Source organism: Lepus europaeus, chromosome 7 (assembly GCF_033115175.1).
Source record: "Lepus europaeus isolate LE1 chromosome 7, mLepTim1.pri, whole genome shotgun sequence".
NCBI classification, from domain to species: domain Eukaryota; kingdom Metazoa; phylum Chordata; class Mammalia; order Lagomorpha; family Leporidae; genus Lepus; species Lepus europaeus.
Window position 1 is genome coordinate 126,360,111 of NC_084833.1, and position 72,089 is coordinate 126,432,199.

Below are 72,089 nucleotides of genomic sequence, written 5' to 3' on the forward strand. Positions count from 1 at the left end.
GCACCAATCAAAGCCAGGAGCCAGGAGCTTCTTCCAGGTCTCCTACATGGGTACAGGAGCCCAAGAACTTGGGCCATCTTCTACTGCCACAGGAGAGAGCTGGATCAAAAGTGCAGTAGCCAGGACTGGAACCAGTGCCCATATGGGAAGCTGGCACTGCAGGTGGTGGCTTTACCTGCTAAGCCATAGTGCTGGCCCTGTGGGTACAGATATTTAGGTTTAGGTTTCCCAGCACCATTTATTGAAGAGACTGTCTTCTCTCTGGCATGAGTTTGAGGCAGACTTATCAAAGAGCAATTGGCTATAGATATGTAGATTAATTTTTACGGTCTCTATTCTGTTCCAATAGCCTGTATGTCTTTTTATGCTGATACCATACTACTTTGATTACAGTAACTCTATAGTATGTCTTGAAATCTGCTGTTGTGATGCATCTACCTTTTTTTTAAACTTTTATTTAATGAATATAAATTTCCAGTGTACAGCTTATGGATTACAATGGCTTCCCCCTCCCATAACTTCCATCCCACCCATAACCCTCCCCTCTCCCGCTCCCTCTCCCCCTCCATTCACATCAAGATTCATTTTCAATTCTCTTTATATACAGAAGATCAATTTAGTATAAAGATTTCAACAGTTTGCACCCACATAGAAACACAAAGTGAAACATACTGTTTGAGTACTAGTTATAGCATTAAATCACAATGTACAGCACATTAAGGACAGAGATCCCACATGAGGAGCAAGTGCACAGTGGCTCCTGTTGTTGAACCAACAAATTGACACTCTAGTTTATGGTGCCAGTAACCACCCTAGGCTGTCGTCATGAGTGGCCAAGGCTATGGAAGCCTTCCAAGTTTGCCGACTCTGATCATATTTAGACAAGGTCATAAAAGACAGAGTGAGGATAGTAACCAATGATCCTAAGAGTGGCATTTACCAGGTTTGAACAATTATACAGCATTAAGTGGGGAAGAGGACCATCAGTACACACAGGTTGGGAGTAGAGCCATTGGTGGTAGAGTAGAGGTTATGATTACAAAGGAATGAGGCCCAAGTGTGGTAGACAGGGTCTAGAACAAAGGACAGAGTCATTATTAGAGGAGCTAAGAAAGGTGCTGTCTAAGCTACAATTAAGTTTTCTGATTGAGAGGCAAATAGAACCTGATAGAAGGGGCTTGATAATATTCTGTGGGGTTTAGGCCTTGTAAATTCAGAGGCCCATAACTATCTATCTCTTCACATGGGGTATATCCTATGGGAGGTGTGAACCTCCTAGGGGAAGACACTCTGTTGACTTTCATTACTTGGCTGGGCTGGGAGGAGAGCTGGCCAGGTAAAGGCAGGGGGCATCTCTAACAAGAAATTTACAGTTCTGCCTGCAATGTTGCTGACCCTACTTGACCATCCCCTCAGCTGCAGTGGTCACTTTGGAAGTTGGGCTGAGTGAAGGGCTTTTCAGCTTAGAGCCAATAAGATCTGTGGCTCTGACCTGGGCATCCTTCGACTCCAGGGCAGGTCCATTTCCAGTGATCCAACTCTTGGCAGAGCTGCCAGGGCTCTTCACAAGCTGACTTCTGTTGAAGCCCAGGCTTACCACCTTGAAAGCCACTGCAGTGGACTGGCCTTTCGGGTCTCCATGAGGGCAGATAACTGTACAGATCAGCCATTTATAGGCCTGCCACCCATTGCTTCTGATGCATAGCTTTCTTTTCCTCCTGGTTTGTGTTAAAGCAGACCAGAGGATGCAAGTAAAAGGAGTGCAAAAGTCCCATCTATAATCTTCGGTGGCCTGAACTACACAGGCATGTTCTGCAGTAGTTTTTCTAAGGTAGACAATGCCCATGAGGAAAATTATATTCTCACTTTAAAACTTTCTTTCCCTTTGGTCTGAAAGGGAGGTTTTTTCTACTTACTGTATACTTGGCTGATGGCGAAGTGAATCTAGTTATGAGATTATTATTTGAGTTCTTATTTTGGCTATGCTATTGCAGAAAAATGTTAGCCATCTCTTTTATAAGGTCTAAAGATTAAATTGTGCATCCTACAGATTCCTTCATAATAGAATTAGTTTCCTACCTTGAAGAGAATAGAGAAATGAAAGAACAAGTTGGGCTTAGAATAGAGAAATGAGGGAGCAAGTCCTAGATCGCTTGCTGACAATAGCAATATTACATGAATACTTAGCAAACCGTTTCAACCATTAGATAACAACTTAAGAAAACATTTACCAGAAGGTCCAATGCCTTCTATAAATTTTAACAATCATGTATTTGAAATATCTAACATGGTGTAGTTTGTTTAACCAGTAAACTTAAGCACAACCATATAAAATGTTTTCAGTTTCTTTCTACCAACAAGTTTAAAACATGATACACAGATTCAGGTCACACAAATTAAAACGTATCTTTGATTGATTTTAGCAGCTTAAATTTATGGACAATCTTATCTATAAGCCATTTAAAATAAAACTCTTAATAAAATTTCCTATGTGGCTATACAATATGTACACATATATAACATAGCATAATAGACCAATATAGCAATTTTAATAATAGCTTTTAAAATCTTTAACTCTTTTTGTAGATTGCCAATTGATTTGAATTGCTTTTTGTTTTTACATTACTTTAACACATTGCTCTAACAGAGCATCAGAGTTTAATTCTATGTCAAAGAGAAATTGAGCTTCCTGTGATCTTTTGCTGTGAGGTTTCCTTCCTTTACCTTCTTTCATATTGGTGACCATGTTTCTGTGTTTCTGTGTGTAACACATCTTTAAGCATCTTTTGCAGGGCAGGATGAGTGGCAACAAATTCTTTCAGTTTCTGTTTGCTATGAAAAGTCTTAATTTCACCTTCATTCACAAATGAGAGCTTTGCAGGATATAATATTCTGGGCTGGCAGTTTTTCTCTCTTAGTACCTGGGCTATATCTCGCCATTCCCTTCTAGCTTGTAGGGTTTCTGATGAGAAGTCTGCTGTGAGTCTAATTGGAGATCCTCTGAGAGTAATCTGACGTTTCTTTCTTGCACATTTTAGAATCTTTTCTTTATGTTTCACTGTGGTGAGTTTGATTACAATGTGTCGTGGTGAGGATCTTTTTTGGTCATGTTTATTAGGGGTTCTATAAGCTTCCTGTACTAAGATGCCTCTGTCCTTCTCCAAACCTGGGAAATTTTCTGCTAGTATCTCACTGAAAATGCCTTCTAATCCTTTCTTCCTCTCCATGCCTTCAGGAACTCCTAGAACCCGAATATTAGGTTTTTTAATAGTATCCTGTAGATTCCCGACAATATTTTTTAGATTTCTAATTTCTTCTTCTTTTCTTTGGTTTGCCTGTTTCCTTTCCTGTTCTCTGTCTTCTAAGTCTGATATTCTCTCTTCTGTTTCACTGACTCTGTTTTTAAGGCTCTCTAATGTGTTTGTCATTTGATCTATTGAGTTCTTCATTTCATTGTGGTTTTTTGTCACTATCATAGTTTCATGTTCTACTAGTTGTTTCATTTCATTTTGATTCCTCCTTAATATTTCACTTTCACGAGAGAGATTTTCTATCTTGTCCATTAAGGATTTCTGTAGTTCAAGAATTTGTTTTTGAGAACTTCTTAATGTTCTTATCAATTTTTTGAGATCTGCTTCTTGCATTTCTTCTATCTCATCATCTTCATAATCTTGAATTGGTGTGTCTTTTTCATTTGGGGGCGTCATAGTGTCTTCCTTGTTCTTGTTAGCTTGGTTTTTGCATTTGTTGTTTGGCATGTTGGAGATATTTGGTTTCTTCACTGTGGAGTTTTTTCTTGTTACACTATGGCTCTATATTAAGTGGACTGTCTGCTTTCGGTGGAGCCTTAGAGGCTTGAGATAAGTGTGGACTGAGAGCTGTGTTTGGTTCCTCAGGGTTGAGGGTGTGTCAAAGATGACACTCCCAGGTTAGGCGTGGTAAATCTCTCTCTCTCTCTCTCTCTCTCTCTCTCTCTCTCTCTTTTTTTGATTCAAAAGGGAAGTAATTCCGCACAGCTGAATGTAATTGGAGGTAGTTAGCAGGCAAATGATATACCCACAGGAGCCAGAGATCAGAAGCTCTTTCCCAAGGACCACACAGGGAATCCCTGCTGCCCTCGGTGTGGGCTCCAATTCTCCTGCAGTCTCCCACTGGATTGCCAAGTTAGATGCTAATCTCCTGTTATTTCGCCCCTCCCCCCAGAGTCAGGTTTTTCTGCTAGGCTCAGGACCGGTGCAGACCTGAGGTCGCCCTGCTTATGACATATGTCCAAAATGGCGCCTACTCTTTGTCTTGCTTGCCTTTGAGGGGTGAGCAGAGAGAGAGAAACTTGTGTCCGTATCGGTCACTTTTTTTTTTTCCTCTCTCTCTTCTAGTTACCCTGGTGAACTTTTCCCCACGGAGTTTCAAGCCTCGTTCCCTCTAGTCTCCTCTTTCCGCTTGCCCGCTGGTATTTCGGGCTATTGAGGTTCGGCTCACCTCGCGTTCCAGCGCTGGTGTGTTGAGTCTGCCGCTGGTGTCCCGAACTTGGGCTCCCACGCTCTCCACGCAGGTCCACTGTGAATCACTAGTTCCGGAAGTGTTTCCGCTGCTGTTTCTTCCCCTACTCTTCCTTGACCCTGCAGTATCTCCACTTTTATTAACCTGTGTGTCTTGCTGAACTATCAATGTGCTCCCTTCCTATTCCACCATCTTGAGACTTTCCGCATCTACCTTTTTTGTTTAAGATATCTATCTATTTGGGTTCTTTTAAAGTGCTTCTATATGAACTTCAGGATTGGTTATTCTAGTTCTGTGAAAAGTATCTTTATTATTTTAGTGGTAATTACATTGAAGCTGTGAATTGCTTCAGGTAATATGGATTTCTACTAGTATTAATTTTTCTAATCTGCATACAGAGAAGATTCTTTCACCAGTGCTTTGCAGTTTTCATTGTAGATGTCTTTCATGTCCTTGGTTAAATTTATTCTGGGTGACGGGAGGGCAGATCTTGCCCTCACAGTTAAACTGTCAAGACTCTCATGTTCCATTTGGAGTGCCTGAGTTCAATACCTGATTTCACTACTTATTCCAGCTTCCTGCTAATCCAGACCCTCAGAGGCAATGGTAATGACTCGAGTAATTTGCCTTCCATTTCTGGGACCTGGGTTGAGTTCTTGGATTTTAGGCTGGACCTAGCCCTTTCTGTTGTGGACATTTAGAGATTGAACCAGCAAATGGGAGCTGCCTGTCTCTGTCTCTCTCTCAAATAAATTCTTAAAAATTAAAGCTTATTTTAAGATATTTCATTTTTCTATAACTGTTGTGAATATGATCACTCTTGATGAGCTCATTGTTGATGATAAAAATACTGCTGATTGTTAGGTCTCAATTTTCCTGCATCTTCACTGAGTTCATTCATCAGTTCTGATAGTCTCTTGGTGGAGTCTATGTTACTCTGTATAAAGAGTTACATCATCTGCAAGTAGGGATACTTCAACTTCTTCCTTTCCTACTTATGTGTCTTTTATTTTGTTCTATTGCATAATGGCACTGGCTAAAACGTTTCATACTATATTGAATATGAATGGTCAAGAGTGAACAACCTTGTCTGATTCCAGATCTTAGAGGAAATACTGCTAGCTTTTCCCTATTTGGTTGCTGTTGACTATAGTTTTGTCATGTATAACTTGATTTTTTAAACATTTTTAACTATTTATTTTTTGAAAGAGTTACTGGGGAGGGGGAGAGCAATCAAGATCTATGCACTGGTTCACTCCCCAGGTGGCCCTAGACCAGTCCAAAGCCAGGAGCTTCTTCCTAGTCTTCCACATAGAACTTGTCTTCAAAATCCAAGTTCCATTTCATTGAGTTTTGTATATATTTTTGAAATTTCTTTTCATTTGTTTTGGCTCTGATCTACCTGCAATGCCAGCATCCTGTATAGGCACCAGTTCAAGTCCTGGCTGCCCCACTTCCAATCTATCTCCCTGCAAATGTACCTGGGAGAGCAGTGGAAGAAGACCAAAGTGCTTGGACCCCAGAATCCATGTGGAATACCTAGAAGAAGATCCGGGCTCCTGACTTTGGTCTGGCCCAACCCTAGTCCTTTCTGGTCATTTCGGGAGTGAACCAGCAGATGAAAGATATCTGTTTCTGTCTCTCCCTCCTCTCTGTATAACTCTGCTGTTCAAATAAATAAAATAAATAAAAACAATTAAAAAGTGATTTATTTATTTGAAAGGCAGAGTGCCAGAGTAGAAGAGAAGGAGAGAGAAAGATAGAGAGAGAGAGAGATTTTTCATTTGCTGGTTTACTACACAGAGGGCCACAACATCCAGGTCTGGGTCAGGCCAAAACTAGGAGGCACGAACTCCATCCTAGTTTTACACATGGGTGGCAGAGGCTTAAGTACTTGAGTCAACATCTGCTTCTTCCAAGGTGCATTAGTGTGGAGCTAGATTAAAAGTGGAATAACTGGAGCTAGCGCTGTAGCATAGTAGGTTAAGCCTCTGCCTGTGGCACTGGCATCTCATATGATTGCTGCTTTGTATCCAGGCTGCTCCTCTTCCAATCTAGCTTTCTGCTATGGCCTGAGAAAGCAGTGGAAGATGCCCTAAGTGCTTAGTCCCATGTATGTGCGTGGGAGACCCAGAAGAAACTCTTGGCTCCTGGCTTCAGAACAGCCTAGCGCTGGCCATTGTGGCCATTTGGGGAGTGAACCAGCAAATGAAAACTTTCTTTCCATCTCCCTCCTCTCTGTAGCTCTACCTCTCAAATAAATAAATCTTTTAAAAAAGTGGAATAGCTGAGACTGGAACTTCCAGTCCAATATGTGGTGCAGGCTTCCCAAGCTGTAGCTTAGCCAACTGGATCACAATACCAACCCCAGATCTTTATCAATTCTTTCATTGTACTAACATTTGGTTTGGTTTATTCTTGTTTTTCTAGATCCTTGAGATACATTGTTAGGTTGTATGTTTCATAACTTCTTTTTTTCCTTGCTCTTCCTTTTTTTTTTGGATTGAAAGGCAGAATGATCAAAAAAGAGAGACAGAGAGAAAAAGAGATGTTCCATTGCTGGTTCATCCCCCAAATGAATGCAACTGCCTGGGCTTGGCCAGGCTGACGCCAAGAGCCTGGGACTCCATGTGAGTCTCCCACATGAGTTGAAGGGACCCAAATACTTGGACTGTCTCCTGCTGCTTTCATAGGCACATTAGCAGGGAGCTGGATGATAAGCAGAACAGGCAGGACTCAAACAGGTGCTCAGATATGGAACATCCTTGTCATGAGTGGCAGCTTAATCCAATGTGGCACAACACCAAGTGCTGATCTTTTTTTTTTTTTTAATGTAGGGATGTACTGTTTTATATTCACCCTTAGGAATCCCCAGAATTTGCATATTTCTGCACAGTTCAAATTCTATCTCCATTTTATATCCTTTTTTTTGGGGGGGGGGTCTGGTTTATTCCAAAAGATGTCTTGAATTTCAGATAGATTTCTTTTTCTTCTGCTTGGTCTAGTCTGTTGTTGAGGCTTTCGGCTGTACTTTTTATTAAACACTGAATTCTCCATTTTCAAGATTTCTGTTTGACTCTTTTTCAAGATCTCTGTGTCTTTGCTGAATTTCTCATTAAAGCCATGAATTGTTTTCTGGCTGTTGTTTATCTCAGAATATGTCTTCTCTTGTATCTCTTTGAGCATCCTAGTAATCATTACTTTGAATATCAGGTATTTTTAAGTCTCTTTTTCTTTGGAATTTGTTACTCAAACATTATTTTGTTCCTTTGGAGGTGTCATACTGCCTTGCCTTTTCATACTTCAGTGTTCCTACATGCATAGTTGTCATCTGGCAGAATAGCTGTTTCTTTCACTTTTTTTCAAAAGATTGATTTGTTTATTTTAGAGGCAAAGTTACAGAGAAAGAGTAAGAGACAGAAAGATCTTTCATCCCCCAAATGGCCACAGTGACTGGAGATGGGCTGATCCAAAGCCAGGAACCTGGAGCTTCTTCCAGGTCTCCCCATGCAGGAGCAGGGGCCCAAGTACTTGGGCCATCTTCTGCTGCTTTTCCAGGCCATATCGGAAAGCTGGATTGGAAGAGGAGCAGCTGGGACACAAACCAGCACCCATCTGGGATGCCAGCACTGCAGGCAGATGCTTAGCCTACTAAACCACAGCACTAGGCCCTTCTTTCACTGTTAATCAGTTGATTTTGTGTAAAAGACTTTTTTCCTAAAAAAATGTGTATTTGGGTATCTAGTAAGAATTTTGGCTTTATTTTCATGTGGATGCTGTGAAGTCTCCCAATGTCATAGCGATTGATAACAGTGTCATTTGGGACATAGGGTACTCTTCCCAGTCTTAGGAGGAATGCATGGTTCTTGGTAGCAGCTCATATGGCAGGGCCCAGGGCCACAAGGGTGACATCCCTCAGTCCACTGTGCCTGAGGGTGCAGGAATGATGCCCTGAGGTCTGAAGTAGTTGCTCAGGTGCTCATGTAGGCAGGGATATGTTTGCAGTCACAAAAGCACTAAGTCCTGCAAGGATTCAGGAGTTCCTGGAGTGCCAGCCCCATGTTTCCATACAATGTCTTGACTCATCTGCTTTTATTAACCCCAATTACTCTATCTGTGTTGTACTGCCTCAAGTTGAGGATTGAGGGAGGAATGGAATGAGCAGTATTTTAGCCTCCTATGCTACAATGCTAGATCAAACCTAAACCCTATAGCCTGTAAAAACAGCCTGCAGAATCCGGTATGGTCAAGTGCCAATTTGTCATGATCTGCCAACTGCTGACATGTACTTGCCACCTGAGACCACTACAACCAACCACATGTGATGTTGGCCTGGATATAAGTCTAATTCACTGGGGCTGTGGGTCTCCACTTGGGACAAGGACTGGTCCTCTGTCTACAAGCACTGACCTTGGGACTGTTAAAATCTGCCAAGCGGTGGTTTTACCAGATCTGTGATGCAATTCTGTGCTCACTTTATTGCCCTACTCCCTGATGGCTGGACCTTGCTCCTAGCTTGCCTGTGGTCGGGAAACAAGGGTTGGGGGAAATGTCTTGGCTGTCCATTTTGAGAGTAAGTTGACATTATCTCATAGTTGTGTGCCAAGCCCATAGGAGGCTGAAGGTAATGCAGGCAGAAAGAGTTGTCTGTTCTTACTAGGGTGCAGTTCTTCACCTGGTGTTAGGGCAAGTTTGTCTCTGTCTGCACATGCAGGTCTGGTTATAGGAGCCTTGCTGTCTATCTGGTGCCACTGTAGTGGAACTGTCACTGATCTCACTTTTCTGCCCTACTCCTTTGTGGTTGAAGTCTTCTTTGCTGTCTGCTTGAAGGCAAGCAGCTTTAAGGATAGGTCCTAACTCACTTTAATTTTAGAGACTCTAAGTTCCCTCATTACCTGTGTTTTAAGCTAAAAATGAGGTAATTATAGATAACATCAGTGTTTATCCTGTTGATCTTGGCACCTGCACTCCTAACGTTGTAGCTTACCCATATCTGGTGCCATACTTTACAGTCTGATGTGGATATATTTAATTTACACTTCTCATATTTCCATTAATTATAATTAAATATTCCTTCTTTTTGGATAGTATTTTTAAAATCATACTTTTAAAATCATATAAAAATATATACTCTTTTATATTGAATATTGGAATAATTCTTTGCTAGAAGTCTTTCACTAATATGTGTTATACAGATTTGAAACAGATTCAGAAATTTACTGTCTCATTTTTCCTTTGCATTTGATAAGATGAATGTGACATAATTAATATACTAGATTAAAAAGTATCAGGCTGTACTTCGGGACTATAGAAGTGTATAAATGAACCCTTTAGTATCAAGTTCAGCTGTCTGACCTTTGGCTTCCTCAGCTTCAGATATTCCACCATCTGCCTGTGACTGAGTCCCACTTAAAGTCCTTTCATCCTGCCCTGGCCTTTTCTGTTTTCTCTCTACTGAAATCTCAGTGAGATGAACGTGATTGATTGGCTGGCTGACCTTTGAACTGTGTGATTGGCTCTAAGAGCTCCATCTGCCACACTGTCCTCTTAGTGCTGGGTTCACACAGCTGGGATCTGTCCCCTGCCTCTCTCTCTAACTTGCTGAGCTTCCTGTGATGATGATCTTGTCTGTTAAACACTCAATAATTTCATCATCAGTAGAAGCCCAATATCTCTCCTTAAGCAAGTGTTGGAGATCTTCAGTTCTAGACTGTGTGACGTAGTCTTTATTCTCTTGGCCAGGATTGTAGTTTTTTTGGCTTTGTTAAGTTAGATCCATAAAGACATTGATTCCTGTCCAAAAAATACCCAGAATTAGGATGGAAACTATCATGTAAGATACAGTATAATTTTCTATAATGCATTATAGACATATATTTGGAACAATATCATATTTGAAACAATAATTCAAATATTTTCTAGTCCTGTATTAGCACATAATTTAGTCATTTATATATCATTTTTTAAAACAATCAAATTTAACAATGAGTGGCCACCGCAGCTGCTGCAGCTGCATGAGAGGCCATGGAGGCTTTGGAGTGCGGCCATGGTGCAGCCGCTGTTGTGATGCAGAGCCTCCAGGTGGAGATCCCCAACTTCAGCAATGGCATCTTGGAGTGCCTCAGTGAACAGCGGCTGCAGGGCCTGTATTGGGATGTGTCGGTGGTGGTCAGGGGTCAGGCCTTCGAAGCCCACCGGGCTGTGCTGGCTGCCAGCAGCTCCTACTCCTGGGACCTGTTCAGCAGCAGCCGGAGTGCAGTGGTGGAGCTGTCGGCAGCCATGCAGCTGGAGTCGTTCCAGCAGACCCTGAGCTTCTGCTACAGGGGCCGGATGAGCAGGAATGTGGGGGACCAGTTCCTGCTCACACACAGGGTGGGCTTCCTACAGATCCAGGAGATCCTGGAGAAAGGCACCAAATTCTTCCTGAAGGGGAGCTCCCAGAGTGGCGACTCCCAGGACCTGCATGCCAAGGGGTGCCCTCCTCCAAGCCGCAGAGCCCCGTGGCGCAGACTTTTAGCTGGCCAGTCTGCACCTCGCCACTGCCCGTCATGTCACGGGTCAGGACGGAGCAGCAGGAGTCCGACTCAGTGCAGTGCACACCCGTGGCCAAGCGGTTGTGGGACGCTGGCCCCAAGGAGGCCAGGGGTGGCGGCGGTGGTAGCCGCAGATGGTCAAGTTCTATGTGCTGGACCTGGTGGCCAACCCGCAGCACTTGCAGCAGACCCCAGTGGTGGTGGCCGCACAGCCCGCAGGGGTGGCCATGGCTGCGAGAGTGGGCCGGGCAGCTGGCCAGTAGGGTGGTGGTGGCTGCGGCGGGCATTGGGTGCCAGCTCAGCTCATTGAGGCATGTGAACCCCGGCACCTGGTGTGCCTACACCAGCGACAGCCTGGCTTCTACCACAATGAGGAGGAGGACGCGTGGGAGGGAGGACGCGTGGGAGGAAGGCTCGGACGAGCAGTGCCTGCAGATCTGCAACAGGTACATCGTGCACAGCGCGATGAACGGGGGCCCGACAGCCAAGAAGGTTGAGGCCCTTCTGGAACCCGCAGTCGGATCTGGGTGCGGCAAGATTGGTGTCGCTCCCAGATCGGCACACGTTGTCAACACTAGTTCTACAATGAGGGCGACCCCTCCCAGAAGCTGGAGCTGGTGACAGGCACCAAGGTGTACATCACGAGGGCACAGCTCAAGAAACTGGCACAAGGTCTTGCTGCAGCCGCTCCTCGTCTCCTCCTTTGATGGGGATGCACTGGCCCACACTGTGGCACCAGCAAACCACTGGACAGCCACGCCCTCCACGCCCTCAAGTACCACTGCTGGAACTTCAAGAAGAGCGAGAGGAACGCCATCATGGCCGGCACGTGCCACAACGCGTGCATGGTCGTGTGCCAGAGCTGGATGCCCAAGCTGAAGCTGCTCACTCCGAGGGTGACCGTTCACTGCCTGCATCAGCGACTTGGGCAAGACGGAGCCAGAAGTGATGGGCGTGGAGCTCGGCTTCCAGCCGGTCAGCCATGGGGGCAAGGTGGGGGGCCGTCACACTTCCCCACCCCACCCCCATGTCCTGTCACACACCTTGGTCAGGAGCTACTCTGTCCCTCCCCAGGCCCTGCGGGGGGCGCTGCATGCTGCTGGGCCTCCCCTGCCCCTTCTGGGTGGGGTGGACAGGTGGGGGGGCAGGCCCTGGTTTCCTTCTTCCACACTAGGCTCCCCCCTTCCCTCACCCCAAGCACTGTGCCTCACCAGTCAGGGCATGGGGCAGGGGCCTGCCTGGCAGAAGTCCTTCCTCAGCCTCTGCTGAGACTCGAGGGGGTTCTCAGGACCCCTCCCCACCCCCACTCATCCCCCAGTGCTTCCAGGCCTCCCAAAGCACCCTCCTGCATCCTCCTCAGGCCCTGTGCCTGGGGGCTGGAGCAGGGGAGGCTGCAGGGACTGCCTGTGTTACAGCCTAGCAAGCAGGCTCAGAGCAATGCCCCAAGCAACCTAAGTGGCTGGGGTGGTGGCTCAGCACCCTGCTCTTACCCCTGCCCCCAACACACCTCCACCACACCTGCCCCCTCCCCTCCCCCCATCCCAGTCCCCTGGAGCCAAGGAGGCTCTGGAGGCGCCCACCTTGGGCTTGCAGAGTCTCTGTGTGTATCTGTGTGTCATGTGCAACTTTTTGCTTTTTCCCAAACTTGAATGAAGGTAAAAGAGGCAGAGTTGAACCAGGGTTGGAATGGGGAGGGGGCAGGCTGGAAGGGGCAGGGCTATGCCCTGCCCTCCTCTCGCTATCCAACCCTGCTGCTCCCCACCCGGGGACAGGGCCCCTAGCCCCTACCCATATACATAACTTTTTAAAACATTTTTTAGCGACTGAAATATTGAAGTATAAGATTTCCTTTTATTTTTCAAACCAACAGGACTGGGTCTGAGCCAACCCACCCACCCCAGGTCCCTGATGGGGGGTGGAATGCATTGTGGAAGGCAGGATATGGGGGGGGCATGTGGAGTGTGGCTGCATGGTGCTGACGTGGCCCCGTAGGTCTGACCTGCTCCCCTCCCTCCCCTTCCTCCCCCAACCCCCCCCACTGCTGTATTTCAAGGGAGGTCCCTGGCCTTGGCTGGTTGGGTGAGCCTGGCTCCCCCAGGAACAGAGCAGGGTCTGCTTGGGCTGATGGCAGTATTTTCTCTCTCACCATTCCTCTCATTCTCCTGGCCCAGGGCAAGTGTGTGTGTATGGGAGTGTGTGTATGCAGAACACATGGAGGGTTCTTCCCCACCCCCACACCTCTCTCCCCACCACCACCAGCCTTTCTGCCTCCTGCCTCTGACTTCTGTGTGCCCCTTGTGTCTGAGGATCACACTTTCCAGGCCAGGCATTTTAGGGGAGGTTCCGGTGGGGGGGTCTTGGAGGTGTTCGCCCCACACTGGACCCTTCCAACAGTGTCACTACCAGTCTGCTTTGGGGGGAGTCATGGCGCTCTGTTCTCTCATTCTGGCCTGCGCCTTAGCCCCCAGCCACACAGAGTGTGTATGTGGTGGGGGGGGAGACAGCACCCCTTGCTAAAGCACAAGCCCCTTAGTCCCCACCCCACCCCTGCCTCAGCGGCTACCCAAAGCACAATGTCCTGGTCACACTTCGCAAGCAGCTGGGGGCGGGGCCGGGTGGGGGGCTCCAGTCAGACCCTCAGAAGACAGTGGGCATGCCCAGGCCTCCCAGGACTGAGCGGGGGACTGGCTCTTTGGAACCCAGGGGTCTCCTCCCTTCCCTACCTTTTCCCATGGTGGGGGATCTCTGCTGCACCAGGGCTAGGTGGCAGAGCCCAGCGGTCTTCATAGACCCTGAGAGGTGGTTCCTGGCTCCCTGGACTGGGGGGTGGGATGGGCTGGGGCTGCAGAGGAGGGAACTCTCCACCAGGACAGCCAAAGACAGGGCTGTGCCTTAGCCCAGGAGCCCACGGGCAGCCAGCTGCTGTCCCTCCTTGCCTTGCCCTGCACCCCATGGTTGCTCACCATGGATAGCCAGGAAGGAACGCAAACGGGGAAGAATCATCCACGGACATTAACAAAATTTGAAACAAAAAATAAAAAAAGACTGTAGAGTCCTCCTCCACCTCAGCTCCCCCTCCCTCCCCCAGCTGCCCCGTCCTGCACCTCCAAGCCCCTTTTCACAAAGGGCAGACCGCCCCCGCACCCGGCCCTCACGAAGTGCCAAGGCCCTTCCCGTCCCCTCCCCGGGCCTGGAGGTGAGATTGCACATGAACTACTGTAAAGGAGGAACGGCGTCTGGAAATGAGAACTGCCAGAGAATCCGTGATAGGAGAATAAACTAAACACTTTTGTAACAGAAAAATAATGAAGTGACAGAAAGTCCTAACTAGTCCCATACCAATTTATGTTCATATCTTTGGAAAACATTACATTAATATAATTAGAAATAGATATTCCTCTGTAATCATCAGCTACATTTACTTACTATTTATGAGTATTCATTGCATAGTCTAGTGCATTTCCGTGTTACAGAAAACTATTGCAGGACATGGTGCTTCCTAAGCAGGAATTATTAAGGGGGAGGGCATCAGTTGCTGCTGTGAAAGTTTGATTCCCTGAGAAATGATGATGACACTCATGACCGTTGTTTTTAGTCAGGCACAGTGTTTCTTTTTGAGGACAGGGTGGGTTCAGAATCCTTCGAAACACAGTGATTCCACGGCAGCCTCTGGTCCATTAACACCAGTGTAGAGATGAAACCTACATAGGGTGCCTCTCCCAGCTTCGGTGCTGATTGTTTTCAAGGACCCAGTGCCTGCAAGGTTAGCAGAGTTACCACTAGATGACACTCCTGGCTTTAAAAGGAGCCCTTCAATGCTCATGTCTCTAAACTATTCCATTCAAGGCTTTTGTATGCCTAAACGACCCAGGTTATGAACCCTCACAACAGCTGTTGTTAACCTACCTTCTGAGTGTAACTGGTGAAAACTGATCTCTATGTCCTTAATGGTGGTACTCAAAAGTGAAAAATGTGGGGAAGAAATCACAGATTTCAACCTTGCCTTGTTGCTAGAAGCAATTTTGCTCATAATATCTGGAGTATCATGTGTCCTTTTAGTGTCTCTTGTCTTCCACCTTATTCCAGGGAGGTGTGTTTTCTAATTCTCATTCCTTTTTTCTCTCCACCAGTTATTTAGTTTTTTTGAACCTTGGTTTCCTCATTTGGAAAGGAAGATTAAAAACACTCTAAACTCAGAGGCTTGTTGTAAAGGTTAGAGGTGATTTATGTAAAATGTTTTTTCATAATAGATTTTTTGACATTTTAATGACATCATTGTTAGAGTTTTGCTATTTATTTGTGCTCTCTCTTCTTCCCTCCCTCCCTTCCTTCTCTTCACATACCTCTATTGTGAGTATTCAAAGGATTCATGAAAAATGTGTCTTAAGAAGGAACTATGAATGAATTTTGAAATGTTTGCACTGAAATAAACTTGTCCTTTTAAAACAAAAAGAATTATTTATTTACTTATTTGAATGAGTTGTAGAAAGAGGAGAGAGGTGAGAGGAGATAGAGAATCTTCCATCTACTGGTTCAGTTCCCAGATGGCTGCAATGTCCATTGTTGTGCCAGACTGCTGAAGCCAGGAGCTTCTTCCTGGTCTCCCACATGGTTACAGGGACCCAAGAACTTGGGCCATCATCCACTGCTTTCCCAGGCATATTAGCAAGGATCTGGATTGGAAGTGGAGCAGCCAGGACATGAACCAGCTCCCATATGGGATGCCCGTGTCATGGGTGGCAGCTGTACCTGCTACGCCACGCTGGTCCCTAAATAAATACTGTTTTCCATGAACTTTTTGAGGTACTCTCATAAATATGTTTTTATGTAAGACAAAATTCAGCAAGTTTGGTTGCACTTCTGGAACACTTTGGAGAAGATGCATCTTTCCCATGGTTAGGTTTTTGAGCTTCAAGTGTTCAGTTGGTTATAGTCATGGCTGCTAGCCTAGTTTGCAAGATCATCTTTTCCTCAGATGAATAGGGTCTGGTGGGTAATGACTGTATGTACATGTATATAGGATGACCAGAGGTTTCAGTGGCTTTCTTTTCAGCAAGCCTCTCAAGATAGTGTTGCTGGCAGCTTTGATGATAACATTTAAATTATAGCTTTATTTGTGACATGATGGAATGAGAGAAAATTCATAAAACTGATCTTACTTGCCTCCACTGTTGACAAATAATTCTTTTTTTTAAAAAAAAGATTTATTTATTTATGTTCAGAAGTCAGTTACAAACAGAGAGAGAGGCAGACAGAGAGAAAGGTTTTGCATCCGATGGTTCATTCCCCAGTTGGCTCCAGTGGCCGGAGCTGTGCTGATCCAAAGTCAGGAGCCAGGTGATTCTTCCCTGTCTCCCATATGGGTGCAGGGACCCAAGGATTTGGGCCATCTTCTACTCCGGCCATAACAGAGAGCTGAATTGGAAGTGGAGCAGCTGAGTCTTGAACCATATGGGATGCTGGCACTTCAGGCCAGGGTGTTAACCCTCTGCACCACAGCGCTGGCCGCAACAAACAATTGTTAATGTTTGGTTTGCTGCAAAATGCATATTAGAATATATCTCTAATTACTTTATTCAAACTCAGTAAATGGTTTCGGACAATTAATTTCCAATTATTTCCCAGTAGAGCTGATTTACTCATATATTAATCAGGCACAGGTGTTAGGCCCCTGGTGTCTGCATGCCTGGGAGGCACATTTCAGTTGTTTATCTACTCAGCCATAGGTACTGCATGGTATTCAGGCTTGCTATTAACATTTTTTACAGTGAGGCTTTTTAATATTTTGTTGTCTTATTTTAAATTTTCCCATACCTGTTAAAAATTTTAAAATGATTATTTAGAAAGAAGTTGCAGAGATTTCAATAGTGAATAGCATTAACAGCTAAATAAAGCAGTCTTATTATACTTAACTGCCCAGTCTAACATTAAAGAGAAACAAGTTTATCTACACAAATATTGCATGTGAGAAATCAATGTAATTAACAATTCTTTTTTTGTGTGTTTATCATTTGAGGAACTATGTCTCTGGCAGTCAAGTATTTATTTGGAGTCAAGTATTTATATTAATTTTTTTGTTTATTTACTGAACTGCACTACCAGCATTTCAGTGGAGATGGAATAGCCTTCTTAGACATTATGAATTTCAGCTGCTGGCATAATTATAGCTATATACATATTCATTAAATCTACAGAAGAACTGTATCCAAAAAGACACCCATGCATTTAGAAATAATAAACAACTAAATATACATGTTTTAAAAATTGCATTTCTGCAATTTTGCATTCTGCAATTGCATGGCTGGGGCCATGGCTCACTTGGTTAATCCTCCACCTGTGGCACTGGCATCCCATATGGGCACTGGGTTCTAATCCCAGTTGCTCCTCTTCCAGTCCAGCTCTCTCTTGTGGCCCAGGAGGGTAGTGTAGGATGGCCCAAGTGCTTGGGTCCCTGCACCCGCATGGGAGACCAGGAAGGAGCACCTGGCTCCTGGTTTCGGATCAGTACAGCAAAGGCTGTGACAGCCATTTGGGGAGTGAACCAATGGAGGAAAGACCTTTCTCTCTGTCTCCCTCTCTCTCACTGTCTATAATTCTACCTGTCAAATAATTTTTTTAAAAAAGTTGCATTTCTTAGACTAGTTTAAAATTAATTTCCTATAGAATTCCTCTCCAAGTAGAAGAATTCTAACAAAGGGATTCCCATGCTTTGGTTTCTTTAAATGAAAGAATGGGAAGGACTCTTTGTAAACAACAATTACTTGGCAATAAGGGCAGTAGGTGATTAATGGACAGCTGAAAAGCAGCAGATTCTGCAGCATTTGCTGGAAGGTAAGAGGAAAATATTTATTTACAGTTTGTGATTGCAGCAGATCAACACATTACCTAATGCCCTAGAAGATTACCCATGAAGGGGATTGCTGAATTTTCGAAGAGACTTCACTCCTAGTCATTTGGCCATTCATGTTTATCTTTCACAGGACATTTACTAATGAGATTGAACCAGCTTTAGTCCTAAGTAACTGGTGATGATAAAGCAATTATTTGAAATAACCATCTTTTCTTCTTCTGAGGGTGCAAAAATCAGAGCGACACTTTTATGTTTTTCAAAAATGTTTGCAGAAACTCCTGAGCTGGGCAGGAAAGGGAGGGGGCAATTAGCTTGCAGGTTCTTACTGTATCAAGTGCCATCATTTATTCATCCTCTCTTCTTTTCATAAATAGAGGATTGGAAGGATTTTTCACATTTCTTTTGCTTAAAAGCACAAAAGTCAAGGCAACCAGGAGAAATAGACGGAGATTGTGTGCCTTCGGAAGAAAAGAACCTTTGGTTACCAAAACTGGTAATGATAATTAGCAGCTATTTTTAATTGTTTTGAAATAGTACCTCCTTTTGTTCTCCAAAAATGAATTAATTGGGATTTAGAGTAGTTTCTAAAATGACTTCTACTGAAAGATTTTAGGATTATCTGCATAAATTGAGCATACTGTGTCTGTGCAAGTAAAGACAGTATAACATGCATGATATATGAGACAATTTTAGATTAGATTTAAGAATTTAAATTTAATAATTAAAATGCATTTTTTCTGTTATATGTAGGTAGTAAAGGCAGGAGACCAGCTGCAAGAATATTTGTATACAAATATTTGTATACCACCCCCATACCCTGTTGTTTAATTTTTAGTATTCTTCATTTGCTAAAAGTAAACCCAAATCCAGATTTATTTTAATGTTTTATTAAACTAAATTAAATCAAATTTGTCATTTTAAGAGTGCTTGTTTCCTAAGCTGAATTGCCAATTATAAATTACATTTTGTTGTTGTAAGGGGAATCATTTCACCTTGAAGACTGTGACCTCTGTCCTCACACTGTTTTCCTCTCCTCTTTACCTGTTTGTTTTAAAACAGAGCCCTACACATAGAGTTGACTAACTGGACCTTGTGCTTCTTAATACCCCTGCCTCTTCTATTAAGATTGGAACCATACTCAACTATGATTCAAACCTCAGTAATTTTTTCTTTTATTACTATAAATGTGGAGAAGGTTTTGATTCCATTTAGTAATGTAGCTTTTGAAATCTTGCTTTTTGGCCTGTGAATGTTCATTTCTTGCATCTTGTAATAATGTATTTATTAAATATCCCAAAATATAAATTATTGGGAATAAGACTAGTGATATGAATATGAGATAGCATAAATATCATAGCTCTTTCCAATTTTTAGGTTATTGAATTTGGCCTAGTTTCACATTTTATTATGGTTTTTATGAAGATTTCTTTTTCTTGACAGCTAATTCTTTGTGTTCTTCCTCAAGATAAAAGTCAGTTGATATGTAGAATTAAAGAATTAAGAGCATGGTATAACAGCATTAAATAAATAGCAAATTTAATTGATGTAATTGTTTTCTTGTGTATACTCTATGGGTCAGAGTCTCTGATCTTTGTGTTTTTTTTCTTTCCCAGCATATCACAAACCCAAGGAAGGTTGTTGACCAGCAAGATTTGATGATCAATAACCGCTTTCACAGGATGATGGGGTAAAGTTTGTCTATATTCATCTCTCAGCCTCTTTTAGCTGTAGGAAAAGGCCAATGTGACCAGTTATCAGTTGTTCTGAAAACAGTGTATTTCATGTCAGCTCTTTTCTTTACTCCACATACTATAATGCTAAAGTCTGATGGAAACTGGCCGACAGTGTACTGCAGGAGGTGTAGGAGCTCTTTCTGTAGAAAGGCACTAAGAGATGTCCCAGGGGCTTATAAGAAGGAAGGGTAACAGGAGAGCATAAAGTTGACACCAGAACCATGTTGCCAAGGCTCCAGGGGACAGGGAAGCTAAGGAAAGCCTTTCTTCCTCATGAGAACAGACAAGATTTCATTTTGAAGGCCTAACTCCCAGGGAGAAAAAAGTAAATATGCAGGAATAAAAAAAAATACAGGAAAAAGATCAGATCTGCCTCTACTCATATTCCAGTGAAGACTGGAATCTACTTTCAAGATATTGTGTAACTTCTTCAATTGTTGCTGCTATAATTTCTATTTACCAGAAAAAAAGGGGGTTCTCTTTAGTATATATATTTTATATATTTATATGTAATATATATGTATTCATAATATATAATATTTACATATAATGCATAAATATATAAATATATAATAAATATATGATATATAAATATATAAAATAAATATATTATACATTTATATGTGAAATATATATTCCCCCTGATTATGCATATAATTAATATATAATATATAATTAATATAGTCTTTTGTACAGTAGCATAAAATATCAAGTAACTTTTTAAAGATTTATTTATTTTTTTAAAAGTCAGAATTACACAGAGAGAAGAGAGGCAGAGAGAGAGAGAGAAAGAGAGAGAGGTGTCTTCCATCTGTGATTCACTCACCAATTGGCTGCAACAGCTGGAGCTGTGCTAATCCAAAACCAAGATCCAAGAGCTTCCTCCGGGTCTCCCAAATGGGTGCAGAGGTCCAAGGACTTGGGACATCTTCTACTGCTTTCTTAGGCCATAGCAGAGAGCTGGATCAGAAGTGGAGCAGACGGGACTTGAACTGGTGCCCATAGGGATGCCAGCACTGCAGGCAGCAGCTTTACCTGCTACACCACAGTACCAGCCCCTCAAGAAACTTTTAATACTTTTCTTAAATTCACATTTTAAAATGAATATAATACCTATTGAGTTATAAAGAACCTTTAAACAAAACAGTATATGCCTTTCATAGTGAATTGGTTATTAAGGTCAGATACAAGCTGGGACCACTTGGCCAATGGGTCCTATTGTAATCCTTTTGCTGTTTAGTGGTAGTAGCAAGTATAGATCAGTGAAAAATACTGTTCACTTAATATAGGTAATAGAAATTTTTAAAAATATAAGCAGTAATAACAAACTCAAAAAAGTAATGTTAGAATAAGGAGGTATTTTTAAGGTTAAAATGTGTTTTAATAAAAATTATCATAAGCTCCTTTTTCTTATGTGAAATATAAAACAACTCAGGGAAGGGTAAATCTAGTGATTTAAATTACTAAATTGGAGCAGGGCAGGTGTTTTAGTCCAGTGGTATAAGATGCCATTTAAAACAACTGGGGCCCATCATGGAATACTTGAGTTTATATTCCTGGATCTGACTCCTGACTCCAGCTTCTTGCTAATGTAGAACTTAGAAGGTAGCAGTGATGGTCTAACTAGTTGAGTTCCTGCCACCTAGGACAGACCTGGATTGAGCTCCTGATGCCTGGCTTCAGCACTGGCCAAGCCCTAGCCATTGCAGGAATTTGCAGAGTGACCTACCTGCCTTTTTCTCTCTTTCTCAAATTTGTAAAAGTTACTAAGTTGAAATCATAAAAGTCAACAAAGGTGTGATCTTATTTCAGATGAATGGTTCCTATTTCAGAATCTTTGGAATAAATTCTTCCAAGTTAAAAACTTAGATCAATGATTGAATAAGATGTCAAAAGAACTTGTATGTATGTAGAACTGTCCCCAAGTTACTTCTAATAATTCAAGTTAGTGTCAATTCTTTATAATTTTAGCAGAATACAAAATCCATAGAGGATCCATACTTAATTGAATGCAGTATTCTACTTGGGTTAACACAAAATATTTTTAACCAAATTTTATAATAAATATTATTTTCTATCCCCAGCATACAGATTTCTGTGTTCCCTTTAAAAAATAAATTACATTTATCATGCTGATGATTTTAAAGTAATATTTAATTGGTTCTATGCAAATTTCCAAATAATCCAAATAATTTTCAAAGTTATTTAAAGTCATGAATCTGATATGGTTGTACCATGTAGTCATTATATTGGTATTTCTAGAAAAACTTATCTCTTGCTATGTGCTTGAATTCCTTTCTTAACAAATGACTTTTTTTACAGGCAGTTAGTGAGAGAGAGACAGAGAGAAAGGTCTTCCTTCCATTGGTTCACCCCCCAAATGGCTGCTACAGCCAGCATGCTGTGCTGATCTGAAGCCAGGAGCCAGGTGCTTCCTCCTGGACTCCCATGTGGGTGCAGGGTCCAAGGATGTGGGCCATCCTCCACTGCCTTCCCAGGCCACAGCAGAGAGCTGGACTGGAAGAGGAGCAAACCTGGACAGAATCCAGTGCCCCAACCAAGGCTAGAAAACAGGGTGCCGGCGCTGCAGGTGGAGTATTAGCCTAGTGAGCTGTGACACCAGCCACCAAATGACTGTTTAAGTAAGAACCACTATTCTCATCCTTCTCATTTTTCTTCCTCTTGAGGCCATCCATTTGGGTAAGCAGCCTCTTCTCTCCATCTGCTCATGAAAGAAAAGTTCTTCCATCATGAAGAATGCAAACTTTGGAATACAAACTTCCATCATGAAAGAAAACTTCATTTACCATGTAGCTAATGTCTGTATCTCTTAGATATTGGACTTCAACATTCTTGTGCATCCAGTGGAAACACATGGAATCTGTGTCCAAAAATCCTAAAGTGGCTGCTAGCCAATTTACTCTACAACATCTTTCCTCAGTCTCCTCTGATGGTTATGAAATGAAGGTACCAGTGAGCACCTCTCAGGTCTTTTGTAGATTAGTATGTACAGGTTGAGGATCCCTTCTCCAAAAGTTGTGGGTTCTGAAATGTTTCAGAATTTGCAAAATTTTTGCATTTTAGAATAGTTACATTGATTTTCCTGAGTCATCATCCCTAATCCAAAAATCCAATTTGGGATTAGATTAGGGATGTTCAACTTGTAGATGTAGTAATGCTAGAAAATTAGGTTCATACTTTAAATTGTAAGGCCTCAGGGCGGAGCCAAGATGGCGGATAGTGAGGACGTGCGCAGATAGTCTGGGAAAATAAAGTTTCATAAAAGTGGAATTACTGTAGCCACAGAAAAATAATCAAGAAAAAACTGCAGAGGAAAGGTTTCCGGATCTAGTGGATGTGACACAGAGGACCTACAGGGAGCCCACCGCGTGGAAGCCCAGCCGCGGGAGCCGAGCCACAGAATCTTGCCAGCGCAGGAACGAATGGGAGGTAAAACAAAAACCTCAGAAACCCGAACATTGGTGAGGAAAGGCAGAGGATTCTCTCTCCACTCACCTAACAAAACAAAGAGCAGGTGCCTTTTTACATATGTAAAGCGCCAACCAGTACACAAACTCAGTAACTTTGGGACTATAGTGAAACTTGAGAACACATTGAGGGCTGCATAAACCTTTGTGCGGTCCTAGGGGTAGATCAAATGAATACTCACAGAGGCCAGATTTCAACTACCCTCAATTCCACACAGCTGTGCAGAATTATTTCCCAAATGAGTCAAAAAAAAAAAAAAGACAGAGAGAGAGAGAGAGAGATCCAGCAAGAATAAAGGGAGAGAACAATCTGGGTGAGTCACTTTTTGCACAGCCTTAGACCTAAAGAATCAAGCAGAGCTCTCTGGCCACACCCATCACAGCTTCTAAGGATCCATCAAAACAGACAGCCCACAAAGAGGCATAGTATAACGAGAAAAAAAAAACACCACAGGGAAAAAAAAACATAAATTATCTCCAACATGACAAACAACAAACGTAGAAACCGAGGTAACAAGAGCAAGGAAGACATTATGATGCACCTAAATGAACAAGACACCCCAATGCAAGATTATGAAGATGAAGAGATAGACGAAATGCAAGAAGCAGATCTCAAAAATTGATAAGAACATTACGAAGTTCTCAAAAACAAATTCTTGAACTACAGAAATCCTAAATGGACAAGATAGAAAATCTCTCTCGTGAAAATGAAATATTAAGGAGGAATCAAAATGAAATGAAACAACTAGTAGAACATGAAACTGTGATAGTGACCAAAAACCACAATGAAATGAAGAACTCAATAGATCAAATGACAAACATATTAGAGAGCCTTAAAAACAGAATGGGTGAAGCAGAAGAGAAAATATCGGACATAGAAGACAGAGCACAGAAAAGGAAACAGTCAAATCAAAGAAAAGAAGAAGAAATCAGAAATCTAAAAAATACTGTCAGGAATCTACAGGATACTATTAAAAAACCCAAGATTCAGTTTGCAGGAGTTCCTGAAGGCAGGGAAAGGGAGAAAGGATTAGAAGGCCTTTTTAGTGACATACTTGCAGAAAATGTCCCAGGTTTGGAGAAGGACAGAGACATCCTAGTACAGGAAGCTCATAGAACCCCTAATAAACATGATCAAAAGAGATCCTCACCACAAAACGTCGTAATCAAACTCACCACAGTGAAACACAAAGGAAAGATCCTAAAATGTGCAAGAGAGAAATGCCAGATCACTCTCAGAGAATCTCCAATTAAACTCACAGCTGACTTCTCATGAGAAACCCTACAAGTTAGGAGAGAATGGTGAGATATAGCCCAGGTACTAAGAGAGAAAAACTGCCAGCCCAGAATATTATATCCTGCAAAGCTCTCATTTGTGAATGAAGGTGAGATAAAGACCTTTCACAGCAAACAGAATTTGAAAGAATTTGTCGCCACTCCTCCAGCCCTGCAAAAGATGCTTAAAGATGTGTTACATACAGAAACACAGAAACATGGTAACCAGTATGAAAGAAGGTAAAGGAAGGAAACCTCACAGCAAAAGATCACAGGAGTCTCAAACAATATATTAGAAAATATCTTTGGGAAATGGCAGGGCAAAGTTACTCCTTCTCAATAGTCACGTTGAATGTTAAGACACCGATTGGCTGATCGGGTTAAGGAACAAAACCCATCTTTTTGCTGCTTACAAGAAACTCATCTTTCCAACAATGATCCATACAGACTGAAAGTGAAAGGCTGGAAAAAGATATACCATGCCAACAGAAATGAAAAAAGAGTGGGCGTAGCCATCTTAATATCGGACAACATAAACTTTACCACAAAAACTGTTAGGAGAGACAAAGAGGGGCACTATTTAATGATTAAGGGATCCATTGAACAGGAAGATATAACGATTATCAATGTATATGCACCTAATTACAGGGCACCAGCTTATTTAAAAGACTTGTTAAGGGACTTAAAGGGAGACTTAGACACCAGTACAATAGTTCTGGGGTCTTCAATACTCCACTCTCAGAGATAGACAGATCAAAAGGGCAGAAGATCAACAAAGAGACAGTAGATTTAAATGAAACTATAGCCCAAATGGATCTAACAGATATCTACAGAACATTTCATCCTACATCTAAGGACTTTACATTCTTCTCAGCAGTACATGGAACCTTCTCTAGGATGGACCACATACTAGGCCATAAAGCAAGTCTCAGCAAATTCAAAAGAATTAGAATCATACCATGCAGCTTCTCAGACCACAAAGGAATGAAATTGGAAATTAGCAACTCGGGAATCCCCAGAGCACGTGCAAACACATGGAGATTGAACAACATGCTCCTGAATGAACAATGGGTCATAGAAGAAATCAAAAGAGAACTCAAAATTTTTCTGGAAGTAAATGAGGATAACAGCACAACATACCAAAACCTATGGGATACAACAAAAGCAGTGTTAAGAGGAAAGTTTATATCAATAGGTGCCTACATCAAGAAATTGGAGAGGCACCAAATCGATGAGCTTTCAAGTCATCTCAAGGATCTAGGAAATCTGCAGCAAACCAAACCCAAACCCAGTAGAAGAAGGGAAATAATTAAAATCAAAGAGGAAATCAACAGGATTGAATCCAAAAAAACATTACAAAAAATCAGCCAAACGAGGAGCTGTTTTTTTGAAAAAATAAACAAAATTGACACCCCATTGGCCCAACTAACTAAAAAAAGAAGAGAACAGACCCAAATCAATAGGATCAGAAATGAACATGGAAACATAACAACAGACACCACAGAAATAAAAAGAATCATCAGAAATTACTACAAGGACTTGTATGCCAGCAAACAGGGAAATCTATCAGAAATGGACAGATTCTTGGACACATACAACCTACCTAAATTGAGCCAGGAAGACATAGAAAACCTAAACAGACCCATAACTGACACAGAAATTGAAACAGTAATAAAGGCCCTCCCAACAAAGAAAAGCCCAGGACCAGATGGATTCACTGTTGAATTCTACCAGACATTTAGAGAAGAACTAACTCCAATTCTTCTCAAACCATTCAAAACAATCGGAAAAGAGGGAATCCTCCCAAATTCTTTCTATGAAGCCAGAATGAAAAAGATGCAGCATTGAAAGAGGATTACAGTCCGGCGTCATGGCTTAACAGGCTAATCCTCTGCCTTGAGGTGCCGACACACTGGGTTCTAGTCCCGGTCAGGGCACCAGATTCTATCCCGGTTGCCTCTCTTCCAGGCCAGCTCTCTGCTATAGCCCAGGAAGGCAGTGGAGGATGGCCCAAGTGTTTGTGCCCTGCACCGTCATGGGAGACCAGGAGAAGCACCTGACTCCTGGCTTTGTATCAGCAAGATGCGCCAGCCACAGCGGCCATTGGAGGGTGAACTAGCGGAAGAAAGGAAGACCTTTCTCTCTGTGTCTCTCTCTAACTATCCACACTGTCTGTCAAAAAAAATTAAAAAAAAAAAGAAAGAGAATTACAGACCAATATCCCTGATGAACATAGATGCAAAAATACTCAATAAAATTCTGGCCAATAGAATGCAACAACACATCAGAAAGATCATCCACCCAGACCAAGTGGGATATATCCCTGGTATGCAGGGATGGTTCAACGTTCAGAAAACAATCAACGTAATACACTACATTAACAGACTGCAGAAGAAACACCATATGATTCTCTCAATAGACGCAGAGAAAGCATTTGATAAAATACAACACCCTTTCATGATGAAAACTCTAAGCAAACTGGGTATGGAAGGAACATTCCTCAATACAATCAAAGCAATATATGAAAAACCCAACATCCTATTGAATGGGGAAAAGTTGGAAGCATTTCTGCTGACATCTGGTACCAGACAGGGATGACCCCTCTCACCACTGCTCTTCAATATAGTTCTGGAAGTTTTAGCCAGAGCTATTAGGCAAGAAAAAGAAATTAAAGGGATACAAATCGGGAAGGAAGAACTCAAACTATCCCTCTTTGCAGATGATATGATTCTTTATTTAGGGGACCCAAAGAACTCTACTAAGAGACTACTGGAACTCATCCAAGAGTTTGGCAAAGCACCAGGATATAAAATCAATGCAGAAAAATCAACAGCCTTTGTATACACAGGCAATGCCATGGCTGAGGAAGAACATCTAAGATCAATCCCATTCACAATAGCTACAAAAACAATCAAATACCTTGGAATAAACTTAACCAAGGACGTTAAAGATCTCTACGATGAAAACTACAAAACCTTAAAGAAAGAAATAGAAGAGGATACCAAAAAATGGAGAAATCTTCCATGCTCATGGATTGGAAGAATGAATATCATCAAAATGTCTATTCTCCCAAAAGCAATTTATACATTCAATGCAATACCAATCAAGATACCGAAGACATTCTTCTCAGATCTGGACAATATGATGCGGAAATTCATATGGAGACACAAAAGACCTCGAATAGCCAAAGCAATCTTGTACAACAAAAACAAAGCCGGAGGCATCACAATACCAGATTTCTGGACATACTACAGGGCAGTTGCTCTCAAAACAGCATGGTACTGGTACAGAAACAGATGGATACACCAATGGAACAGAATAGAAACACCAGAAATCAATCCAAACATCTACAGCCAACTTATATTTGATCAGAGATCCAAAACTAATGGCTGGAATAAGGACAGCCTATTCAATAAATGGTGCTGAGAAAATTGGATTTCCACGTGCAGAAGAATGAAGCAAGACACCTACATTTTGCCTTACACAAAAATGCACTAAACATGGCTTAAAGAATTAAATCTACGACATGAAACCATCAAATTATTAGAGAGCATTGGAGAAACCCTGCACGATATAGGTACAGGCAAAGAGTTCTTGCAAAAGACCCCAGGAGCACAGGCAGTCAAAACCAAAATTAACATTTGGGATTGCATCAATTTGAGAAGTTTCTGTACTTCAAAAGGAAGAGTCAGGAAAGTGAAGAGGCAACCGACAGAATGGGAAAAAATATTTGCAAACTATACTACAGATAAAGGGTTGATAACCAGAATCTACAAAGAAATCAAGAAACTCCACAACAACAGAGCAAACAACCCACTGAAGAGATGGGCCAAGGACCTCAATAGACATTTTTCAAAAGAGGAAATCCAAATGGCCAACAGACACATGAAAAAATGTTCAAGATCACTAGCAATCAGAGAAATGCAAATCAAAACCACAATGAGGTTTCACCTCACCCCGGTGAGAATGGCTCACATTCAGAAATCTACCAACAATAGATGCTGGAGAGGAACAAGGGACACTAACCCACTGTTGGTGGGAATGCAAACTGGTTAAGCCACTATGGAAGTCAGTCTGGAGATTCCTCAGAAACCTGAACATAACCCTACCATACAACCCAGCCATCCCACTCCTTGGAATTTACCCAAAGGAAATTAATTTGGCTAATAAAAAAGCCATCTGCACATTAATGTATATTGCAGCTCAATTCACAATAGCTAAGACCTGGAACCAACCCAAATGCCCATCTACAGTAGACTGGATAAAGAAATTATGGGACATGTACTCCATAGAATACTATACAGCAGTACGAAACAATGAAACCCAGTCATTTGCAACAAGATGGAGGAATCTGGAAAACATCATGCTGAGTGAATTAAGCCAGTCCCAAAGAGAAAAATATTTGTTTTCCCTGATCGGTGACAACTGAGCACCAAAGGGGAAACCTGTGGAAGTGAAATGGACGTTATAACAAACAATGACCTGATCAGCTCTTGTCCTGACTCTAGATGTACGATGTAATACTTTATCCTTTTTAGTATTTGTTGTTGTTGTTGTTGTTGTTCTAGTACTAGTGGTTGAACTCTGTAATTAACACACAATTATTCTTAGGTGTTTAAATTTTAACTGAAAAGTGATCCCTGTTAAATTTAAGAGTGGAAAAAGAGAGGCAGGCTATGTACAATTTGGTACATGCTCAATCGGAAATGCTCCAAATGGTGGAGTTAGAAATGTGCCAGGGGATTCCAGTACAATCCCATCAAGGTGGCATGTACCAATGCCATCGCACTAGTCCAAGTGATCAATTTCAGCTCACAATTGATGGCTCTGATAGGTCTAAGAGTCAAAGGGATCACACAAACAAGACAAGTGTCTGCTAATACTAACTGATAGAATCAAAAAGGGAGAGAATGATCCAACATAGGAAGCAGGATCCACAGCAGACTCAGAGAATGGTAGATGTCCTAAACAACACTCTGGCCTCAGAATCAACCCTCAAGGCATTCGGATCTGGCTGAAGAGCCCATGAGAGTATTGTAGGCATGGAAGCCAAGATACCAGGGAAAAGAAGACCTAAATGAAAGATCTCTGTGAATGAGATCCCAGTGGAAAGAATGGGGCCATCAAAGAATGAGGTACCTTTCTCTGAAGGGAGGAGAGAACTTCCACTTTGACTATGACCCTATCGGAATAAGATCAAAATCAGCGAACTCTAAAGGCTTCCATAGCCCTGGCAACTCATGACTAGAGCGTAGGGCGATAACTGACGCCATGAACAGGAGTGTCAAATTGTTAAGTCAGGGGGCAGAGCCAAGATGGCGGATAGTGAGGATGTGCGCCGCAGATTGGGAAAATAAAGTTTCATAAAAGTGGAATTACTGTAGCCTCAGGAAAAGATTCAAGAAAAAAACTGCAGAGGAAATGCTTCCAGATCCAGTGGATGTGACACAGAGGACCTACAGGGAGCCCACCGCGTGGAAAACCAACCACGTGAGATGAGCCGAGCGGCGGGAGACGAGCCGAGCAGCGGGAGAGGAGCCACAGAATCTCGCCAGCCAGTGCAGGAACCAACATAGGAGGGTAAAACAAAGACCTCAGACCGGAAACATAGAGGGGGGGAACAGAGGCCTCTCCCTTCACTCACCAAGCAAAACAAAGAGCACCGCGATTTTACTTATGTAAAGCGCAGCCAAACTCAGTAAATTTAGCAAAACTAGAGAACACATTGAGGGCTGCATAAACTCTTTGTGTGGTCCCAGGGGTAGAACAAACGAATACTCACAGAGGCCAGATGTCAACTACCCTCAACTCCACTCCCAACTGAGTCAAAAAAAAAGAGAGAGAGAGAGAGAGCGATCCAGCAAGGAGCAAGGGAGTGAGAAATCTGGGAGAGTCGCTCTTTGCACAGCCTTAAAGCTGAAGAATCAAGCATAGCTCTCTGGCCACACCCATCACAGCCCCTAAGGATCCAACAAAGCAGACAGCTCACTTAGAGGCATAGTATAATGAGAAAAGAAAACACCATAGAAAAAAAAACACCATAAATTATCTCCAACATGCCAAACAACAAACATAGAAGCCGAGGTAACAAGAGCAAGGAAGACACTATGACGCCCACAAATGAGAAAGACACGCCAATGCAAGATTATGAAAATGAAGAGATAGAGGAAATGCAAGAAGCAGATCTCAAAAAATTGATAAGAACATTAAGAAGTTCTCAAAAACAAATTCTTGAACTACAGAAATCCTTAATGGACAAGATAGAAAATCTCTCCCGTGAAAATGAAATATTAAGGAGGAATCAAAATGAAATGAAACAACTAGTAGAACAGGAAACTGAGATAGTGACCAAAAACCACAATGAAATGAAGAACTCAATAGATCAAATGGCAAACACATTAGAGAGCCTTAAAAACAGAATGGGTGAAGCAGAAGAGAGAATATCGGAATTAGAAGACAGAGAACAGGAAAGGAAACAGTCAAATCAAAGAAAAGAAGAAGAAATCAGAAATCTAAAAAATACTGTCAGGAATCTACAGGATACTCTTAAAAAACCCAACATTCGGGTTCTAGGAGTTCCTGAAGGCAGGGAAAGGGAGAAAGGATTAGAAGGCCTTTTTAGTGACATACTTGCAGAAAATTTCCCAGGTTTGCAGAAAGACAGAAAGATCCTAGTACAGGAAGCTCATAGAACCCCTAATAAACATGATCAAAAGAGATCCTCACCACGACACATCGTAATCAAACTCACCACAGTGAAACACAAAGAAAATATCCTAAAATGTGTAAGAGAGAAATGCCAGATTACTCTCAGAGGATCTCCAATTAGACTCACAGCTGACTTCTCATGAGAAGCCCTACAAGCTAGGAGAGAATGGTGAGATATAGCCCAGGTACTAAGAGAGAAAAACTGCCAGCCCAGAATATTATATCCTGCAAAGCTCTCATTTGTGAATGAAGGTGAAATAAAGACCTTTCACAGCAAACAGAAATTGAAAGAATTTGTCGCCACTCCTCCAGCCCTGCAAAAGATGCTTAAAGATGTGTTACATACAGAAACACAGAAACATGGTAACCAGTATGAAAGAAGGTAAAGGAAGGAAACCTCACAGCAAAAGATCACAGGAATCTCAAACCAGATATTAGAAAATATCTTTGGCAAATGTCAGGGCAAAGTTACTCCTTCTTAATAGTCACATTGAATGTTAATGGCTTGAACTGTCCAGTTAAAAGACACTGATTGGCTGATTGGGTTAAGGAACAAAACCCATCTTTTTGCTGCTTACAAGAAACTCATCTTTCCAACAATGAACCATACAGACTGAAAGTGAAAGGCTGGAAAAAGATATACCATGCCAACAGAAATGAAAAAAGAGTGGGCGTAGCCATCTTAATATCGGACAACATAAACTTTACCACAAAAACTGTTAGGAGAGACAAAGAGGGGCACTATTTAATGATTAAGGGATCCATTGAACAGGAAGATATAACGATTATCAATGTATATGCACCTAATTACAGGGCACCAGCTTATTTAAAAGACTTGTTAAGGGACTTAAAGGGAGACTTAGACACCAGTACAATAGTTCTGGGGTCTTCAATACTCCACTCTCAGAGATAGACAGATCAAAAGGGCAGAAGATCAACAAAGAGACAGTAGATTTAAATGAAACTATAGCCCAAATGGATCTAACAGATATCTACAGAACATTTCATCCTACATCTAAGGACTTTACATTCTTCTCAGCAGTACATGGAACCTTCTCTAGGATGGACCACATACTAGGCCATAAAGGAAGTCTTCGCAAATTCAAAAGAATTAGAATCATACCATGCAGCTTCTCAGACCACAAAGGAATGAAATTGGAAATTAGCAACTCGGGAATCCCCAGAGCACGTGCAAACACATGGAGATTGAACAACATGCTCCTGAATGAAGAAATTAAAAGAGAAATCGAAAATTTTCTGGAAGTAAATTAGGATAACAGCACAACATACCAAAACCTATGGGATACAACAAAAGCAGTGTTAAGAGGAAAATTTATATCAATAGGTGCCTACATCAAGAAATTGGAGAGGCACCAAATCGATGAGCTTTCAAGTCATCTCAAGGATCTAGAAAATCTGCAGCAAACCAAACCCAAACCCAGTAGAAGAAGTGAAATAATTAAAATCAAAGAAGAAATCAACAGGATTGAATCCAAAAAAACATTACAAAAAATCAGCCAAACGAGGAGCTGTTTTTTTGAAAAAATAAACAAAATTGACACCCCATTGGCCCAACTAACTAAAAAAAGAAGACAAAAGACCCAAATTAGTAGGATCAGAGATGAAAAAGGAAACATAACAACAGATACCACAGAAATAAAAAGAATCATCAGAAATTACTACAAGGACTTGTATGCCAGCAAACAGGGAAATCTATCAGAAATGGACAGATTCTTGGACACATACAACCTACCTAAATTGAGCCAGGAAGACATAGAAAACCTAAACAGACCAATAACTGACACAGAAATTGAAACAGTAATAAAGGCCCTCCCAACAAAGAAAAGCCCAGGACCAGATGGATTCACTGCTGAGTTCTACCAGACATTTAGAGAAGAACTAACTCCAATTCTTCTCAAACTATTCAGAACAATCGAGAAAGAGGGAATCCTCCCAATTTCATTCTATGAAGCCAGCATCACCTTAATTCCTAAGCCGGAGAAAGATGCAGCATTGAAAGAGAATTACAGACCAATATCTCTGATGAACATAGATGCAAAAATACTCAATAAAATTCTGGCCAATATTATGCAACAACACATCAGAAAGATCATCCACCCAGACCAAGTGGGATTTATCCCTGGTATGCAAGGATGGTTCAATGTCCGCAAAACAATCAACGTAATACACTACATTAACAGGCTGCAGAAGAAAAACCATATGATTCTCTCAATAGACGCAGAAAGCATTTGATAAAATACAACTCCCTTTCATAATGAAAACTCTAAGCAAACTGGGCATGGAATGAACATTCCTCAATACAATCAAAGCAATATATGAAAAACCCAACATCCTATTGAATGGGGAAAAGTTGGAAGCATTTCCGCTGAGATCTGGTACCAGACAGGGATGCCCCCTCTCACCACTGCTATTCAATATAGTTCTGGAAGTTTTATCCAGAGCTATTAGGCAAGAAAAAGAAATTAAAGGGATACAAATCGGGAAGGACGAACTCAAACTATCCCTCTTTGCAGATGATATAATTCTTTATTTAGGGGACCCAAAGAACTCTACTGAGAGACTACTGGAACTCATCCAAGAGTTTGGCAAAGCACCAGGATATAAAATCAATGCAGAAAAATCAACAGCCTTTGTATACACAGGTAATGCCACGGCTTAGGAAGAACTGCTAAGATCAATCCCATTCACAATAGCTACAAAAACAATCAAATACCTTGGAATGAACTTAACCAAGGATGTAAAAGATCTCTACGATGAAAACTACAAAACCTTAAAGAAAGAAATAGAAGAGGATACCAAAAAATGGAGAAATCTTCCATGCTTATGGATTGGAAGAATCAACATCATTAAAATGTCCATTTTCCCAAAAGCAATTTATACATTCAATGCAATACCAATCAAGATACCGAAGACATTCTTCTCAGATCTGGACAATATGATGCGGAAATTCATATGGAGACACAGAAGACCTCAAATAGCCAAAGCAATCTTATACAACAAAAACAAAGCCGGAGGCATCACAATACCAGATTTCAGGACATACTACAGGGCAGTTGCTCTCAAAACAGCATGGTACTGGTACAGAAACAGATGTATAGACCAATGGAACAGAATAGAAACACCAGAAATCAATCCAAACATCTACAGCCAACTTATATTTGATCAGAGATCCAAAACTAATCCCTGGAATAAGGACAGCCTATTCAATAAATGGTGCTGGGAAAATTGGATTTCCACGTGCAGAAGAATGAAGCAAGACACCTACCTTTCACCTTACACAAAAATTCACTCAACATGAATTAAAGACTTAAATCTATGACCTTAAACCTTCAAATTATTAGAGAGCATTGGAGAAACCCTGCAAGATATAGCCACAGGCAAAGAGTTCTTGAAAAAGACCCCAGGAGCACAGGCAGTCAAAACCAAAATTAACATTTGGGATTGCATCAATTTGAGAAGTTTCTGTACTTCAAAAGGAAGAGTCAGGAAAGTGAAGAGGCAACCGACAGAATGGGAAAAAATAGTTGCAAACTATACTACAGATAAAGGGTTGATAACCAGAATCTACAAAGAAATCAAGAAACTCCACAACAACAGAGCAAACAACCCACTGAAGAGATGGGCCAAGGACCTCAATAGATATTTTTCAAAAGAGGAAATCCAAATGGCCAACAGACACATGAAAAAATGTTCAAAATCACTAGCAATCAGAGAAATGCAAATCAAAACCACAATGAGGTTTCACCTCACCCCGGTGAGAATGGCTCACATCCAGAAATCTAGCAACAGCAGATGCTGGAGAGGATGTGGCGGAAAAGGGACACTAACCCACTGTTGGTGGGAATGCAAACTGGTTAAGCCACTATGGAAGTCAGTCTGGAGATTCCTCAGAAACCTGAACATAACCCTACCATACAACCCAGCCATCCCACTCCTTGGAATTTACCCAAAGGAAATTAGTTTGGCTAATAAAAAAGCCATCTGCACATTAATGTATATTGCAGCTCAATTCACAATAGCTAAGACCTGGAACCAACCCAAATGCCTATCAACAGTAGACTGGATAAAGAAATTATGGGACATGTACTCCATAGAATACTATACAGCAGTAAGGAACAATGAAACCCAGTCATTTGCAACAAGATGGAGGGATCTGGAAAACATCATGCTGAGTGAATTAAGCCAGTCCCAAAGAGACAAATATCATTTGTTTTCCCTGATCTGCGACAACTGAGCACCAAAGCGGAAACCTGTTGAAGTGAAATGGACATTATAGAAACAATGTCCTGATCAGCTTTTGTCCTGACTCTAGATGTACAATGTAATATTTTATCCTTTTTAGTATTTGTTGTTGTTGTTGTTGTTCTAGTACTAGTGGTTGAACTCTGTAAATAACACACAATTATTCTTAGGTGTTTAAATTTTAACTGAAAAGTGATCCCTGTTAAATCTCAGAGTGGAAAAAGAGAGGGAGGAAATGCACAATTTGGGACATGCTCAATCAGTCTTGCCCCAAATGATGGAGTTAGAAATGTGCCAGGGGATTCCAGTACAATCCCATCAAGGTGGCATGTACCAATGCCATTGCACTAGTCCACGTGATCAATTTCAGTTCACATTCTATGTCTTGGATAGGTCTAAGAGTCAAAGGGATCACACAACCAAGACAAGTGTCTGCTAATACTAACTGAGAGAATCAAAAAGGGAGAAAAAGATCCAACATGGGAAGCGATATACACAGCAGACTCATAGAATGGCAGATGTCCTAAATAACACTCTGGCCTCAGAATCTGCCCTTAAGGCATTCGGATCTGGCTGAAGAGCCCATGAGAGTATTGTAGGCTTGGAAAGCCAAGATACCATGGAAAAGAAAATACGAAGACCTAAATGAAAGATCTCTGGGAGTGAGATCCCAGTGGAAAGAACGGGGCCATCAAAGAAGGAGGTACCTTTCTCTGAAGGGAGGAGAGAACTTCCACTTTGACTGTGACCCTATCGGAATAAGATCAAAGTCAGCGAATTCTAAAGGCTTCCGTAGCCCTGGCAACTCATGACTAGAGCCTAGGGAGATTACTGACGCCATGAACAGGAGTGTCAAATTGTTAAGTCAGCAACAGAAGTCACTGTGTACTTACATCCCATGTGGGATCTGTCCTTAATGTGTTGTCTAATGTGCAGTGATGTTATAACTAGTACTGAAACTGTATTTTTACACTTTGTGTTTCTGCGTGGGTACAAACTGATGAGATCTTTACTAATTATATACTGAATCGATCTTCTGTATATAAAGATAATTGGAAATGAAAAAAGGAAAAACCTGGTGTTAAATTGGAAATGGCATAGAAAATTAATTAATTTTAAAAAAAAATATTATTTAGGATCTCTGTCTTTAATGTGCTGTACACTGTTATTTAATGCGATAACTAGTACTCCAACAGTATTTTTTTCACTTTGTGTTGTTATATGGGGGCAAACTGTTGAAATCTTTACTTAATATATATTAAACTGATCTTCTATATATAAAGAGAATTGAAAATGAATCTTGATGTGTTGGAAGGGGAGAGGGTGCGGGAAAGGGGAGGGTTGCGGGTGGGAGGGAAGTTATGGGTCGGGGAAGCCATTGTAACCCATAAGCTGTACTTTGGAAATTTATATTCTTTAAATAAAAGTTTAATAAATGGAAAAAAAATAAATTGTGAGTCCTCACATACATATTAGTAAGGTTAATTTAATCATTAGGATCTGGCACTAGCCATGGATGCATTGTACAGTGTCATGAGTGCCTCCAGTGGCTTCCTTTATATCCTTCTGTAGCCTTACTTGTGTGCTCCTATTTCAGCTCCTACTATCTGTTACAATACCTAGAACTCTGGATTTCCACATTCATCTGTCCCCATTGTACCAAACACTGAATATTCAGATGATGTGATCTGCTGTTAAGGTTACACTGCATTTTAACAGATGAATTTTTCATTTTAAGATGAAAACAATTCAGAGGAATTGAGTGTTCAGAGTAAAGCACAACTGCAGGTAACTGTGGAGTGCAGAGGGAGATCATTTTGGTTGGCCTGAGGTACTCAGTTAGCTCACTTTGCAGGGAAGCTACCCTCAGATGTGTCATATCTCAGTGTTTCATCTCCCCAGTATATAGTTTCAGAAAGTACATTATCATTGCATTGTCACTCAAGGCAAACAAGAAATATTTGAATAAAATGGAAGAAGTATAAAGTACTGTCTGAGTACTAGTTATACTGTTAATTCTCATAGTACAACACATTAAGGACAGAGATCCTACATGGGGAGTAAGGGCACAGTGACTCCTGTTGCTGATTTAACAACTGTACTCATTTATGATGTCAGTAATCACCCGAGGCTCTTGACATGAGCTGCCAAGGCTGTGGAAGACTCTTGAGCTCACAAACTCCAACTAAACTTTTTTTTTGACAGGCAGAGTGGACAGTGAGAGAGAGAGACAGAGAGAAAGGTCTTCCTTTTTGCCGTTGGTTCACCCTCCAATGGCTGCTGCGGTAGGTGCACTGCTGCCAGCGCACCACGCTGATCCGATGGCAGGAGCCAGGAGCTTCTCCTGGTCTCCCATGGGGTGCAGGGCCCAAACACTTGGGCCATCCTCCACTGCCTTCCCAGGCCATAGCCACTTCTGAGCAGGGGATCCTCAAGGTCATTCTGCTCCTAGCAGGATTTGCTCTGCTCACTGGCCTGCTCTTCATTCAAACCTAGGATTTACAAGCTTTTCAAAGATAAGCAAAGAGGTGTAAGTTTAAATATATACAGAAATATATTATAGATCATTATAACACCAGTCCAAAGAAACCTGGAATACTTATACCCATTTCACTCAAATCAGGATTTAGGTCAGAAATATCTGCAGAGTTACATAATGATACAGCAGGCAGTTCTCTGAAAAAATATTATGACACTGACATTTGTACTTTTCCTTCCCAGCAGTGTGGAATGATCAATGGGCTTGATTTAGAGCAACAGCCCAACAATCATCCATAATTAGTTTAATGTTCTAACCCAGGGTGTCTTTGTTTGATATTACTTTTAACATTAAATGCACAGTGTTTGCTGAACCCCAAACATATAATAGAGCATCACGCTAAATAAGGCCAAAACTCATAGAATTGCAAAGAAAAAATACAGATATACCACTGCTAAATACTGTAAACAAAAACAACAGTGATATAACAAACAAGTGGTTATTATTATTTAGCAATGTGTAATCACAGAGATGCCAGTTAATACCAAATTTTTAAAAAGTCAATAAATAAGGTCACTCCTCCTAGTTTTATTATGCTGTAAAATAAACACATAGACATGAAAAGCTATATGATTTGTTTACTGTTTCAACACTTCCTACTAAATTTCAGATTATTCAGTCTACAAAACAACAGAACTTTCCCAATTTGTAAAAAAAAAATCTATCATGCATTACCTCTGGTGGAATTAAAATAAAATTATCGCCAACATCAAAAATAAACTTGAGGGGCTGATGTTGTGGTGCTGCAAATTAAGCCACCAGCTACAGTGCAGGTATCCCATACGAGTGCCAGTTTGATGTCCAGCTGTTCCTATTCTGATCCAGTTCCCTGCTAATGTGCCTGGGAAAGCAGCAGAAGGTGGTCCTTGGGCCCTGGCCACCCATGTCAAGACCTAAATGAAGCTCCTGGCTCCTGGCTTTAGCCTGGCCAGCCCAGGACATTGCAGCCATCTGTGGAGTGAACCAGCTGATGGAAGTTCTGTCTCTCCTTCTCTCTCAGTAACTGCCTTTCAAACCCATAAACCTCAAAAACAAATAAATGAATACATAATGTTGGAACAAGCCAAGTCCAATAAACAGCAGGGGCAGTGAGGGAATTGGGTGAACCTACAGCCTCAGACAGCAGCATGCTGCAAGTGTAAAAGCCTGAGGCAAAAAAAAATTAGTGCAGTATCAACAGGTAACATCAACTTCTTGGAAAATTCATGAAAGGCAAAACCAAACAAACCTCTCCTTTGGGAGAAATAGACAATAAGCCACAAAGAACATCAAAAAGAATCAGGACTTCATCATCTCTGAGTGGAGAAGCAGAAAAGATCAGGAACACACCTGAGCTCACCAAGGCCCATTGATTCACCTGGGTAAGGATCCCATGGCTGTCAAGAATTCTTGCCGCGGACCGGCTCTCGCGGAGACACAGACCGAGGGAGAACAAGGGTGAAGACTCGAGGAGAATCAGGAATCGGCGGGGAAATGACAGACAGACACACACGTTATGAGTATGCTGCTGTGATTTATTATAGTAAGGCTTGGGTTTATATAGTAAAGAGGACAATGCTACAGGCAAATGTTAAACTTTTATCACAAAGGTTGACAAAATGAGTTTAGTGGAACAATGATGCCATTTGAGTGGTTTTATGAGGAACATAGTGGGGGCATTATGGTTAATGTTTTTAGACAATTTACTGAGAATGAGAATTGACCTTTGGGTTAATGGTAATATTGTTTTATGAACTGTTTGGGGGAATTACTGCCCAAAGTTTTGCTTGCCTTTTAGATACTTGGAGATAACCCCTGAGCAATCTTAACATATCTCTGTCACTATAATGGGAACCTAATGATATGTTTTGACTTGCATTCCTGGCTTCCTTGTAAACAGCTTTAGTAAACAGAGAGGCAAAGATTGTTTGATTTTCTCCATAATCTTATGGGAAACGTTAACTTCTTTTTCTTGATTTTCTTATTTCTGATAACTGTGAGGGTAAGCAGTAAAGTGTAAACACAGCAGGTAGATAATGCATAATGAAATAATTAACAGAGCAGGGACACAGCGTCCCCAGAGCCAGCAAGGGCATGTCTTCGGCTTCCATTATGTGAGCCGGGGGTCATTACAACCGCGGACTGCACAGGAACCGCCTGAGGCCCCACTCCACAGAGCTCTAACCTCAACCCTGCAGCCTTAGACCCCCAACACAGCAACATCTTGCTACGCGGGTATCACAGCTGTGGGCGTAGCAAATTCTCTTTCTCTTCTCAAGCTTATTGAATAATGCAGGTTCCAAGCAAGACAATAAAAATCAAACACTCAAACCATGGCACATAATTCCTAAATAAGGGGGCAAAGTGTAATTAGAAAACAGCAAGCTTCTGCAAAGCACATAAAAAAAAACAGCTCTTTGAAGCAGCCAGCTTAACCCACAGTTCACAAAGGAACCCACATTCAGAAGTTTAAACAGGTTTCCATGCCTTGGCAATCACTCTCCATGTGGAGATGGGAGGCTTATGCTTGTTAGAGAACCAGGAAAACATATATAAGCAGCCAAAAAAATCTAACTCAAAAAGCTGACATTTGTACTTTTCCTTCCCAGCAGTGTGGAATGATCAATGGGCTTGATTTAGAGCAACAGCCCAACAATCATCCAAAATTAGTTCAATGTTCTAACACAGGGTGCCTTTGATTGACATTACTTTTAACATTAAATGCACAATGTTTGCTGAACCCCAAACATATAATAGAGCATCATGCTAAATAAGGCCAAAACGCATAGAATTGCAAAGAAAAAATACAGATATACCACTGCTAAATACTGTAAACAAAAACAACAGTGATATAACAAACAAGTGGTTATTATTATTTAGCAATGTGTAATCACAGAGATGCCAGTTAATACCAAATTTTAAAAAAGTCAATAAATAAGGTCACTCCTCCTAGTTTTATTATGCTGTAAAATAAACACATAGACATGAAAAGCTATATGATTTGTCTTCTTATTCAGTCTACAAAACAACGTAACTTTCCCAATTTGTAAAAAAAAAATTTATCATGCATTACCTCTTGTGGAATTAAAATAAAATTATCACCAAAATCAAAAATAAACCTGAGGGGCCAATGCTGTGGTGCTGCAAATTAATCCACCAGCTACAGTGCAGGTATCCCATACGAGTGCCAGTTTGATGTCCAGCTGTTCCTATTCTGATCCAGTTCCCTGCTAATGTGCCTGGGAAAGCAGCAGAAGGTGGTCCTTGGGCCCTGGCCACCCATGTCAAGACCTAAATGAAGCTCCTGGCTCCTGGCTTTAGCCTGGCCAGCCCAGGACATTGCAGCCATCTGTGGAGTGAACCAGCTGATGGAAGTTCTGTCTCTCCTTCTCTCTTAGTAACTGCCTTTCAAATCAATAAGCCTCAAAAACAAATAAATGAATACATAATGTTGGAACAAGCCAAGTCCAGTAAACAGCAGGGGCAGTGAGGGAATTGGGTGAACCTACAGCCTCAGAAAGCAGCATGCTGCAAGTGTAAAAGCCTGAGGCAAAAAAAAAATTAGTGCAGTATCAATAGGTAACATCAACTTCTTGGAAAATTCATGAAAGGCAAAACGAAACAAACTTCTCCTTTGGGAGAAATAGACAATAAGCCACAAAGAACATCAAAAAGAATCAGGACTTCATCATCTCTGAGTGGAGAAGCAGAAAAGATCAGGAACACACCTGAGCTCACCAAGGCCCATTGATTCACCTGGGTAAGGATCCCATGGTTGTCAAGAATTCTCTTTCTCTTTTCAAGCTTATTGAATAATGCAGGTTCCAAGCAAGACAATAAAAATCTAACACTCAAACCATGGCACATAATTCCTAAATAAGGGGGGGGGGGCAAGTGTAATTAGAAAACAGCAAGCTTCTGCAAAGCACATAAAAGATCCAGCTCTGGGAAGCAGCCAGCTTAACCCACGGTTCACAGTGGAACCCACATTCAGAAGTTTAAACAGGTTTCCATGCCTTGGCAATCACTCTCCATGCGGAGATGGGAGGCTTATGCTTGTTAGAGAACCAGGAAAACATATATAAGCAGCCAAAAAAAATCTAACTCAAAAAGCTGACATTTGTACTTTTCCTTCCCAGCAGTGTGGAATGATCAATCGGCTTGATTTAGAGCAACAGCCCAACAATCATCCAAAATTAGTTTAATGTTCTAACACAGGGTGCCTTTTTTTTATAAAGAATTTATTTATTTATTTTTTTATTTAGTGAATATAAATTTCCTAAGTACAGTTTATGGATTACAAAGGCTTCCCCCCCACAACCCCCCCACAACCCTCCCCCTTCCCACACACTCTCCCCTTCCATTCCCATCAAGATTCATTTTCAATTCTCTTTATATACTGAAAATCAGTTTAGTATATATAAAGATTTCAACAGTTTGCCCTCACATAGCAACACAAAGTGAAAAAATACTGTTGGAGTACTAGTTATAGCATTAAATAACAGTGTACAGCACATTAATGACAGAGATTCTGCAAGATATTTTTTTAAAAAAGGGTTGATTATTTTTCTATGTAATTTCCAATTTAAAACCAAGAGTTTTTTTTTCATTTTCAATTATCTTTATATACAGAAGATCACTTTAGTATATACTAAGTAAAGATTTCATCAGTTTGCACCCACACATTACCACAATGTGTAAAAATACTGTTTCAGTACTAGCTATATCCTTACTTCACCTTCGACAACCTATTAAGGACAGATCCCACATGGGACGTAACATTACCTTTAACATTAAATGTGCAATGTTTGCTGAACACCAAGCAATTCTCAAACTCCTATTAATTGCCAACCAATTCAACTGTAACACCATCTCCAGTTAGCATGGGCCTCGAAGGTTAAAGGCTTGGTGCCAACATATTCCTATGCAGATGCCACATCACATCACCTAGCTAGGGTGATTTTCTTTGGCCTGAAGTTTTTCTCCCTTCACAAGCTTTTCTCCCTTCACAAGGCAAAGACAACCCAGAGTGCATGAATCCCTTCTGTCTTATATTTTCATTGTCAGCCTCTAATTTAGCTGATAATTCATCTCCAAGGAATGGTAACTACAGTGAGGAGGAGAACATTTTATTTCCCAAGGTGTTAGGAATATAGATGGAGGGTATATAGCAGAGGCTCCCAACCTTGGGGCACCAGCTACTCCCAGGACAAGCCCTCCATCCTCCTGCTGTTCTCCAAACAGACACAGTGGCTGCCATTCACGCCACACTCCTAGGGACTGTGACCACTGGGGGCATATTGGGTCATTACCCACAGGTAGTTTCAAATACCAGGACACGGAAGAGTAACAGGTTTCTTGAGAAGACATCACTTTAAATTTTCCAAGAACCTCAAATCTATGACATTCTGATAAGATGTCTTATCTTTAGGTGGGTAAACAGAGATGTGCAAAGATTTTTTAGAATTTATTTATTTTTGTTTGAAATGCAGAGACAAAGAGAGGTTTTCCATCTGTTGGTTCACTCCTGCAAACGCCTGAAATGGCCAAACCTGGAGCAGGCTGAAGACAGGAGACCAAATCCAAATCTGGATGTACCATGCTGGCAACAAGGACCCAGCAACTTGAGCCACCATCATCTATGATCTCCCAGGGAGTAGACTAGCATGAAACTGAATCTGAAGTACAGGAAGGACTCCAACCCCGACACTCTGATATGGGCTGTGGCCATCCCATGCAGCATCTTCATCAAACACCTTCTACCCCAAACATCCACTCCAGCACAATATTATTTTTTAACTCTAGAGTGTCTGGTAGGTACACTCTGCCACTCTCTCCTATGAAATACAAATCAAGGGGAAATATTTTGTACTGTCCTAAATTTCAGCGAGGAAGCTGGCATTCGGCAAGGTAGCAGAGGTAAGAATATTTAGAGATTTATTGCCAGGCTTAACCATGTGGATTAAACATGGCTTAATCCCATCTGAAACCCATGGGAAACTAACAGAATTATGATATTGTAAGAAGTGGGACCAAGTGGGACTTAAGAAGAGGTGATGAGGATAAAGCTGTTCATGTTTAACGGATTAACGCGTTATCTACAGAAAGGTCCGTTTATAGAAGCCCTTTTGCATTGGCCTCTCCTGTGCTCCCTTCACTGGCCACTTGGTCTCTGGGCCATCTCAGGCCTCTGTCAGCAAGGCCATCACCAGATGCTGCCCTGAAACTTAGACCAAAACCGTAAGATAAAGTTATTTATAACTTCAGCTATCTGTAATACTGTGTTATTACAGCAGAACACAGACTCGGGTCCCGCAGTAGGGCTATGCTGAGGACCAGACTGTAGACTTGAGACCTTGATTCCCGACTTGGAAATCAGGGCCCCTCGAGGAGAACAGGGTCACAGGACCCCAGAGATCACAGCACCCCCTCCAGCATGAATGCCACAGGTGCATCCTGCATTTCCTGAGGACACTTCTGTCCTCACTGCACAATCTGAGAAGTGGGCCTGTGCACCCCGAGCAGCAGGGGGAGCGCTCTGGGTCTGAGCTAAAGTCGCAGCATGAGGAGCAGGACAAAATGGCCAGAGTCCCGGCTGTAGGCCAGGTTTCCATCCCGCTAACCACTGGGAACGGCCCCACACACTCACCATTTCCCGGCTTTCAAGGAGTCCGGGGCGCTCCGCAGGGCTTCAGTAGTGCGGGCATTCACAGAATGTGAAAGGAAAGCTAAAGTCTAAGCCACCTGAGGGTTCCCTCAGTGCACAGCAGGGAAGCCCAGCACTGTGGCCAGAGAGAAAACCCCCGCCTGGTTACATAGTGTTGTCTTGGCCGCCTGAATAGGCAGTTCGCACAGCCAGTGAGCACGCATGATGTCATAGAAGACGCAGCCAATCAGAATCGCCTCTAGCACTGGGGCAGTCCTTAGGGGTTGCGTTGTGAACCCTGCAGGGTAGTGAAGGGTGAGGCCTGGGATCAGGTCCGACTCTGCCTCTCCATCCTTGGGCCTGATTTCTACAGCCAGCAGGGGGCGCTGTCTCCTTCCTGATGCCCCACCTCCTGGGAGCTTGGGACTTGACAATAATCACTGATTTGAAAACTATTTCTCTTTTTTTATTTACTTATTTTCTTTTTATTTTATTTGACAGGTAGAGTTATAAACAGTGAGAGAGAGAGACAGAAAGGTCTTTCCTCCATTGGTTCACTCCCCAGATGGCCGCCACTGCCGGCACTGCACTGATCTGAAGCCAGGAGCCAGGAGCTTATTCCTGGTCTCCCATGCGGGTGCAGGAACCCAAGCACTTGGGCCACAGGAGAGAGCTGGACTGGTAGAGGAGCAACTGGGACTATATCCCAGCACCCATATGGGATGCGAGCACTGCAGGTGGAGGATTAATCAAGTGAGCCACAGTGCCGTCCCATCTCGAATTTGAAGAATATTTCAAGATACTACATAGATTAACCCTTTGTTTCATTTCTCTTACAAATGTCCCGGTCAGGGCACCGATCCTGTCCCGGTTGCCCCTCTTCCAGGCCAGCTCTCTGCTGTGGCCAGGGAGTGCAGTGGAGGATGGCCCAAGTGCTTGGGCCCTGCACCCCATGGGAGACCAGGAGAAGCACCTGGCTCCTGCCATCGGAACAGCGCGGTGCGCCGGCCGCAGCGCACTACCGCGGCGGTCATTGGAGGGTGAACCAACGGCAAAAGGAAGACCTTTCTCTCTGTCTCTCTCTCACTATCCACTCTGCCTGTCCAAAAAAAAAAAGTCATGCTGATTTTTAATAAAAAAAAAATCCTTTCCTAGTCTATATTTGGTCATTTAAAATTGTTTCCTATGTGTTTCTTTTTTTTTAATATTTATTTATTTATTTGAAAGGGAGAGTTACACAGAGAGAGGAGAGGCAGAGAGAGAGGTCTTCCACAGATGGCCACATTGGCCAGACCAGAGCTGCGCCGATCTGAAGCCAGGAGCCAGGAGCTTCTCTTCCAGGTTTCCCACACAGGTGCAGGGACTCAAGGACTTGGGCCATTTTCTACTGTTTTCCCAGGCCAGAGCAGAGAGCTGGATCAGAAGTGGAGCAGCGGGTCTCGAACTGGCGCCCATATGAGATGGTGGTATTTCAGGCCAGGGTATTAAGCCACTGCACCAAAGCACTGTCCCTCCTATGTTTCTTGCTGGTATGTAGCAACTCACTTGATTGTATGTATTGCTCTCTTACCCAGTAATCTCGCTTAACTTGCTAGTCAGTTTGGATTTGCTTTTGGAATGTTAGATCATTTCTGTGTATAATAGTGTCTTCCACATATATTGACAACCTAGTTTCTTAAAGAATGTTCCTCATATCTAATGTTTCCTTTGTGTTTTATTTTCCTCACTACATCTCCAGTATAATTGTTGAGGAGAGAATGAGCGATGGTCTCCTCCCATGAAAAAGAGGTAAAGGCTCTGTGTTAATTATACTGTTACTTATAGGATAATTGTACATAGTCTTAACTGGAATAAGCAATTTACTATTTTTACTATTATGCTATCGCTTGCTTTATGATTTCTACATGCTGAATTTTAAAGAATGCTATTTAACATTTAATTAAGTAATCATAGAGTTTCTTGTATTTTTCACCCATGTGGATGATTTATATAATTTATTTTAGTGTTATTGACTTCTTATCTGTACTTATTAATAGTATCTTATAGTATATTCACTTTGTTATTAATCTATTATGTTTTCATATGTGGATTAATTGATGGAATGTTTTACTTAAATATTTATATCTTTTTTTAAAGATTTTATTTATTTGAGAGTTAGAGTTACAGACAGAAAGAGGGAGAGACAGAGAGAGGGAGAGACAGAGATGACTTCCACCCACTTTTTCACTCCCCAAATGGCTACAAAGGCCAGAGCTGAACAGATCCAAATCTAGGAGCCAGGAGCTTTTTCTGAGTCTCCCACATGGGTGCAGGGTCCCAAGCACTTGAGCCATTTTTTACTGCTTCAACAGGACATAGCAGAGAGCTGCGTTGCAAAATGAACAGCTGGGACATGGATACATGCTACAGGTGGAGGGGTTAGCCTACTACACCACAGTGCCAGCCCCTATACTTCTGTTTATGGAACAGACACTCCTTAAATACCTATTGTTTTATGTCATGGTCTGGATCATTAATTTTGTATTAAAAAAGACATTCAGGATATACTGTGTTTAATTTCACTTTCTGTGAATCTTCAGAATTTTGAAATTTTTTCCATCTTTAAAAGTTTAGAATGTTCATTAAATCTAGGCCTAAAATTTAGCTTATAAAACTTTTTGTTGGTTGTTATGCATTTTTTTATCTTTTATTTAATGAATATAAATTTCCAGTGTACAGCTTATGGATTACAATGGCTTCCCCCTCCCATAACTTCCCTCCCACCCGCAACCCTCCCCTCTCCCACTCCCTCTCCCCTTCCATTCACATCAAATTCATTTTTAATTCTCTTTATATACAGAAGATCAATTTAGTATATATTAAGTAAAGATTTAAACAGTTTGCACCAACATAGAACACAAAGTGAAACATACTGTTTGAGTACTAGCTATAGCATTAAATCACAATGTACAGCACATTAAGGACAGAGATCCCACATGAGGAGCAAGTGCACAGTGACTCCTGTTGTTGACCCAACAAATTGACACTCTAGTTTATGGCGCCAGTAACCACCCTAGGCTGTTGTCATGAGTTGCCAAGGCTATGGAAGCCTTCCAATTTCGCTGACTCTGATCATATTTAGACAAGGTCATAAAAGACAGAGTGAGGATATAACCAGTGATCCTAAGAGTGGCATTAACCAGGTCTGAACAATTATACAGCATTAACTGGGGAAGAGGACAATCAGTACACACAGGTTGGGAGTAGAGCCCTTGGTGGTAGAGTAGAGGTTATGAGTACAAAGGAATGAGGCCCAAGTGTGCTAGATAGGGTCTAGAACAAAGGACAGAGTCATTATTAGAGGAGCTAAGAAAGGTGCTGTCTAAGCTACAAGTAATTTTTCTGATTGAGAGGCAAATAGAACCTGACAGAAGGGGCTTGATAATAATCTGTTGGGCTTTAGCCCTTGTAAGTTAAGAGGCCCAGACCTATCTATCTCTTCACATGGGGTACATCCTAAGGGAGGTGTGAACCTCCTAGGGGAAGGCACTCTGTTGACTCTCATTACTATAGCTGGCCTGGAAGGAGAGCTGGCCAGGTAAAGGCAGGTGGCATCTCTAATAAGAAATTTACAGTTCTGCCTGCAATGTTGCTGACCCTACTTGGCCATCCCCTCAGCTGCAGTGGTCACTTTGGAAGTTGGGCTGAGTGAAGGGCTTTTCAGCTTAGAGCCAATAAGATCAGTGGCTCTGACCTGGGCATCCTTCGACTCCAGGGCAGGTACGTTTCCAGTGATCCAACTCTTTTGCCAGGGCTCTTCACAAGCTGACTTCTGCTGAAGTCCAGGCTTACCACATTGAAAGCCACTGCAGTGGACTGGCCTTTCGGGTCTCCTTGAGGGCAGATCACTGCACAGATCAGCCATTAATAGGCCTGCCACCTATTGCTTCTGATGCCTAGCTTTCTTTTCCTCCTGGTTTGTGTTAAAGCAGACCAGAGGATGCAAGTCAAGAGAGTGCCCAAGTCTCTAATCTTTGGTGGCCTGAACTACAAGTCTATAGTCACAGGCATGTTCTGTAGTAGTTTTTCTAAGGTAGACAATGCCCATGAGGAAAATTATATTCTTATTTAAAAACTTTCTTTCCCTTGGTGGAGGCTCTTTTGATCTTTTTATCATTATCTGCTAAATTAATTTCATGGAGATCATTGTGGATTTTTCAGTTCCTTGACAACTTTTCATGACACCTTATATTTTTCAACACTTGCACTAGTTTTAGCTATTGAATTAACAGGTGATGATCGTCATTTAAATTTAGTTAATTTAAAATAAAATTTTATTTAATTTTAGTAATTTATTAAATCATTCTAATCAAATAATTTAATTAATTAAAGTTTAAAAGTATGATTATACACACATCAAATTGTATCTGCATTGTCTCCAAAGCACATTAGTGACAATGTGAATGATTCACGGATCGCTTCTTGGCTTTTTGGCTAAGATCAAATGTGAGTGATAACTACAACTGATTGAATTTAATTAGTTTTAGTCACTAATGCATCCTTACTATGTTGCTATTTCAAATATAATTTGGGGAACTAATTTGCTGGGTGTGGCAAGGCATCCCTAGTTTTGTTTTTTTTGCTTTGTTTTGTTTTTGTTTTTGGTAAAGATTTATTTATTTATTTGAAAGGAGGAGTAACAGAGAGGCAGAGGTAGAGAGAGAGAGAGGAGAGAGAGAGAGAAAGAAAGAGAGAGAGAGATGAGAGAGAGAGAGAGAGAGAGAGAGAGAGAGAGAGAGACGTCTTCCATATTCGGGTTCACTCCCTAAGTGGCTAAATTGGCCTGAGCTGCACCGATCCAACATCAGAAGCCAGGAGCTTCCTCTGAATTTCCCACATGGGTACAAGTTCAAGTTCAGCCTACTCCATTTGCATTCCAGCTCCCTGTTCATGCATCTGGGAAAGCAGTAGAAGATGGCCCAAATGCCTGGGCCCCTGCCCCTCACAAGTAAGACCCAGATGAAGGTTCTGGCTCCTGATTTTGGTCTGCCCAAAGTAAACCAGTGGATATAAGGTCTCATCTCTTTGTATATCCCTCTCTTTAATTCTGCCTTTCAATAAATAATACTTTAAAAGGAACTAATAAGCAAATATATATTTCATTTATCTACCCATCCACGTATTTATGATTTTCATGATCCCAATTCTTGTCTGTACACCAAATATCTTGTAATATTTCTTTGAAATGGGATAACTTCCTGTTATAGTGCAAGTTTTCTGATAGTTGTTTATCAGAGAAATGTTTTTTGTTTATCTCATATTTGAGGATAGTTCCATTGAATATGGAGTCATATACTGCAGGGTAGATTCTTTCTACCATTTGAAGATGCCCTTACATTGTATCTGAGAAGTCAGCAATCATTCATGTATGATTGTACCTGAATAAGCCATGTATAGTTGTTTTTCTTACTGTTTTCAATATCCCTTTCTCATGGTGGGCATTTGGCATTGCCCTTGGAATACTGCTTGGGAGACCCACATCCCATGCTGGAGTATTTGAGTTTGGATCCTGGCCCTGATTTTGACTCTAGCTTTCTGCTCTTATACACAGCCTTGAAGGCAGCATGCCATGGCTTGGGTACTTGAGTTCTTGCCACAGAAGTGGAAAATCAAGAGACTCCTTGCTTCCACCTGCTCAGCTCTGGCTGTTGTAGGCAGTTGGAGCTTAAGCCACTAGATGAAAAATAATCTCTCTCTCTCTCCCTCCCTCATTCATCTTTGAGTAAAAAATAAAAATGTGAAAGATTCACTCTTCATATAAAATTATTTTTACATTACAAAAAGATGTATTTGTTTTTGAGATTTTTGAATCTTTGATGCCTCATCTAGTTTTCTTTGTAGCCATGCTGATTAGGGGGTCATTGAGCATTTAAAATCTATATACTGGGTTCTTTCACAAAATTTGGGAAGTTCTTAGTAATTTATTCAAACATACATTTTTTGTTTCTCTTCCTTCTGAAACTGTAGTTTCATGTATTGAGGGTACTTTGAAAACTTGTAGAAATTAGAAATAAAAGCTTATTTTCATGCATTTTTTCAAACCTATGCATATAAAGGCTTTAAAATATTAATGAAAATGGATATTATATTCACAGCTTATACCATTTTTCACCCTGAAATGTAATTATGTATTAATTCCACTCTCCACAAACTTTCAAAATGCTTTTGAATATTAGATTGCTTTGTAAATCACTCCATGTATTTTTGGACCTGCGCCCATTTTTCTTTTATAAAGACTAGATAACAACTATTGATTTGTTTTCTTTGTTTTTTTTTTTATTTTTGACAGGCAGAGTGGATAGTGAGAGAGACAGAGAGAAAGGTTTTCCTTTGTCGTTGGTTCACCCCCCCAATGGCCGCCGCGGCCAGCGTGCTGTGGCTGGCGCACCGTGCTGATCCAAAGGCAGGAGCCAGGTACTTATCCTGGTCTCCCATGGGGTGCAGGGCCCAAGAACCTGGGCCATCCTCTACTGCACTCCCGGGCCATAGCAGAGAGCTTGCCTGGAAGAGGGGCAACCGGGACAGAATCTGGCACCCCAACCAGGACTAGAACCCAGTGTGCTGGCGCTGCAAGGTGGAGGATTTGCCTGTTGAGCCACGGCGCCGGCCTGTTTTCTTAGTATGTTTTGGGTTGCATAAAAATACCACAGAATTAGTAGTTTAAAAAGAAAATAAATTTGTTTCCTATAATATGGCATCCAGGAAATAAGAAGGCAAGAGGCTGCATCTAGAGTAGGTCATCTCACCATATCATAGCATTGCAGACAAAATTACAAGATAAGGGGCTGGCGCTGTGGCATAGTAGGTTAATCCTCCACCTGCAGTGCTGACATCCCTTATGGATGCTAGGGTGAGTCCCAACTGCTCCTCTTCTGATCCAGCTATGTTCTATGGCCTGGTAAATCAGTGGAAGATGGCGCAAGTGCTTGTGTCCCTGCACGCATGTGGGTGACCTGGAAGAAGCTTCTGGCTTCTGATCATCCCGGCTCCAGCCATTGAGGCCATTTGAGGAGTGAACCAACTGATGGAAGACTCTCTCTCTCTCTCTCTCTCTCTCTCTCTCTCCCTCTCACTGTCTGTAACTCTACCTCTCAATTAAATAAAATATTTTAAAAATTATAGGATGAGAGAGAGAGAGAGAGAGAGAGAGAGAGAGAGGAATGAAACTCATTGCCTCAAGCCCTTTCAACAATGGTATTAATCCATTCCTAAGGACAGAAACTTTTCCATTAAGGGCTATTTTTGCAACACATGATTGCAGGGGGTATGGTAAAACCATAGCATTTCTGGGGCTGGTGCTGTGGCACGGCGGGTTAAAACTGTGGCCTGCAGCGCCAGCATCCCATATGGGTCCCGGTTCAAGTCCCAGATATTCCACTTCCAATCCAGCTTTCTGCTATGGCCTGGGAAAGCAGTAGAAGATGGCCCAAGTCCTTGGGCCCCTGCACCCATGTGGGAGACCTGGAAGAAGCTCCCGGCTCCTGACTTTGGATCAGCTCAGCTCTGGCCATTGCGGTCATTTGGGGAGTGAACCAGCAGATGGAATACCTCTCTCTTTCCCTCTCTCTCTCTCTCTCTCTCTCTCTCTCTCTCTGGCTCTACCTCACTCTGTAACTCTGTCTTTCAAATAAATAAAATAAATCAAAAGAAGCATTTTGAAAGCTAAAATATGAGTTATTATTTTGTCTTTTGTAACCTGTAGTTTAGTCCAGATGCATTTTTTTTACTGTGTCATACAGCTCTAAAATTTCCATTGTTTTTCCAGTTGTTTTTTTCTACTGATAATTTTGGTACATCATCCTTTGTATTATTTTTATGCCAATTTTATGTACCAGAAGATATTCAAGAATAGCATAAACATCTTATATTTTACTTTCAAAACCTGGGTTAATTTAAGTTTCTTTCTAGTGATTCTTTTTCCTTTTGATTATGAATCACATTTTTCTTTCTTTACATGGATGTTGATTCTGAATTTCTTCCTGGATGTTATGAATTATGTGATAGTAATTATGATTACTATTATATTTCTGAAATGAATTTTGTTTTATAATGCAATCAATAGGCTAGCCTCAAATTGCAAACTCTGCATTCCTAAGTGATAAGTAATTAATTTTTTTAAAGATTTATTCATTTATTTAAAAGTCAGAGTTACACAGAGAGGAGAGGCAGAGAGAGAAAGTCTTCCACAATGGCTGTAGCTGAGCCAAGATGAAGCAAGGAGCCAGGAGTTCTACCAGGTCTCCCACACGGGTGCAGGGGCCCAAGAATTTGGGCCATCTTCTACTGCTTTCCCAGGCCATAGCAGAGAGCTGGATCAGAAGTGGAGCATCCAGGGCATGAACCGGCACCCATATGGGATGCCAGTGCTTCAGGCAAGGGTGTTAATCCACTGCACCACAGCACTGGGCACTATTAAGTTTATTTCATTCATTTATTTTACTAGCAGAGAGACAGCAAGACAGATAATCTAACTGACAGACATAGGTTTCACATCCACAGGTTCATTACCCAAGTGCCTGAAAGACCTGTGGGTGCACCAGTCCAGAGCTAGATGCTGAGAACCTAATCTAGGTCTCCCATGGGAGTGGCAAGAACCAGATTACTTGAGTCACTCCCTGCTGCTTCCTATGGTGCACATTAGCAGGAAGATGGAATTGGAAGCAAAGTTTTACCATGAACTCACACATCTAAATATGGGCCACAGGTATCCCAAATGGTACCATCACCACTGCACCAAATGCCTACCTCTCACAACTTCAGTCCTTTCATGGATGTCTCCATGATGATGGTTTGTTCATCTCTATTTTTATCTGATTTATGTAAAATGTTCATCATTGCTTTTAGGGAAATCAAAAGAAATATGTGTAAAATATAATTATATACATACAGGTAGCAGAGTATCTAGGTTAGCATCTGGGCCCAAATCTGTCAGAGTCTATAGTGTGTGTTACAGAAGAGGGGGCAATCATGCTCACTTTGTTTCTCCATGCCTTGTATACTCCGCTGATAGGTGTTCCACTTTTGGGTGAGTAGAAGAATCTGGTCATTTCTTCTTTAATTCAGCCCTTCAAGGACTTGAAATTTATTCTTCAGTACCTTCCTTGCCTTTTCCGGTCAGTTATATGATATAGATGTCCACACAGAAATAGTTAAATTGACAAAGATTTCTTTAAAGTATGGGGCATTAAGCAAAAGAGGAAAGCAGTGAAACAAAAATAGGTTTGTTGCAGAGGTCAACGAGATGGGATGATTTTTCTTAGATCAAGACCAAAACAGAAAAGATACAGTTCACGAATTAAGAAATGAAGAAGGGCATATTGCCAATAATTTTACAGAAATTCAAAAAGATTATAAAGGAATACTGTGAATCAATATATGCCAAAATATTCAACAATTTAGTTGAAATACATAGATTGCTAGAAAAGTACAAATTATCACACTCTCTAGAAGAAACTAAAAATATTAGCCTAAAGCAGTCAAAAATCAAACAATAAAAATAATACATTTAATCAGTAATGTAAAACATTGCCACAAAGTCCTGACCCAGATGGTTTCCTTTGTGAATTCTATCAAGCATTTAAAGAATACCAATATTTTCCAAACTCTACCAAAAAACTTGCCAACTCATTGTGTACTTAAAAAACAATGAGTTCAAATGAATCGTATTGATATCCTAAAAGTCAGTATTAGCAGGCAGCTGGATTACAAGCAGAGGAGCTGGCCTCAAAGTGGCCATCCAATACGGGATGCAGGCTCCCAAGCTGTGGCTTACCCTACTGCACCACAACAGTGGCCCCAACAGATTCACTTTAACATACCATGCTGATTGAGAAGAAAAATTGCATTCTTAGCATAGAAAACTTCAGCAAGAGACCTGGAAACGTCACCTAAGCATTGTCACCCTGCAGGATGTGCTGCTGGCCTCCCCTGGCCTGGAAGTAAAGGGGAGGATTATCAAACTTGCCACTCACTGTACTTTGCCCAAGGCCATGGCCACAGATTCCAGAGCTGACCACGGGGAAATGCAGGTACCCCTGCAGCCAGTTTCAGCAGGTCCACCAACTCCCCCTCCCCCTCCTTGGGACACCAAGCTTCTGAGCCGTCCGGCTTCCTTTTCACAGACAGGCAGAGGCTGAACCACCCTGGCCCTCTCAGCATCAGAGCCGGACTATCACTGTGACCCGAAGAGCCCGCGTGTTTATGTGATACTGTGCCTGGATTATTTGCAAAGCTGGAGGGAGCATTCGATGTCACAAAGGTGTAGCCAATCAGAGGAGGGCGGTGACTTGGGGTGGCGCAGTGTGGGGGTTATGAAGGGAGAAGCATGGGCTCTGGTCTGAAGCCGCCGCCTCCACGTTTTTCTCTTCCCTGCAGCTGAGGTCGCTTCACCTCTGTTCACACAGGGATCCCATGAGCTGGAGCTTGCAATGACCTGCTTTAGGTGAGTCACCATTTGCTGACTGTTGATTCCTGGGCCCTTGTCTTCACATTCTTGGGTCATTTTTCTGTTCGGTCATTTACGTTTTATGTATTGATTTGAAGAGTGTGTAAAGATATTAGATAATTTTGATTCATTTCTGTTGTAAATATGTTTTCTAGTCTTTTGTCCACTAATATTTTCTTTTTGCTTCTTGCTGGTACTTAGTAATCCAACTGGTTTTACATGTGGATCTACTGCCCAGAAGTGTTGCTATAGCTAATTATTAGTTGCATTTGTGTGCGGATTAGATTGGATTATCTTTGTATGTAATGCCATTCACATATATTGACATTTGTATTGCAAAAAATGTGATTCTTTTATCTGACATGTCTTTGTTTCCCTGACTATAGATCTAGTACAATGTTATGAGAGGAGGCAGCCTTGTCTGGGTGGGCCTCAAAGGAAACATCTCTCAGTGCTCCTTAAGTAATTTGATGTATGCTAATTTTAGATAATTTTGATCTGGTTAAGCAAATAATTATTTTTTAACATTTTGCTAACAGTTGATGTTTGTGGCTGGATGCTGAATTTTATTAAATGCTTTTTAAACATTTTATCTAAATGATCATGTAATCCCTAGCATTCTTCACCTACCTGGATGATTTACATCTTTTTTTTTTTGAGAATGTTAAATACTCTTGCACTTTTTAGTGTATCTTGCTTTTCATTTATCTATTGGTTTTTCATATGTGGTTTATATAATATTTTTAAAGATTTATTTATTTATCTGATAGTCAGATTTACAGAGAGGCAGAGAGAGAGGTCTTCATCTGCTGGTTTACTCCCCAAATGGCTGCAATGGCTGGAGCTGGGCTGATCCAAAGCCAGGAGCCAGGATCTTCTTCCAGGTCTCCCACACAGGTGCAGGGGCCCAAGGATTTGGGCCATCTTCCACTGCTTTTCCAGACCATAGCAGAGAGCTGGATTGGAAGTGAAGCAGCTGGGACGTGAACCTGTGCCCATATGAGATGCAGACACTGCAGGCAATGACTTTACCCACTATGCCACAGCAAGGGGACCAGATTGATATAATATTTTGTTAGAATATTTGAATAACTTTATGAACCAGAAGCTCTTTAATTTCACTTTAATCTATCATATTCCGAGTTGCAACATCTATGTAATAGTGGTTTCCTTAAAGAAATTTAAAAATTTCTACTTATTTTCACTTGGGGCAAGTGTGGAAAACAAATGTTTTTCTTTCCTTATAAGTTTGGAATATACCATAATTCTGCACCTGAAATTTTTCTTGTGAAGTCTTTTTCAAGTTATTCAAAGATTGGCTCCATTTGTTTAGTTTATATAGTTTTGTTTTAAAGATTCATTTATTTATTTGAAAGTCAGAGTTACACAGAGAGGAGAGGCAGAGAGAGGTCTTCAATCCGATGGTTCACTCCCCAATTGGCTGCAATGGCTGGAGCTGCACTGATCTGAAGCCAGGAGCCAGGAGCTTCTTTTGAGTCTCCCACCTGAGTGCAGGGCACCCAAGCATTCAGGCCATCTTATACTGCTTTCCCAGGCCATAACAGAGAGCTGGATCAGAAGTGGAGCAGCCAGGACTTGAACTTGTGCCCATATGGGATGCTGGTGCTCCAGGCCAGGGCATTAACCTGCTGTACCACAGCGCCTGCCCTGTTTATATAGTTTTAAAATTTTATGTTATATTTGTGTTTTGGGAAACTGTTTTTCAAAATATAGTGGATTTCAGTGTCCGTAGTCAAATTTTCACCCCTAACAATTTCATAAAGCTGTCTTAGCATCTTTGTAAGTTCTGTGAACTCTATAAAGATGATTCTGTTTTAATTTCTTGAAATTGCCTATTGGCTAATTAATTTTCTTAATATTTTAAGATGTTTTTTGTGATGTCCTTTCCTTTCACTGAATGTCAAAAACTACAATTATATAAATATATCAATAATATGTTGTGGCACAGCATGTTAAGCCACTGCCCACAAGGCCAGCATCCCATATGAGTAACAGTTCTAGTCCTGGCTGCTCCATTTCTGATTCAGCTCCCTGTAAATGCATCTAGAAAAACATCAGAGATGACCCAAGTAATTGGGCTCCTGCCACCCACATGGTAGACCTGGATGGATTCCTAGGCTCCTGGCTTTCGCCTTGCCAAGTCCACGGTGGAGGCCACTTAAGGACTGAACCAGTGGATGGTATATTCTCTCTCTTTAATAATAATAATATATATATATATACACATATATATGCATATATATTTATTTATTTTGCTTCCTTTATCCTTCCTTCTCTACTGTAACTCTGCTTTGCAAATAAGTAAAATAAACCTTTTTAAAAATGATATTGGGACATAGAAGAAGAACTGAAATAGGAACAAAAACAAAAACAGAGACGGGACTGACAGAGGAAGGGAACAATCAATGGAGTCATACGACTGTGTCAGTTTCTGGGATGGCACCCAATGACTCTTTTCCTGATACTCCTGCCCCAGTGAAATCATTTCCCACACTGACTAGGACTCACCTACGTAATCGAGCAGATATTCCAGAAATAATGGAGTGGGACTTATGAGGCCAGATCCTAAAAGACATTTAAATTTCTCCCTTGCTCTCTTTTAAATAAACTCTTGGGAATAAGCCAGCATCCCAACTTTGGGAGCAATCAGACAGCCCTCATAGAGAAATCCACATGGTGCATAATTGAGGACTACTGCTAACAATCAGCACTGCATTTCTAGGCACACGAGTGAGTGTACTGAACGTGAATCTGCCAGCCTCAGTCATACCTTCAGATGACTGCAGCCCAGCCAACAGCCTGATGTAGCTGCTTGTGGAAACCAGGTACAGAACTATGTATGTCAACATTTCTGGATTTCTCACCCAGAGAAGATGGCATGTTTCTTGCTTTTAAGCTATTAAATTTGTGGAAAATGGTATACAGTAATAAATAACTGTGAATGATAGGTGAAATAAGGTCTAAAGAATTACCATTTAATTTCATTCATTTAGTTTAACTTCTTGAAGGTTATTAGTGACCTTGAAAAAAATCAGTTCAGCAGAGTATGTGATCAAAAGCCTTATTAGAGTGTGTTCAGAGGGACTGAGAGAAGAGAAAATGGAGACAGAAACTGCAGGTAATTCTTTGGTAAGTTTTTCTGTATAAAGAAATAGAGAATTGGGGCAGTAGCTGAATGGAAAAGGATGTTCAGGTTTTGCTTTTGATTTACCAAATAATGTAGCCTGATGTATAAGCTGATGATTTAAGAGAGAGGCATAAATTTCAGTTAATTGTGTAAATGGCTGGTAGGTCCACTGTCCTTGAGTAGGTCTAGATCCACATCAAGGAAATGACAATCAGGGGACAGACAGTTCATATTTAATAGAAGAGCAGGCAGAGTACCCACTGCTTCTATTAATGGGAAAGTGTGGTGGTGGGTGTCCTTATTTATTCTGCTTATTGAGAAGCAATGTCATCAATAAAGAGTGAGAAGGAGAGAAGGTATAGGAGATTAGAGAAGGTGTTGGAGAGTCATCCATGACGGCATCCTGGGATGTAAGTACACTTTTCCAGGGAATCACAGCAAGGATAATTTAATCAAAATCAGTACCCAGATATTCAATTTTCATAAATTCTTTTCATACAGTTTTTCTCTTTCCCTAAAATAGAATGCCACCTAGTGGGTACAGAGTTTGGGCTTGGGAAGATGAAAAAATACTGGAGATGGTAGTGAAGATGGAATCACAATAATGTGAATGTACTCACTGCCATAGAGCTTTAGACACACACAAGTGATTAAAATGGTAAATTTTATGTTACTTATTTTTTACTTCAGACACACAAAGACATGGAGTACTGATACATACATCCTACAGAGGAAAATACAGTCACAAAAGTCCATATTATAGTGTTCAATTCATGTGAAGGTCCAGAATAGGAAAATCTATAGATGGAGGAGGAGGAGGCTTAGCCAGAACCAGGTCTCTGCTCCGGTCCTTAAGCACCTGGAACTCCAGGTAGGTTTTCTGGCATAGGAGCCCAGTTGCATTTTCAATTTTCATAAAATTTCCATCTTACATTCTGTGTGCTAAAAATAATATTTTTGGTGTGTGGATGAAGTCCCCTTAGTATGTGTGCCAGAGCTGAGGGGTGGCAAGAAAGGTCCTCCAGCCCCTAGCCTGAGGAGTGAAGGAGGTGAGGAAGGGGGCCAGAAAGCACATCATTAAAGTGCTATGATGTTTCTAGACTCATGGGGTGATCAGGTGGCGGGGGGGGGGGCACTGCTGGAAGCTGCCAGTCTGGCACTGCTGGTCATGAAAAGCTGACATAATGTGGGCCAGGATGGCAAGAGGATCTGGAAGACAGATACTTTTGTCATAGATGCTCAGAGTCAGCTACACTGTGATCAGGACCAGGGTAGGAATGAGGTCCCCAAACACCACAAAGGGCACCAGACAAGATGCCCCTGGTCCAGCTTCTTGCCTTCACATTACCTCTGTAATGAGATCTGTGCTAGACCAGCCCCTTCACTGTGGGGGGCTGGACCTATGACAGGTGCCACTATAGCTGAGGTGAGCCCTAGAGATGTGGTGAGGGGGTTTGGGAATGCAAGGCAAGCTCACAACTCTTGCTACAACAGCCATTGGGGCAGAGACAAAGTCACACACTTGGCCCCCCAAAACAGACCCCCATCAGACATGAGTGGCTGACACAGTCATCCTGATTGATGCTTAAAAGTATCCAGCAAAGACCTCAGGGAAAGGCAGGAGAAGTGGTTTATGTCATCAAGGCAGGTGGCACTGTCACCGTAACCTGGAGTGGGAAAACTCCATTCAGACAGGCACCAGAGACAATGAGTATTGAAAATAGTTTATTAATTTCAGCAGGCTCAGAGGGAATCATTTCTCAAGACTGAGCCTCGAACTCAGGTTCCTTAGAATATTTATAGGTTCTTCAGTATCACACCCTACCCATTACAGCATTGGTGTGTTTAAGTTGCAGTCTATGTGACTTAGGACCACTTATGGAGAACCTGTCTATGTAACTTGAGATCACACTTCCAATGGTCAGTTGGTCCAGTGTGTTTATAAAAAGAGATACCTGGGGCAGATTTATAGGACAGATTTATGACTGGAGTTACAGGGAGCAGAGATTAAGACATCTTCCCTCCCTAGGCAGGATAACCATGGGCAGCTGCTTCTGATGATTGCAAGTAGGCACTTTCTATGTTGGGTTGGGAGTCCCACTTTCCTTTCTTTGTCTCTGGTTGCAGGCTATTTCCTCTTCAGCATCATTGGCACAGGCTACACCAGGTAATTGTCTACATCTACCTCATAGTGGGCACCTACAGAGCCTGCCAGGAAGTGGCAGGTAGAGGTAAAGACAAAGTCATGGGCATCTTGGCACTGCCCACTATTCTGGCATAGGGAACTGGGGTCGGGGTGGGAGATGACATTGATGCCTGCAGGATAGCTCAGGGCAGTGTCCTAACCAGAGCATTCTGTGAGATTTTCTAGCTCTATCATGTTGGGTCACTTTCTCTCTAAACCTTGAATACATCACTTTCAAAGAGGATAAAAATAGTACCCAGATTCCAAATCTTTGGGGTAAATAAGATAATCCAATGTCAAGCAGTCAGCACAGGGCATGCCTAATGGCAGGGCTCAGGATCAGTGTGCTCTTTTTAATCTCAGAGGCACCAGTGCTTGAGGAGGAAATGAGGACAAGTCCAGCCTGGGGGCTGCTCCTCATTCAGACAAGGGGAATGGAGCTTTTCCATGGGAACAGCTCTTAGGACCACTGGCCAGCTTTCTGGGAGGATGAGAGGGTCTCTAGGCCCCTGAGCTTCCCCACACACCACCTCCACTACCCAAACAGATCCACATGTGTCTGTTACACCTCCAGCTGTCACAGATTGTTCCTTTTCTTCTTTTTTAAAAGCTCTTATTTAATGAATGCATTTTTCATAGGTACAACTTTAGGAATATAGTAGTTCTTTTCCCCATCCCCACCATCCCACTCCCACTCCCAATCCTGTCCTACCTCCTACTCCCTCTTCCATCCCCTTCATTATGGTTCATTTTTAGTTCAATTTTATATACAGAGTACCATCTCTATGTTAGGTACATATTTCAATAGTTTGGCCCCCCCCACACACATACAACATATAGATTACAGTTTGAGAACTAGTTTTGCAGTTAATTCTCATGGTATAACTCATTAAGGATGGAGGTCCTACATGGGGAGTAGGTGCACAGTGACTTCTGTTGTTCCTTTAACAATTAACACTCTTATTTATGACATCAATGCTCATCTGAGGTTCTTACCATGGGCTGCCAAGGCTATGGAAGCCTGTTGTGACCACAGACTCCATTAGTATTTGGACATGGCCATAAGCAAAGTAGAATTTCTTTCCTCCCCATAGACTTTTCTTGAAGAAATCATGGAGAATGTGCCACAAAAGCTTAGCAAGCATGAGCTTTCTCCTCCTATCTACACCCTCTCAACAGCCCTGTCTTTCCTCACTCCATCACAGAATCCCGTCCCATTAGCATTAAGGGAGTCGGCATGTACTGAACTGATGAATGGATGTATGCAGGCACCACTGTCTCCCAGATGGCAGGTGAGTGATGAGGACAGATGACACCACTGTCTCCAACCACGGGAGGCACTCAGCATTGTAACCACGTGGGCCCAGCACACCTGCGTGCTCACAGGATACAGCCTTGCTCACAACCATGCCTGCAGGAGTCTGGTATTGTGGGCACACAGTGGCACTCCCAACCCATCGTACATGCTTGCCTTCTGTTCTGGCAGGGGACAGCACATTACAGATGTGCTCATCTGTAGAGGAGACGGGATGATGGGACATGTGATGTGGTCCCCTACATCTGGCTCCCAGACCCCTTTATCTCCCAACTCCTGCCAAGTTCCTCTGGACCCAAGGCTCTGCGGGTGTGGCTCATACTGGAAGCCCCACTCCAGGGTAGGCGTGGGGTTCTGGGGGGAAACAACACTGAATTTGGAGTCAGGAGACTCCTGGCCATCTGTTTCACACAAACTGCCTCTGTGCAAGTTGCAGCTCTTTTGTGGGCCTTGGCTTCCTCATCTGTAAAATGAGCTTAATGTGAGCAACTGCCTTTCATGCCCTCCAGCAATATACTGAAGATCAATTTGGACAACAGGTAGATACAACACTTACAAATGAGTAAATATGTATTTGAAGGTTTGTATAGAAACAATAGGTGCTTAATAAGTATGGATGTGTCTTCTCTGGAGACACGCGGGTTCCCAGCCACCAGCTCCCTTCCTACCTTTGTCACTGAACTTGCCTGCCCAGCCACTGTGGCAGATGCACTGCCAGGCCTGACAGCCAGACACAGTGCTCACGGTGCACAGTTCCGTTCACACCTGATGGGAAAAGCATAAATTCAGGACTCTTGGTGGAAGATGTGAGAATAGGAAGGCAGTTTCTAGAAACCAGGAGGCATTTGATTGCCCCGAAGAGAAAGCAGACTTGTCCCAATAGGTGTAGGGCTGTGCAGTGTCACAGGACACATCCATGGGATCAGACCATCAGACACTAGCATACGAGTCCTGGTTCTGTAATGTAACCCTTCTGAGCCTTCACATTCTTGTCTGTAAGCTGAGAATACCCCTGGCAGAGTTGTGTTGAGAGGAAAAGATGATGTCTGCAAATGCCTTCGGTACCATTCCTGGCATGTCCAAGGCACAAGCATTTAACGAAGGTGCCCTTGAAAAATCTTCAGGATTATCTTCCCATCCCAATTCCAGGGCAGACATCTGATCTGTTTCCCTAAAGCCTTCCAAGGATGTATGACGAGGTCTCCAAAAAGGTCATGGTAAATGTGTATTATGAACAATTTGTGCATGGTTTTGAAAACATTTTGCACAAATTTCTCATTTAATTCCATTTTAATTAACCTTTTCATGTCCTTTCATTGCCTCAAACACCTGCCGTGGCATCTTCCTTAAGTGCAGAGCTCCCTCCTGGTACAGAATCTGCCCAGCCCCCCTCCTAGGGAGTCATGATTCCTGGGGAATCATGAAGAGACCCTTGATAGAGCCTGTTTCATCAGAAGGGCTTCTCAGCAGCATTCCACACCCCAGCCTCTTGCCCAGACTAAACTACTTCTTTTATCTCTTTTCTCTCCCCTTTGTTCATGGTGCCTGATCCCACTCCTGTCAAGCTTCAGATCTCTCTTGCCAAGTAACCTGAGGAGCAATGTTTCAGACTCCCTGATTCAGTCTTGGGAGAGTAAAGTGGAGGAAGCAAAAGAGGCAGAGGGGAATGGAGTGATGGGGAGGATTCTGGACAGTTTGTTACTGTCCTGGTACCACAAGAGTGATAAGGAGTGAAGAACAGGGTCTCAGGCACTATTTCCTGGGCTTGACCTGGTTATGCATGTGCAGGGCTGGGGAATGGGGAGCAAAGGGTTTGGGGGCAAGTGCTCAGGATGGGTACCTGCAGGAGCCATGGAGCAGCTGCAGTGGCCCAGGCCACGGTGAGAGATGCAGTGAATAGCTGCAAGAGATTGATGTCAGAGAGAAAAGTCTGGGTCATGGTACACCTCACTGGGATGTGGGGCTCTGAAAAGTGTTTGGGGTTCCAGGAAGTGGGTAGACCCAGCTCTGGGGCAAAGCCTTTATTTTCTCTGCTTTTACCATTCCCACTCTAACTTCTTTCATTAATGACACTTTATATACAGAGATGATCCAACACAATCTAAAAGCAAGCATGAGCTGATAGAATTATGCAGAGGCTGGTGTTATGGCATAGTGGGTAAAGCTGCCCACCTGTGATACCTGTGTTCCCATAGAGGCATGGGATCAAGACCCAGCTAATTCACTGCTGATCCAGCTCCTTGCTAATGACTCTTGGAGAAGCAGAGGAAGATGGCCCAAGAGCTTGGACCACTGCACCCACATGGGAGACCCAGAAGAAGCTCTGGGTTCCTGCCTTTGCCCTGTCCCAGCTCTGGCCTTTGTGGCCATTTGGAGAGTAAATCAGCATTTGGAAGATCTCTCTCTCTCTCTCTCTCTCTCTCTCTCTCTCTCTCTGTAACTCTGCCTTGAAACAAGTTAAAAAAATTATTTTAAAGGATAATTAAGCAAGATTACTGGGTACAAGATCAACATAAACAATCATGTGTGTTACTATGTACCCATAAAAACGATCTAACAGGAGCATAAGCCAAGAATACAAAGAAATACAAAGAAAAGACCCAGAACCTAGCACGTTTCAAGGTTTGAACAGGATCATGGAGAAGGAAGAGATATCCCAGGAGATGGGATCATCAGGGAGGCAACAGGTGAAGCTGCAAAAGACGAGGAGACTTCAGACCCAAGGCCCAGCCTCGCCTTGCACTCGCTGCATCCAGCACCACCTCAAGGGACCGCCCTCCTGCTAAGGGCGATTCTGATTGGATGTGGCTTCTTTGACGTGCATGCTCAGGGTCTGTCTGAACGAACTGCCCAATCAGGGAAGCACTGCAGCAGGGCGCGGGGTTTTGTTTTCTGATGCTGCAGTATTCAGCTTCTTGGTTCTCCTCCTGAGAGGGGCTCCAGGTGGCTCAGCCGGTGGTGCTACTGTTTGCATTTCCCACACCTCAGGAGCCCTGAGGAAGATGCTAGGACCCTGGTGTGCGGTGGGCCGGCCGTGGGGACCGAGGGGTGGTATGAGTTTTTGCCTGTAGCGACTTTGAACCCTGGGGCAGTGTCAGCTTCCCAATCTCTGTGTGGTGAGGATGGCGGAGCTCTCAGGGAGAACTTGAACTTCCCGTGTTACCCGATTTCCTTGAGTGAGGCAGCAGATCTCAAGTGGTCCTCTCAGCGTACGGGTCTGGGTCAGTTTTCTTGTTGCTAATCGCAGAACAGCACAGGCTCGGTGCGTGAGACGGAAGTGATATTATCAGTGCAAGGTCGAGGGGCAGGGTTTGGTGTTGGTCTTCTTGTTGGCAGAGGCCTGGGGTGGCACAGAGACCTGTGGACAAACAGAAGGGGTTCAGAGGGGGCCAATCCAAAGTGGTCTATGTAGCGGCCCTTAGGGATAAGCCATTAATCCATGAACAAACACATGAATGGGTTTATTATCACCTGTTTTCACTGCTGAATTTCTCATCACTGGATCAACCGTGCCCATGAGTTTCAGAGGGGATAAACCATGTTTAATAGCATGAAGGCTGGCAGGAGGTCCCTAAATGTCCAGATCTCCTCCCACCTAGTTTTGAGATTTGGTCCTTCCGCCTCTCATGTGGAAGAAGGCACACTTTTTAGAGCTTACAAGGAAAGAAGGAAAGAACTTCAAGCTTTCCTTCCTACCAGGATTACCTATTATTTTCATTGCTTGCAAGCTCATCAGATTTTCCTGAATCACAAACATGCATATTGCTAGGGTATTACCAAGAAAATCTTACAAGTTGTCACGTGACATGCTAGAAAGCACCCGTGTGTGTTAAATGTCCCTCATGTACTTCTGGTGTCATGTCAAGGATTTTGTGTCTCAAAAAATGTTCCCAAGGTCATATGTTTATATACTTTAAAAAAAATTCATAGTGAACAATATTTCATTATTTTCAGTTCAGGAGAGCCAAAGAGTTAATCTTGTAGTTTTTTTTTTTTTTGATAACAAGCTAAGAAAAACCCCATAGTACATACAATATACAAATGAACTATACTGTTAGATAAGAAATTAAATGTTACATTTTTATGAAGAGAAATGCCTAGTAATAAAAACAAATTTTAAGTTTATTGAGTTAGAGAATTTCACTTTTGGAAGGGAATTTTCAACATCAGCCAGTTTCATTCAAATTATATATTTTTCACTTTTAAGCCATTTCTGGTGTTATTAAAATTTCTTCACTAAACATACACATTAATAGAATTATCTTAAAATACATTATTAATTACTTAAATACATTAATATAGCACATCTGAAAACAAGTCTTACTACCTGATATTGATACAGTTATCAGAAATATTAAGATGTTGTCACAAATTTAAAACAAAAAATTGTTTTGTCTCTGAAGTGATTTTTCAGCAATAATGAATAATGGAATTCCATAAGAGATGTTGGGATAACATTTGCCTCATGGGCAATTCATAGAATATGGTTATTTATCTCTGCTTGTAGGCTTAATTTTGAAGTTATCATTTTAATGGCAATTGCGGTAATACAAATGACCACAAACCAAATAATAAAATAATTGTAATTCCTATACTTTGAGAAAACTGATGGCTTCTCTGTTAATGCACCAAACAGAATTTTTCCATGCTAATTCACTAGAAACATTTCAAAAATATTTCTTTCAATTTTTGGGGGTACAGAAATGAAAAAAAAATCAAACTTTCTGAAAACTAAAGTATTTGCATTTAATTTGTCCATTTTTCTGTCTCATCACCATAGTAGTTATTTAGTTAGATGTAAAAAAGTAGATTCAGAATGTTTCGATTTGTTGGCCACTACAACAAAGCAGGGGCATTGAAACATCATTAGCCCAATAAAACAAGATTTCAGTGGTGGGGAAATCAGAGCTTTTTCTGCATTTGGTAAGGGAAATGTGTTCTCTCATTTTATGTGGAGCTGTCCACATTTGGTATTTTTAAATTTAATGTACATTTTACAATTTCAGGAGAACTCAGCACTAGGTGTGTCTACCTTATTTTTAAGGAAAATCTGACTAATTTTTAAGAATGGGACATCAATCTTGTTTCCTTTTCTCAGTTTTGAATAGAGTGTGTCACCCTTTGAAAACCACCTCGCCAGTGTGCTTTTTGTTTAATTCCGCTTATTTTTTTTTTTTGACAAGCAGAGTGGATAGTGTGAGAGAGACAGAGAGAAAGGTCTTCCTTTTTGCCGTTGGTTCACTCTCCAATGGCCACTGTGGCCGGCTCATCACGCTGATCCGAAGCCAGGAGCCAGGTGCTTCTCCTGGTCTCCCATGCGGGCGCAGGGCCCAAGGACTTGGGCCATCCTCCACTGCCTTCCCGGGCCATAGCAGAGAGCTGGACTGGAAGAGGGGCAACTGGGATAGAATCTGGCGCCCCGACTGGGACTAGAACCCGGTGTGCCGGCACCATAAGGTGGAGGATTAGCCTGTTAAGCCAAGGCGCCGGCCTAATTTCGCTTTTTAAGTGCAAACTTGAAATTTTTGCTTATAAAACAGTAACCTTTATGTTTTTCCATAAGATTGACAGAACTTTACCCATTTATCTTCATTATATGACAATATATCTGTACAATAAAATTAACAAATGCATAAAAAGTGAAAACAATCAGTAGGGTATGCTTGCTGGGTTTAGTTTATGATGATGTATTGATCATCTTTGTCAGGTACTCTGCTAGGCATGTTTATTGGGTAATATAATTTCATTTCTCAAAAAGTTAGTCAAGTTAAAACTATTTTGCAAATTTAGAGGCATCTTCTGATAACTTTCTGAAACATTTTTTAGTGTCAAAGTCAGGAAACCAATAATCTCTTTGACTTGAAGCTATTAGGTTCCTGTGGTACTAGGAAGAAAATTATTTAGTGCCTTTCAGCTTGTGAAATGATGATTGATAGGTCTGTTTTTTGAAAAAGAAAGGGGGTGAGGAAGTGCACACATTAACTGTAAGGTTGTATCTAGTTCACAGGGGAGGTAGTCATTTCAGTCTTTGGAATTAATTCTAGAATTTAATGATAACTTTAAGTTCACATAAGAGGTAGTTAGTAAGAAATTTATTTACCTTATTATATAAACACAAAACTGTTTTAAAACCTTCTTTCCTAGCCAAGATACTCATTTTAATACAAAATGGGAAAATATTCAATACAGTGTCTCCTTTTGGAGGCTTCCTACAAGTGAAAGCAGATTTATGCATTTTTTTTTGACAGGCAGAGTGGATAGTGAGAGAGAGACAGAGAGAAAGGTCTTCCTTTTGCCGTTGGTTCACCCTCCAATGGCCGCCGCGGTAGCGCACTGCGGCCGGCGCACCGCGCTGTTCCGATGGCAGGAGCCAGGTGCTTCTCCTGGTCTCCCATGGGGTGCAGGACCCAAGGACTTGGGCCATCCTCCACTGCACTCCCTAGCCACAGCAGAGAGCTGGCCTGGAAGAGGGGCAACCGGGACAGGATCGGTGCCCCGACCGGGACTAGAACCCGGTGTGCTGGCGCCGCAAGGCAGAAGATTAGCCTAGTGAGCCGCGGCGCCGGCCAGATTTATGCATTTTATATGACATTTGCTTGCGTCATGTTTCTTTATGTACTTTTCCAATAAATAGTACTCTAGATTTACTTCCTTGGACTTGCAACTCTGCCAATTGAGATAACTAAAATGGTCATAGTGTTTCAGAAATAGGAAGTGTACTTAATTTTTTATTTATTAAAATATGAAAGGCTTCTTCATAAATGCACTGAAATAAATGCTAGTAATTATTTTTTTTCACTTTGTGTTACTATATGGGGGCAAACTGTTGAAATCGTTACCTAATATATACTAAACTGATCTTCTGTATATAAAGAGAATTGCAAATGAATCATGATGTGATTGGAAGGGGAGAGGGAGTGGGAAAGGGGAGGGTTGTGGGTGGGAGGGAAATTTTGGAAGGGGGAAGCCATTGTAACCCATAAGCTGTACTTTGGAAATTTATATTCATTAAATAAAGTTTAATTAACAATAAAATAAAATAAAATAAAAATAAAGTATTAAGTAAATAAGAATTGAATGTAATGAACTTAGCACAGTGCCTGCAACAGCTCTCAGTGCATTGTATTCTTTTTCTTTTTCCACTTTTATTTAAGGTATACAAGTGTCATATATTTCATATATACAGATTTAGCAACATAATAATACTTCCTACTAAACTCTCCCTCCTTTCCCATGCTCCCTCCCTTCTTCCTCCTCCCTCTGCTATTCCCACTCTTAATTTTTACAAAATTTATTGTCAGTTTATTTATACTCATAAGATTAACCCTACACTAAGTAAAGGGTTCAACAGATAGTTTGTAGAAAAAAATACTGTTCCTCAGCAGTAGCGACAAGGGCTATAAATGATTATTGAAACTCAAAATGTCAACTTCACTGCTATCCATTACATTGTAGGTACTCTATTAGTTACCACAGATCAGGGAAAACATGATACCTCTCCTTTTGGGACTGGCTTATTTCACTGAGTATAATGGCTTTCAGTTGTATCCATTTTGTTGCAAAATACAAGATTTAATTGCTTTTTTTTGCCACTGAGTAGTATTTTATAATGTATATATACCATGATTTTTTTTATCCAGTCTTTAGTTGATGGACATTTGGGTTGAATCCATATCTTAGCTATTGTGAATTGAGCTGTAATGAACATGGGAGTACAGATAACTCTTTCATCTGCTGATTTCATTTTGTTTGAGTAAATTTCCAGGAGTGGGATTGCTGGGTCATATGGTATAGAAAAAGGTTTTAATATGTGAAGTACTAGAACTGAGGAGACTGAAAGAAAAACTTTGTTGAGGAAGTGATGAGACTTGAAAACAGCACAGAGACTCTGAAGTCCAGTAGAGAGGGAGAAACAAAGCATGCTTCCCACTGCCACTGCCACTGCTCCATCCCCAGGGGATGCCATCTTGAAAAAAAGAGGTAAGCAGAAAGCACCAAGAATTGCACCTCTACTGCTGATGGACTGCCCCAACTATGAGAGAATTCTAGTCCTCACTGACTTTAAATCAAGCCCCAAGTGATGACTGGGTTTTGAGCAACTTCTTTGCTTCAAAGACAAAACCCACATTGCCTTCTTCTGTCCCTAAAGTGCCAGATCCAAGCTGATTTTCAGAAGCTACTGTACTCCACCTGCCTTGGATGAAGCAAGCAGCCCCTTTGCTACCAGAAGTCCCCAGAAACAGCATGGGCATTTTCCATGGTAGAGAGCAACTCTATGAATCCTGCAACTGCAGCAAAAGCAGTGTTAAGAGGAAATTTTATAGTGGCAAATATTTAAATTAAAATTCAAAAGATCTTAAATAAATGATCTAATGATGCATTTGTAAAACCCAGAAAAAGAAAAATAAACCACAAGCAAAAATAGTAGTGTACAAGAAGTAAGAAATATGAGAACAGTCATCAGTGAAGTTGAAACTAAATAATATTAGAGATACAAAACAAATAGCTGTTCTTAAGAAGATAAAAAAAACAGAAAAGACTTTATCCACAGTAACAAAAGAAAGAAGAAAAATTTTAATACATAAAATTAGAGAAGAAAAGTAAACATGATATGAACAACTGTGTGTTAACAAATTGAAAATCCTCAAAGAAATGGGTAAATTTCTGAATATGTATAAAAATATCAAGATTAAACAAGGAAGATATAGAAAATATAAACAAACCATAGCAAGGAATACTACTGAAGTAGTAATTAAAAGTTTTGTCTCAAATAAAGCCCTGAATTCTACAAAACATTTAAAAGGGAATAAGTATAATATTTTTTCAAATTATTGCAAAATATTTTAAAGTGTACAAAACTGTAAAGAGCCAGCAGTGTACAGAAGGGGGTAAAACCATCAACATTTGCAGATTACATGATGTACCTGGATGAAAACTAAGCACTATGCCAAAAAGCTGTTAGAACTTATAAATCCGTTCAATGAAATCAGTTACAATGTGAACAAACCAAAACTGGTGGATTTTATGTGCCAACTGGGCCAGGCCAGAGCCAGAAACCAGGAGTTTCTTCTGGTCTCCCATATGGGTTCAGGGGCCCAAGAACATGGGACATTTTCCACAGCTTTCCCAGGCTATTAGCAGGAAGCTGGATCAGAAGTGGAGGTACCAGCACTCAAACCAGTGCCCATATGGAATGCTGGCTTTGCAGGCAGTAGCTTTTTCAGGTTATGCCACAATGCCAAGCCCTCTATTGATCTTATACCTAGTAATCTGTGTCATTCCAATTTTTAATCAGGTCAAGGCATCATAGTACCTGATTCAAAGCATACTACAAAGTTTCAGTAATAACATAAAACTGTCAAATAAATCAACGGAAGAAAATAAGGTGTCCAGAAATATTTCATGTATATTTAGGCAACAGATTTTTGACCAAAGTTCCCAGAACATACACTGAAGAAAGGACAGTCATTTCAATAAATAGTTCTTGCAAAACTGAAGTGTGTGTGTGTGTGTGTGTATGGTATTAACTTCTCATTATATACAAAATCAACTCAAGGTGGAACAAAAATCTAAATTTAATATTTGAATCTCTGGCTCTGAAATTGCTGAAAGAAAACTGGGAAACTCTTCAAGATATTTGTGTAACATGATAACTTCTTGGATGAGACCCCCAAAACACTGACAGCTTAAGAAAAGTAGACAAATGCATTTATATCAAACTCAGAAGCTTCTGCACAGCAAAAGAAGCAGTGAGTTAAGAGAAATCTGAAAAATTGGGAGAAAAAATTTGCAAGCTCCAACAAATGATTAATATGAGAATATATCCATAACTAAAATCAATCCAGTTTAAAATTGAGCAAAGTACCTGACTAGACAGTTCTCAAAAGTATAAATGCAAATGTTCAACACACACACATATACATGCTCAATATTAGCTATCAGGGAAGTGCAAATTAATATCACTTCACCCCTGCCACAATGAATATTATCCAAAAAAGAGAGAGCATTAATATGCTGGTGAGGATGTGGAAAAACGGGAATTTTCTGTACTGTTATCAGGAGTGCAGATTAGTACAGTCACTGTTGAAATAAATATTGAGATGTCTTAGACATCTAGAAATAGAATTTCGTATGATTCAATGTTCCTTACACTGAGTATTATCTAACATATTTAAACTCATCGTATCAGAGATTCTGCTCCACAATGTTTATAGCAGAACTGTTCACAATAATTAAAATATGTACTTTGAGGAAGCTGAGGACTCAGCTTCACAGTGTAAGTACTGCCTTCAATTAAGATACTAAAGATGCACATAAGTGATATGTCTGAATTCAAAGAAAAGAAAGTTTAAAAGTGATATACACCTTATGAACTAAAATATGTTGTCATTACTGTGAGAAGAAATCAGTAGTTCAGTCAGAACAATAGTAAAATGACAGAGAT

General features: G+C 41.6%; 1 pseudogene; it reads left to right on the forward strand.

The window, feature by feature from the left end:
* The first annotated feature begins 10,524 nt into the window (after positions 1-10,524).
* Positions 10,525-44,588, forward strand: LOC133764000 (nucleus accumbens-associated protein 1-like; annotated as a pseudogene).
* The last annotated feature ends 27,501 nt before the right edge of the window (positions 44,589-72,089 follow it).